Source organism: Plectropomus leopardus, chromosome 15 (assembly GCF_026936395.1).
Source record: "Plectropomus leopardus strain MGB_pleo_1.0 chromosome 15, ASM2693639v1, whole genome shotgun sequence".
Lineage (NCBI taxonomy): Eukaryota > Metazoa > Chordata > Actinopteri > Perciformes > Serranidae > Plectropomus > Plectropomus leopardus.
Window position 1 is genome coordinate 18,217,033 of NC_142190.1, and position 58,299 is coordinate 18,275,331.

The 58,299-nt window shown below is 39.1% G+C and overlaps 1 protein-coding gene and 1 long non-coding RNA gene across 6 annotated transcripts; one reads left to right on the forward strand and one right to left on the reverse strand.

Annotated features, from left to right (window-relative positions):
* Window positions 1–988: 988 nt before the first annotated feature.
* On the reverse strand, window positions 989–55,946 carry LOC121953079 (actin-binding LIM protein 3-like). Of its 4 annotated transcripts, XM_088088432.1 has the most exons (24): window positions 55,859–55,946; window positions 53,870–54,447; window positions 49,614–49,778; window positions 36,607–36,790; window positions 33,273–33,385; window positions 32,151–32,277; window positions 30,858–30,951; window positions 30,341–30,428; window positions 24,113–24,171; window positions 22,598–22,678; window positions 21,827–21,988; window positions 21,639–21,668; window positions 20,294–20,405; window positions 19,890–19,994; window positions 17,616–17,666; window positions 14,215–14,352; window positions 13,535–13,599; window positions 13,039–13,180; window positions 9,980–10,009; window positions 6,792–6,850; window positions 5,270–5,336; window positions 5,075–5,082; window positions 3,987–4,067; window positions 989–3,062 (listed from the first exon to the last, which is right to left on the reverse strand). In XM_088088432.1, the coding sequence occupies exons 2-24, from the start codon at window positions 53,886–53,888 to the stop codon at window positions 2,949–2,951; spliced, it is 2,094 nt and encodes a 697-aa protein (XP_087944558.1). In that variant the 5' UTR covers window positions 53,889–54,447; window positions 55,859–55,946; the 3' UTR covers window positions 989–2,948. The 4 variants fall into 4 exon arrangements, 1 of the variants encoding a protein (XP_087944558.1); XR_015778912.1 differs by having other exon boundaries at window positions 3,987–5,082; window positions 14,215–14,331; XR_015778914.1 differs by lacking the exon at window positions 19,890–19,994 and having other exon boundaries at window positions 3,987–5,082; window positions 14,215–14,331.
* On the forward strand, window positions 26,509–52,037 carry LOC121953080 (uncharacterized). Of its 2 annotated transcripts, none has more exons than XR_015778916.1 (4): window positions 26,509–26,791; window positions 46,671–46,758; window positions 48,667–48,696; window positions 49,622–52,037. It is a non-coding gene; the product is annotated as an uncharacterized LOC121953080 (long non-coding RNA). The 2 variants fall into 2 exon arrangements; XR_015778915.1 differs by lacking the exon at window positions 26,509–26,791 and adding an exon at window positions 44,354–44,817.
* Window positions 55,947–58,299: the final 2,353 nt, after the last annotated feature.

Genomic DNA, 58,299 nt, shown 5'->3' on the forward strand with positions numbered 1-58,299 from the left:
GAGGGCGTAGCTTCAACTTAACATTTTTGTCTCCACTCACCTTACCCACTTTAATTACTAACACTGCAGTGTCTTGCATTCCTGTTTATAGTTTAGTTTAAAAGATAAACAGACCTCCCAATTGCAACACAGCAGAGTGATGCCATGCAAATGTTAAATAATGCTTTGCATTATTACTATTATTATAATTATTATTATTATTACTATTATTACTACTATTATTAATACTATCACTACTATTATGTGTGCGATGTCTTCAAACTGATGTTATTACCATTATTAGTATTATATGTACACCTCTACATATTCCCCTTATTCTGCTGTCATCATTACCATGCTCATGTGTATCCTTACCATCATCAGATTGCACCTTACCACTGCATTTGCACTACCTCAGCATTCTATTTATTCTATTTTTATATATTTATGTTTATTTCTATCTTCTATTATTCTTCTTATTTTTCTATGTTTGTCTCTGTATGTCTTACGTGCCAAGCTGCTGTGACAACTAAATTTCCCTCCGGGGATCAATAAAGTCGTCTAAGTCTAAGTCTAAGCATCACAACTCTCCTCTAAATAAAGTTAAATAAAAAATCATTCTCTTCTGTAGCTTTTTGGCAGATAAGACACTTATCTGGCACATTACTGCCACTCAGGTTAATGACTGAATTGCATGTAAATAGCTGAATATTGTTGTATATACGTATATTCTGTGTATATCCTAGTGTATAGACATACTCTTATTCACCACAGTTGCATCAGGCGCTCATTTATTTATTTTTTGTGCTGAAATCATGAAAAACACACACACACACACACCTGTGCTGTGCACATTGTGTGTGTTATTTATTATGTGTGATGTATTTTCACTTTGAGCTATCGTATATTTCTATTTTGGTACCTCATTAGAGGTTGAAGGGCTTCAGCTGCACATCATCTACATCCAGGAGTCATAAAAAATAACAATGAGGACGATACATAAAAAAAGTGATGCTTGAATCATTTATTTCCAAATTTGTAGTGACAGACATGGGTTTGCAAATTCATTGTGTTACTCCAGTGAATAAAATAAAAGTTTAATGTGGTAAATGTGCGTCACTGTTTTCTTTAGGACCTGTAAGCACACACACATATTCACACATACCTTATGGTTTCAGTTCTTGTAGCAGAGAGCGTTATCGAATCTTTTACATTCAAATACAAACTATCCAACTAAACTAAACTATCCAATGCATTCAGCTTCTGTTACCACTTTTTTTGTTTATCCTTTCTTGACACATTACTTTTGCGACACCAGAAAACTCCTGATTGACCCTTTGAAACCTGAGAAAAATTGGCAACAAGCAATTTAACAAGAATTGACCCCAAAAGGAGCAAGAAATTAAAAAGGTTACGAGAATTGTTTTTGCATAAACTTAAAAAAAGAAGAAAAAAAAAGTAAAAAAAAAAAATAAAAAATTAATATTAATTAATTAATAATAATATATTTTAACATACATTCTTTTTTCACATGATTTTAAATGTATATTAATGATTATTATGACTATATATTTTTTTATTTTTCATTTTTATCACTTACAAATGTCTTGCATTTTAAGGGATATTTCTTGCCTTATTACTTATTGCTTTTTTCCCATGTTCTTCCAAGAAATCAAACCAATGTCCTCATGTTTAAGAGGTTTAAATGCTTATGAAAGGAATCATAATGCAGAACAAAGAAAACTGTTGTCCAGGTTTCAAAGGGTTAAACTTTGTCACTACCTCTTCTCTCTTACCATCTTTGTTTCTCATCACGCATTCCTTTCTGTTACTTCCTCCTTTTCTCCATCCTTCTTTCCTTAACCCTTTTCCATTTCCTTCCTTCACTCGAGCATTGTTTTCTTTGTTCAGAGGGTCTGAATAATCATCCCCAAAAATCCTCCATTAGTCATTTGCTGTAATTACACACATACACGCACACACACAGTCTAGTTCAACTGTAATCCAGCAGCTGAAATTCTGAGCTGCTCACGAGTATGAAATTAACAAAAAGCATTGATTTCTTTGACTAAAACAAGTAAAACACAGATATCTTATTTTAAAAGCGCGTGTAGTTTTAAAACCTGATTTCTATGACACCTTACAATCACATCATATTTCAAAAACCACTTCAGTGAACTGTACAGTCTTCTCGTGTCATAGAGGAGGACTCTTAACACCGATATGGCTTCAGAAAAACTGACATCAAAATAACAAACACATGCTGTTATTATAAAAAGAAAAAAAAACTTTGGGTTTCAGGATTTGCACTTTATAAAATCACGTGTGTCTCGTTCAATAACCCCTAATGCTAATGAAAATCACACTTTTTTCATCAGTTCATGAGTCACTGATGACGATAGTGTCTGTGTGATAAAAACTGGATACTTCTGTCTTCCAGGCAGCCTATTCACATCCAAAACTGTCTCCCTAATTTTCAGTACGAATTCAAGTTTGGCGGAGTGTGACTGACCTTCAGTACTTCAGCGTACAGTCCACCTGTCCTGGTCCTGTATCAGACTGCATCCCTGGTGCTCCTGTTAACACACTGCCATCTGTTGGGAGGAGATGGAGACGCAGCCAAGTCCTTCCTTGACTCATAAACTTTCTGTCTGTTGCGTCCCCAGCGTCATCTGCTGCCTCTCAAAGTCTTCATGATCTCCTTCCAGTTCTCCTTCCTCTCGTTCCAGTTTTTTCCCCTTTTGGCCACTTGGTTGGCTTCATATAATGCTTAACAAATTCAAGTATACATAAGATCAGGAGGCCAACAGTTCTGCTCTTACCACCTCAAAGGAGAAAAGACTTTTTTATCTGCCAGCTCCTCTTCCTCTGTGACACGGAGTCAGTCTGGGTCAGCAGGCCTCCCCAAGGCTACTTTTCAGAGCACACTGTTGACAGTGGACCTGCGTTTGGTTAGACAGTTCTGCTTTTCAAAAGAGTCGGACCTGTTTCTTTAGTTCGTTTTTCTTCCACTGAGCGAGACGATCAAAGGCGGACATGGACATGCCAAAGACTCTGTAGAACTCCTCTGGTGAGAGGTGACGCTGTAAGGAGAGAGGAGAAAGATACATTTAGACAAGGCAAATCAGTGATGACTAGTTAGTTATGAGCCAGTAAAAAGCTTCATGTGAAAATGAAGAAATAATGCCACGTGGCTGCATGCCTCCCAGTCAAGTTGCACTTACTGTTTACATCCATGTCTGTGAAAACATGGACGTTTCTCACACATTTTCCCCTGAAAACAGAGGATCTATACAGCAAAGTTTCAAGGTTGACACCCAAGATTAGTGTCACCAATTCTTCATCTGACCAAACGTCTCCCCCTCTGTTCTTGACTTATGATGTTGAGTAATGGCCAGAGGTGTTTTTGAAGAACGTTACAAAGTCACAGTTGATGTCTGATCTCTCGGAGATAAAATGTCACAAATTCATCCTTATATCCTGTAAGATATTTGTGTGAAATTTGAGTGTATGAATTCTTGATTCATGGCCCAAAACATGTTTAATGAGGTCACCGTGACCTTCACCTTTGACCACCAGATTCTAATCAGTTAATTGTTATTTCAAAGTGGAAGTTTGTGTCAGATTTGGAGATATTGCTTTGAGATGCACTTGAGATATTGCGTTCACAAGAATGAGACAGACATTGTCATAGTGACCTTCACCTTTAAACTTTGACCACCAAAATCTAATCTGCTCATCCTTGAGTCCGCTTGAATGTTTGTGCCAAATTTGAGGACATTCCCTTAAGGCGTTCTTGAGATATCGTATTAACAAAAATGCGTCAGATGGACAGAAAATCCAAAAATCCAACCCAAAAATCACTGAATCTATAGAATAAAATAAACATTTTTAGTCATGGCGCTATGGATAGCATTGTCAGTCTGCCTGTGTTCACATTATACTCTTGTTTGTTTATATAAGACAGTTATTACAGTAGATTTTGTAAGAGTCCTGAGGCAGATCACCTCCAGTCTGGCTCGGTCCACGTCACTCGGAAGACGCTGCTGCCCTCTGACCGACACTATCAGGGCTTCATAGGGGTAGATCTGAAACACACACAGATTAATAAATTTAATCAACTTCTTCAAACAAAAGGCACCATTTAGGCTTTGGCCTACATGTGAATTAAATTGGGTGTCATAAACATATAAATTGTAATTTAACTACATTCAGAAATGTCATAAATTGTTTACCAAGGAAGCTTGTTTGCCTGTTTTTGTTTGGTTTGTTTTAACATGATTTAAATGCATTTTAAAAAATCAGTAAACCAGCTTGCATTTGAATGTTTCAGCACCATGAAAACAGGCAGAAAGGGTTTTATTTATCTCTGTCACTCTCTAGTGGCCAACAGCAGCATCAACAACAATAACAGGCTAAAATAAATTAGAAAAATTGATGCAGTCTCTGTTTGGTTTAGTGTAATTATTCATGCAGATTTAAGTCTTCCCCGGAGGAGGAGATTAGGAAAAATCCAATTTTTGTGCTGACATGGTTCTTGTTTTTCCCCTCTAATAAATAGGGGAGACTTTGAAAAAAAAGTTTATGTGATGAAGTTGTTGGGCTTAGAAAAGAGAGTTTTTTGAGAATTATGTGAAACATGACAAAGTTTAAAGACTGTTGACCCTTTGAATGTTTGAATCTATTTTGTAGGTTATAAATCTGAGCTGGAGAAGTGCATTCAAGCACCTCTTACAACCCATTTCCATTATTATTTAAGTAAGAAATCGATACAGAAAAAAAAAAAGGGCTACAAAAATCCCAGCTCGTGATTCCCCGATGATGGCAGTTGTTGTATGGTAGAATTATGTTTCCCATGTTTCAAATAAAACTGGTGAACACTCTAGTTTTCATGATACTGGAAATATTTTATTCTTCACTATCAATAAAATGAGTCAGTCATTTTTACAAGTGGGTGTTACTGAGTGAGATGAATTCGCCAGTCAATGTGAACTTTAAAGAGGCAACACATCATCCTTATCTGTTGCCCATTGATCCAGACTTTTTCACTCTTGGCTCAGTAACAGTTGTCTAGCGTTTGGCGAGAGTGTCTTACCTTGTATTCTGAAAGAGAAGGAGAAGAGAAAATATCAATATCACTCATGCTAACTGTTGTATTTGTTGGCACCACTCTTTCCTCATTATACACACTCTGAATAACACTCAGTGACATGCACCAGGATGGGAGGTAAATCAGGAGAAAACTAGAAGAACTGGAGATAAGCAGATTTAAACTGCACAATAGGCTTACCTCTGATCTGCCAATTAACTGCATTGCTGCTGTCATACTGGTAATAATCTGCACCCGCACTCCCAGGCTGCAAGAACACAACCAGAGCAGTTGAGCAAACACGGACTGAGAGGATGTACTTCATCATCTTCAAACATTGTGTCTATAAAAAGTTCCATGCTGAAAATGACATATGGCACTTTTTTTCAACTTTCTGTGTTCAATATTTGGTGCTAGAGAACTTGCACTAAAAATGCAATATGTTGCTATATGTCAAGTGTAGACCACACAATGAACATTTCATGTAAATCTATGATGATCAAAGATTTTTGTCACAAAAGGCTTACTTCCTGTTGCCAGTGGGTTGCACTATGACAACGAGTCAATGTTAAGATGTCTTCAGGCCTGGACTCTTACCAAGCATGTGAAGTTTGGCGCCAATGGAAAATGTACATTTGAGTTAAAACAACTTCCTGTTGATTGAAATGTGCGAAGTCCCCACCCAACACCACGCCACAGTAACGTCCATTCATGTAAAACCAAAAACGTTGCTATTAAGCATGGCAAAATAGTTGACTGACTGATTTGTCTGTCATCGTGGCATGAAACAGCAGTTACTTGGTTAAAATAAATGAGTGCCACAGGGGAACTCGATTCACCAATCAGCACCACTGGTGGGATTAACGCCACTGTCAGGTTGTTGTCAAGCCCTGCCAAGTAGCAAACTGGAACCAATATCAACACTGGCAATCGTAAATACAAGATAGATGCTGCTATCGAGGCTGCTCTGAATTGACATGTCTTTTCAGTATCACCCCCCATCATAGATGGCTTTACTTTCTGCTGCTCTGCTCTTAAAACATTAGCAAAACATGTATGCTGGCATGGCTGTGCATCAGAGTGGACTTAAAATGACTTTAGATTCAGGCAGATACTTTGGTCTCTATGGTTACTGATTAGAGAAAATCAGAAATCAGTTAGGGTTGATACAATCCCAGACTAAAGATGGAAATGAAGTGGAAAGAGTTGACAATTCAATAATGCGTTGGCCTCTTGACATTTTGTAGGAGGCGCTATCAAGTCCCCTTGGCCCTCACAAGCACAAAAAAAAGATAAGATTCCAAATTTTGCATTTCTAACGTGTACCAAGTTTCATGAGTTCTCAAGCATCCCTCACACCACAAAAAACACTTCCTGTTTCGTAGCAAATAGTGCATCATCACAGCTATGGCGTCAGATTAAAACTCAAAAGTGTCAGCAGTGAGCATCATCAACATTTTAAGACTTTTCTGAGCAACTTTGAGGAGGATTTCGTTATTAGTTGCTGTCTCAGTCAGCCTCGGGAAGTAAACTGATACAAATGAGTTTCAAAGGATCAGCGACAAATGAAGGACTTTGCTGTAGTTTACGGTTTAGTGAATTGCCATGTCTGTGTTATTCCCTCTCTCAGTCACTCTCACACACACACACACACACACACACACACACACACACACACACACACACACACACACACACACAACCAGTAAGTGTGATAGCTTACCCTGTTTATTCCATTTCTGCCGTAGCCTGGCAACGAGGATGATTTTGCGATGTATGAGTCTGGGAGAACAAACATAAACACATAACCATAAAACAAACATGAAATACGCAAAAATAATAAAAACACTCAGTTTATGAATGATTGCAGTATACTATATCTACATACTGTCTATACACTGACAGCTGCTGAAGGATTATAAGAGGGTTTCTCACATCTTTTTCATGCGGCTCTTGAGAATACCACACTGGGGAAACAGTTTCTCCCACTTGGTAGGAGGATTCAAAAGAATACTGTGACTGTTTTTTAAAGCTCAAGGCTACCACTGCCTCCTGAACACCCACCTGCCAGACTCAACTCCTGACAAATAAAGAAATGTGCCTCAGATCATACACAGATTGGTAAAATCAGATTGATGTTTCAGTCATTTCGATGTGCTGTTTTAACCTCTGGTTAATAAATTTACACCCTAAATACAAACAAAAACGCATCGATTGAGTGGAAATGCTTACATTTTGCTTCGCACTTACACACTGCTGCACCTCTTTAAAATGTTTTATTTTCTTTAATTTCATGCATTTTATACATTCTTTTTTTATCCTTATTTTTATTAGTATTATCTCAATGGGTTTTATTTTCCATCCTATGTTTTCATCACTTTTCATCCTGATTTTTATCTTACTTTTTCTGGTATTATCAAGTGGGTTTGATCCATGTAAAGATGTGTTTTATGTGTTCTGCTCTGATCCTATTTTATTTTTACATACAGGTTTTATAATATCTTGTTTTCTGTGTCTTTTCATATGAAGCACTTGGTGCATGTATTTCATTGTTGTAAAGCACGTCAGGCTGCATTTCTTGTATGAAAAGTGCTATACAAATAAAGTTTATTATTTATACTAAAATACAAAAAACTGCAGAACATCAGCCAGCCACATTGGAGGAATGTAGTATTATTGCTACTTCCCCTAACCTTTTTGTTAATTTAATATGAACACCCTACCACCCATAACAATCATTTTAAAAAAATCTTTCCGCTTGCAGTCACTCCTCCAGCATCTCTCTTGTAACTACCAGCATCTTAAGCATCCTTTGGCAAGCCTTTATTTGTGTTGTGCACTGCTGCAGCGGAGGCAGCAGAGGGCAGTTGAGCCACAGCGATCCTCTAGAGTTATTCTCACTTCTACTATCACTCGCCTCTTCTTTGCTATCTTCGTTTTTTTGGGTTTATCATTCATTCTTCCTCAGTCTTTTGCTCATCTCTTCCCCTCCTCTCCCTCTCTCTCTCCTCTGCTCACTTGCTCTGCCCTCCTATGCCTCTCTTTCTCTCTCTCTCTCTCTTGTTCACGCCAGTGTTGAATTAAATTACACAGTGATGTCAAAGAGCTGGGACGAAACACCATAATGCAGAGGAAAACTGGCCGGTATGCAGAGCTGCTGTACAGCGTGTGTGAGATGCTGAGCTATAATGTGTTTGTCATCTACAACTCTCTCTCTCTCAACAAAGAAATGAGATACAGCCTCATAGATTAGCTTTGGTGTGTGTTTCAGAGATACAGTTGTTCCATCAGTGTTCCCTGTTGCCAAGAAAAACTAAGAGCCTAAGCATCTCATTCATCAATGTCTTTATAGCACAAGTGCTGGCCTATAATCTCTGCTGCCATTCGAATCACAGTCAGGGTTTTGCAGCATTTTGCATAGTTATTGATCAGTTATTATATTCTAATGGCATGACAATGGCATATATGACAGTCTGCATGCAAAAGGATGCAATTTTCTGATGTTCAAAATCATATATGGAGACTATATTGGGATATTATGGAATTAAAATCTACATAGAAGCAATGAAAGAAACAGTTAGAGATCACAGGAAAACTGCACACGTTTTTACAAAATGCATCTGCACGACAGACATTTAAAGGAACAGTGTGTAGATTTTACTGCCCTCTATATGTGAGGATTGCAGATTGTAAACAACTGAAACTTCTTTCATGTTCCAAGCGTCAACTCACAGTTAGAAAAGCTTCAGAGTTCATTGTTTAGAAGGATTTTACCGGGAGCTGCAATAGCTGCACAGGTCTCTTCCTCTCTAAAACAAATGGACCTGGGAGTCTCATTTATGAAACAGTGCATGAAATCCATACTTAAAGTGCACGTATGGACAAAAACTGAAAAGTGTACGCAATTTCCTTATACAAATTCCAAAAAATTTTGAATTATGCAGGCACAGATTAGCCATATCCTGCCCCTACATGTCCACATTTCACTATAAATCGTCAATGCAAAGCACCTCATGAATGTTGATGCATAGAAATGAGCCCTTTTACTAATTCTTTGTGGTAAATCACAGCAAAAGCAGAGTGTCCCTGCAGTATTTACATGATTACAGAATCAGGTTGTTCGCTTCACACCTGTAATCAGACTTCATCTACCACCTCAGCATCTGCGTCATCAACCTCCAATCTCCAAAATTTTTGTCCACATGGTTCAGGGTCTCCCTACATGTGCGCATTGATTTTATGGATCTCAAATTTTGCGTGAGAAGCTGTTCTGCTCATCAGAGACGAACTGCTAGCCCACCACCTGCTAATGTGTGCTCATCTTTTCCTCTGATAATTTAAGATCCAGACGTAGAGGCCGAAATATCCCCAGAGGTCCCTTCCTCTCCAAAACAACAGACTCTGTGATTAAAACAGGTAAAACCACTGCATAGAGCAGTTTCAAGTTACAAATCAGTGTTTCTCCAACGCTGCTCTGAGCCAATATATATCCCCCCGAATCCTACAAACTAGACCCTTAAAGGCCAAATTTAGGTAAAGTGATCTCATAAAACACACCTATCGTTATGATCAAAAGTGTGTAACTGTGGGCTGTGAAACAGATGGCTGAGAGGTTCAGGTCAGCGATCCTGGATCAGTGCTGCTGCTAAAAAAAGCTGCTAAATGGGGACCTAAGTTACAGCACTATTCATCTTCCCATCTGTAACCCAAAAGACAAGAGGAGCGGTGTGTGTGTGTGTGTTCAGCATGTACGTGCGTGTCTGTGCGAGCTGATAACAATCTCCACTTAAAGCTCTGCCGCTGTCACAGCAGAACCGACAGGATGGTGGGGATCAGAGGGAAGACGGACTGCTGTGTAGCCGTCCCCTTGAGATGACCTCAGAGATCAAAACGCACTGATGAGCCACTCACCGCTGTCTGCACTGTAGACGGACCTGGGAGCTGACGACAGAGAGATGAAGGGAGACAGAAAGCAGGTAAAACACACTGAACATTATATTCATTTCATCAGAAATATAACCTGCAAATACAAAATCCCCTACATCAGAAGTTTTGTGTCTTAAGCCCAAAAGCTTTGTAGTCTTAAACAGTTACAATCACCCCACTTCTTAAAGAAGCATAGCAGATGTAAGCACTTCTTGAACACTAGTTTAACCCTTTGAAACCTACACAAATTTGTTTGATTTCTTGCGAGGGAGAGAAGGCAAAGAGCAACCCCAAAAAGTGCTGTGCTTTACATTTTCAACAACATTTTAAATATATAATTTAAAAAAACACAAATTAAGTTTTATGGACATATTTCTTTCTTTTTTTTCCCAATTTCCCTTTGAAATTAAAAAAAATACTATTTTTCATGTCATTTTCTAATCACCTTTTACTAATTTCTTGCAATTTGTAGTGCATTTCTTATCAAATTGCTTACTGCCTTTTCCACATGTTTTTGACACTGCCTTTCTATATATGTATTGTGTATATTTGCAGAAGCCCAGTGGAGATGATGAAGAACATGAAGTTGACATGTGTGCAAGACATTTTTTATTTATGCACATCCATATTACTGTCAGTGCGATTGTGTAAACATGCACAGCATGTGAGACTTTGCTAAGTTAATAAACCTGCCACACAGTATGAGTATGAGGACAAACAGAAAACTGAAATGAGGGAGTAAGTTTTTAGTGGAAGGGAACTAAAGAGGGCCAGCTGTTGTGGGGCATCTATAAAACATCAGCTGTGTGAAGATCTGCCTCTGACAACATCAGCATGCAGACAAATCACCATCACGACCTACACTTCATATAAAATATGAAGCAGCACGGCCAGGCTGCATCCGGGCCACTCATGTTAAAAATGCATATGTTTATGCATCCACCCACTGAACTTTGTAAATTTAATGGACTCTGCAGCAGCTTGAGATTATTTTTCTGAAACACAATTAGGTGCTGGAATCAGAAACATAATGTAGGGAACAGAGCTTTTATTTTGTAAAAAAAAACAAAACAAACTGGTTTTGTTATTATTATTGATGAAATGACAAGACTGACCCAGCTGGCATCAAACAATAAGATGTCAGAAAGATGTTAGACTCACACCAGGCAGATATTAAAATGTGTTTGAAAAACATCATCATCCGTTGTCAGTATTTTATGTCAAATTGACATTGGCATTAGACATCGTCCTGACATTGAACTTTGGTCACCTGATGTTACATCAATGTCTAACATATCAATGCCTAAACATGCTGATGGCCAGATGGAAAGGGTCCAATGCAGCTGTGTGAGACTGCATATATGCAGCAATATTTTAAAAACTAAGTGATAAATTCAGCAATGTCAATTTCAATACTAGCATGCTGATATTTTAGCAGGTACAATGTTCACCATTTTAGTTCAGCATTTTGGCATGCTAATATTTGCTAATTAGCACTAAATGCAAAGTACAGCTGAGTCTGAAGGGATTGTTTTACAGGTATTTGGTCATGAACCAAAGTACTGGACAAAATGAAATGATGAAGTGATGATGATGATGCTGGTCCAAATTTTCATTGCAAGCACTTGATGGTTGTTGAGATATTTCAGTTAAAACCACAAATGTGAACTTCATGGTGGCATTAGAGGAAAAGTCAGGAGGTTATCAAAGTCAGGAGGATCCATCCTCTGAGGACTGTGAATGTCTGTTTAAAATGTGATGGCAATCCATACAATACTTTCTGAGATATTCCACTCTGGACTAAAGCACCAGAGGCACTCTGCTAGTGCAACTAAGTGGACATAGATCCGCTGAGGTAAATGAAACCACCAAGTGTCTATTATTTAGTAAAAGTTCATGTCACTTCTATCAAAATATGGACATACCATTTTGGAGTAAGCCTCCTCTGAAGGATAGATGAGCACTCACACCTCTCAGTTCTTTTCTAATCAGTATAATAACAGCAGACTCTATAAACCCACAGTGATTACGCAGCACCCAACACCCACGTTATCCACACCTCTGTCTGTCTGACCTCCCTGTGCACACAGCTCATTTCCCTCCCTCTCTCTCTCCCTCTCTCTCTCTCTCCACAGCTCTCTGACCCTGATTTACCTCTTGGCTTCATGTCATACATCTTCTCTGAACAGCTCCAAATTGCTTTAGCTTCTCACTGCCTCTCTCTTTTAAATTTAATTCACTCTCTATCTCATTCACTCTCTCTCCTGTTATAACACCCTCTCCTTTTATTCCCATTTGACCTCCACCTAAACACTCTTCCTCTTTCTCTCTCTGAGTCTCTCCATCTTTGTCTCGCCCTTACTCGTGCTGAATGCAATGAGGAATGGGATCAATGGGAGAGTAAACACAGAAGTGAGAATCTCCTCTAACCTTCACCACTGCAGCCCAATCATTACCCTAACTGAAACCTGATCCTAATTTCAGACTTGAACCACAGCCTCAACCCTCATGCAACCTTAGAGAACCAATGTTCACAGATCGTGCATCCTTTGCATTATTGACAACCAATTTTTTAGCCGCACTAACAGCTTTGTGGATGGCAAATTTGGTGTGTCGGCTCACTGCTGTGGTCCAGTTTGAAATATCTCAACAACAACTATTTGTTGGGTTGCTGTGCAATTTACTGAAGGTATTTAGCTATACTTTGCATATAGTGTTAATTATTTAATGACTGTACGCTGATAGAAAAGTTTGTGAAAATGGTAATCACTATACCTGACTAACATAAGCATGTTAGCATGAGTTATGACAGGACATACATTACAGATGACATGCACAGACCAAGTAACTGTCATACACAGTTGTGTTGCAACATGTAGGAAAGAGAGTTCATTTACAAAAACCAACCCTGCCGTCAGATTTCAGAAGTGTTAACACACACACACACACACACACACACACACACACACACACACACACACACACACACACACACACACACACACACACACACACACACACACACACAGGAACTTCAGACTTACAGCCATTAAGGGAGCTGTATCCCAAATTGTTCAGCGCCTCCCTACTGCTACAGCGGGAACTGCGTCTGCTCCCCCACTGGTCATTGTCGTGACAACCTGACCGCGCTTTCATCTCCTCCTTCAGGATCATCCTGCCAATTCCCTGTGGGGAGAGAAGGAAGCGGAGGGAAGGGACAGTGGAGGGAAGAAACAGAAGGATGGGTTAAACAAAGGGACCAGACAGACGGAGCAGTAAGGGTCGGTTGAGTGGGATGGATGCAAGTGTGGATAGACAGTGATGGAATAAAACAGGATGAGACAGAAAAAAGGTGACGGTTGTTGTTTGGATGGATAGAGGGATGAATTTGAGGTGATAGAGGGAGAGATGAGCATCACTCTATCATGTCCAGTGGGTGAGCTTGGAAAGAAGCATTTAATTAAATAGCTCATTAAATATTAACACACACACACTTAAAATATAAAATGGGAGAAGAAGGAAAGCGTCTCCCTTTCTTACCTTGTTTATATTGTGGTTCCATCCATCCTCCTCTCCTCCAGATGAAAACCTCCTCACCCTGGAGACTAGCAAGAGAAGTGGAGGAAATAAAAGACAACTAGATATACCGCAGTGCGTTTGTATGCCTCTGGACAGCAGTAAAGTTGCACTGACAGTTTCCATCCATTTTTTAAAAAGTTTCTAAATTGCGATTAAATGCAGAATTTCTATAGTTAATCGGGAATAATCGCATTTTGAAATTGCATGTTTTCAATTTCATTATTTTACATTACACAACAGCTTTGAAGTCCATATTGACAAGGTAAAGCAATTCTTACCAGATTGTCTTGATTAGGAATCAAATGACAGAAAAAAACTGCATGGGACGAGCATAAAGAAGGCATGTAACCCATTTTCATTCAGATATCTTGAGGTCAGAGGTCAAAGGACCACATAAACGTGTTGTCAAAACGTCACATCCGTGCCACAAGTGGCCACGTCTTTCCAGCTTTATTCTTTACAGAGACCTTGTTTCAGGGCTGTTGTGCTGCGTTCCATTCAAAGTTGTTGATTATGGTGTGATATTCCCGCCTTTAACAGGCAGTGTAAATGCGGCTACAGAGTAAATACAGGTTGCCAAGGGTGTGTGTGTGTGTGTTTGTGTGCAGAAGTGTGTGTTTCAGAACAAAAAGGAGCTGTACCCTTTGGAGAGCCTGTATACGGGTAGTAGTTGGAGTCTGGGTGATAAATGCTGTTGCAGTTGGAGGTGGAGAGGCGACTGGAATTGAAGAGGTTCTCATTGGTTTTACTCTTATTGGCTGTCGGAGAGGCAGATAATTCTGAGGGAGACACGATCAGAGAATGAGAACAAGAAAACGTATTGTGTATTCTTTATCCATACACAATTTGTAAACACAGAACCTTTTTTTCCAGCATTTCTAGGCTGATTTATATGCTTGAAATAAGACGGCACTCAGGGAAAAGTCAACCACAGGGAAAACATGCAAAAACATGTTACAAAAATTGTGGTTGTGTCTTTTGTGTGTGCAGGAGAATCAAGACGGACAAACTAGTGCATTTACTTACAGAGAGGGGAGGGCACAGCAGGGGGTAGGGAGGGAGGAGGAGAAGGCATCAAAAGCAAGGGAACAGAGAACGAAAGGAGGTCAGAGAAAATGCGATGGGATATGATGCACAACTTCCAGTAAGCAAGCAAAGTTGTCAACGGTGATGGCTTTTCTTGTGAGGATGAAAGGATGTAATATCTGAAAGAAAATTGTCAAAGGGGTTTTGCGGCTTTTGTTAGACAATGAAAAAGACGAGTGGGTGACATTTACCAAAGGTCATAATTCAACTGATGCTGTGGACGCATGGATGTGACATTTAGTCTTTGGACAGTCCAAACTTACACTGTACATAAAAAACAATCTGGCTCCTTTTTTGTGACATTTTTCAGGAGGGGCTTATGAGGTCGAGTTAGTCTTTATTTAACGGGGACAAATGCATTCATCATTGTTTCGTGTTAAACATGCAGGACAGACGTTATGCAGACATGTTTTGGGACACAGCACTATCCCACACCTTAATCCTGGGAACATTTTCACATTTATAACACATATTAACTCTGTGAAACCTGAGTTAATTGATTTAATTTCGTTCTAAAACATGGTGAGAAGGCAATTAGGAAGGAAGACATGAACGAAAATTAACTTAAAAAAAAATGGCAAAAAACAAATTAAAAAAAGTTACAAGAAAATTACCTGAAATTGTTTTTAAAAAAAAGTTACAAGAAAAAAAAAAGAACAAGAAAATTAAAAATGGAAAAAGTAATTACACATTTTATTCTGTGAGATAATGTTAAATATAAAACTAATACAATCAAAAATGTATTTTCTGGAAAATGTTCTTTTTTTGGGATAGTTTTCTAATAACCTCCCCCTTTTTTGGGGGGCTTTTTATGCCTTTATCATAGTTACAGATTGACAGGCAGAGCGAGAATGGGGATGACACGCTGCAAAGGACTCAGCCAACATAGGGCACACGCTCTACTCACTGAGCTAGAGGCCGCCCCATAACCTCAGGTCATTTTCCTGTCAACTTTTACTTATTTCTTTCAGTTTGTTCTTGCCAAGTTGGTGTTTGCCTTTTTCTCCATGTTTTCCCCCCAAAGAAATTAAACCAGTTTGCTCAGGTTTCAAAGGGTTAAATAGCTCGTGAAAAGCGTCTGAATGCATCACATGAAAACCAATGACGATCCAGGTTTCAAAGCGTTAAAGAATTAAAGGGCACAAAAAGACAAGCATCTGCAATCATTTCTGCTCTGTACTAATCTCTGCTCTCTCTCAGTTGACCCGTTTGGTAATATAACCAAACATCTCTTTGAAAAATTTGTTTTTGAGCTGCAATAGTCAGGTTTGACTTTGACATACATTATGGTACTAAATATACAGCATATATATATCTAGTTGTGGTAATTTGGCTTAATATGAAAACTGCTCTGTAAATGATTTGTGCTGTAAATTCAAATTCACCGACAGAGCCCAGATCACAGAGTGCATGCTCAGACTGAAGAGAGAGAGGTTTGTCAGCACTTTGTAGCCCAGTGTAAATCATCCAGAGGTGTTTCTGAGGAACTGTAAGTCTGCCGGACCTGCCATCTGAGCACTGATGGATCACCTACACTCTTGAGAGTATTTGGCACTGCTTCTCACAGTTTTACCTTGCCTCTTGAATCACCAATTGAATTTGTAATCTCAACTCTGATGCAGCTACAGCAACCAAGCATTACAGCCTTATACTTATCTAGTTCAGTTTTATCAAAATCACCTTGTACCCCTTTTCTCCAATACTATGGTGTATATGCAGGTTTTTATAATGCGGAGAAATCCACAAAGAAAAATGCAATAAATTTGTTTTCCATTACAGTCACAAATGTGACGATAAACTGGTTAGTAAACAGCGGAAAGCAGCATGGAGCCCAGTGAAAAAGTTATGCTTAGTAATTCTCTTTTAATATCCGTTACTTATTCAATCACTAATTCAAACTTGGTGCTGACTAATTTAGAGCTGCTTGCACTGTGCTGTTTAGATGGAGATGAACAGTATTTATGGGGGTGTGTCACTAGAAATACAAGTGATTATTACTGTCATTTGATCTGGAAATTAATGCCGATCGTAACTTTCCCACTACAGAAAAAGCCAGTGTTTGTGAGTGTTAGTGTGTTTTTTGTGAAGTGGAAAAGCAGCTTTACTGTTCCTGTTCTTCAACTGTTTGAATCTCTCCTTCTTCTCATTTTTCCACAGCTGGAATGCATTTTGCAAAAGTTAAAACCTTCTGCAGCAAATAGTTTCCGACCCCAGTGAGTAGAGCACAGACAAAATCTGAAGGTTGGTTATCTTTTTTTAAATTGTAACCTTTAGTTAATGTAACCTTTATTTTACCAGGTTGGTCCCATAGAGATTAATAATCTCTTTTTCCAAACCCAAAGGAAGACAAAATACAATTCACAAGCACTAAAATTAGCATTAAAAGAGAACTATCTATTAGTCAAAGGAGAACTATTCTGGGAGTCAGGCAGGCTAAAAACACTGACATCCTATAGAATCTGCTCCTAAGTCTTTTATTTTAGATTTAAAAACATTTATCGACACCAGCTCCTTGAGTTTCAAGTCATTCTGCAACAAATTCCAGAACGGAGGGTGCAAAACACCCAAAAAGCCCTGTTCCCAATTTCTGTCCGAGCACTTGGAACTGAGAGCATAAAGAGGTCCTGAGAGTACTGTCCAGCACTGTCTGGTTACCAGACAACAGAGTTTAAGATGTTTGGACACTAGAATCTGTGTTCACATTATCCAATGGCAGTGGTAAACTCCTGCTGCACCAGCTAAGGAAATGCTTTGACATCCTCTCGCTACTTTCCTTTGAGTGAAGTTGTAGAGGAGGACTGAATGTCATCAGAAACACCAGATGTGAGACAGATCTTTTCTAAAACTGATTCATTAGTCAGAGAAAGAGAAGCATGCATAATACTGAGCGTGCACTGACAGGTAGACAGCCTGACAAAAGCTATAAAAAGCACAGCATTGTGAGGAATCGACTAACCTTGTCGTTTATAGATGGGGGGTTTCCTGTAGATGTTGGTTTCCTCAGAAGCTGAGAACAGAAACGAAAGAATGAGTCTGAGAAGCAAAGGGAAGAGGGAGAGGAGAGGAGTCTGGATTCCCTTCCCGTCCCACCAGTTTAGTTGTATACATTTACAGTCTCCTTAACCGTAAAGCTGACATCACAGGTAATAAACTGCTATGGCAGAGACAGTGCCATGCATCCAGACAACCTGACTGACATGCAGAGAGGCTGATTAATAAACATCACAGGCTTATTATCGGAAAGAGCAGCAGATGGCACAGGAATAAAGGAGAGAGAGAGGAGCAGTTGAAGGGTGGAGAGGGCTGGATGGAGAGGCAGAGGAAAAGATAAAGGCGGACAAACTTAGAAAAGACAAGAGCATGTGGCTTCTTGTAGCTCTCATTTGGTGGAGTTTTCTGTATAGTCATTCAGCTTTAAGTGCTTCAAAAGCGCCACAACAACACATAACAGTAAAGTAAAAAAAAGTTTGAGTCAGCTGCAATAAAACAACAAATGAAGCAAAAAACATGAATTTCAAATTCTGCACAGGGCGTGCCACAAAGCCTTCCAAAGTTAGAGGTTCGACTCCCAATGGGCCATCCATGCTAAATTTGTATGCACTCTTGATACTGTGAAGCACTTTGGATAAAAGCATCCACCAAATACATTTTGCTTCGTGTTGAAAAGCATGAAGGCAGTGCTGTCGCAGAGGCTGGCAAGGAATAACAGCCTCGGAAAAATGGAGAGAGGAAACATGCAGTGAGAAATGGGCTGAAGGCAGGAGGAGGGAATGATGGAGGGGAACCAAACGCACAGCTTGCAGTGAAAAGTAAAGGGGTTTTTAAAGTGAAGGCAACAAAGACAGAGTGAAACGCTCAGGGAGGAGAGAGGCATTAACTTGATAAAGTAGAGGGTTGATAGAGTGTTTAAATAAAATGAACTGGTATTTGTTGTTGGATTAAAGCGCACATATGTTATACAAGAGCTCCAGATCAGCTGAAGATGAATAAGATAAAGACTTCCCTCTGGAGTACAATGAAATAAGGATAACTGTGGTGCACTTTTCTGGATGGATTATTCATTTTCTCGTCTTTAAGCTGAAAACACACTGATGCTGAGGCACCGGTGCATCATCTGATGCACGTGAATTGCCGCTCTTAACACCAATACGCAACGTTCAACAGAAGACCGTACAGTTATTACTACTTTTGCTGAAAGATCTGCACACTTCCCACCTCTGCATTAGCTTTAAATCATGTATGGATACCCATTACTTGAACTTGATTTCTCACCTGAAGAGCCAATCTTCAGAGCTTTTGTATGGCTGCTCAGGCAATATCTTTTTTACCATTGTCCTTATATAGATGGGATTGTGGGTAATAAGCCCTGGATGTTTCTTGAACCCAACTTGTCTCTCTTCATCTATTCTTTGACTCACATGAGCAACAGCAATAGGTGAGGAGAAGAGTGCGCGGATCTGCTATGGGAGTCGGGATGTGCAAGCAGGTGAGGAAAAGTGCATATTTTCAGGGGTGGTGAGGATGGAAAAATGACGGTGGTGTCAAGTGTCACGGGGCAGTGCATCCATGGGTGTGTGGGGATTAGACATAGAGATAAGGGTGGCTGTTTTGATGCCCGCTGATTGGCAGCAATCTGTTTTTGTCTTTAGATAATGTGGGAAACTTGTGAGAAAAAATTATATTACAATCACTTTCATTATTGATAAAATCTCTATATAATATAAAGCAAACAGGGAAAAATACCGGCCACATTTTCCCACAGTTTAATGCGATGTTTTCAATTTGTCATTCCTTTGTCTGACAAACAGTTTTAAACCCAAAGATGTTCAATTTACAATGACACAAAATGGAAAAAAGCAGCAAATCCTCACATTTGTCTCACATTTGCTTAAAAAATGCCAAATCAATAATCAAAATGATTGTCAACACATTTTTGTCAAAAACTAAATTCAGCTATCTAATAAAGATATAAAAATGTTAATTTACCACAGTCAGGTCAAAAGCTCACTGGGAATGAAGTTGTGTGTCTGTCTGCTTGTATGTATCTGGGGTCAGGATGTGGGTCAGAGTCTTCTCTATAGGATTTTAATACATTTGATGATTACTGGTTAGACAGAGTCTGGACTCTTGGTGTGGGTTAATGTCTGGAAGGTGAGTCGGTTTCGATCTGACGCGGGTAAATTTGGGTTAGTAAACAGGTCAGGGGTCAGCGTTGCGGATGACAGCCTACCTGGCACATGGAAATGCTTGGGGGCTTGGAAGGTGTTGGTGGTGGGTGTGGCACACCTGGGCTCTGGCTGACTGTAATAGGGTGAACTCCTGCCACTCTCACTGCCTGCAGCCAGCGCAGCCAATCACAGTGAGAGAAACCAAAGCATGAGCAACAGAATGGCCCGCGTCCCCCAACAGAAAGACAGACAGACCTGATGAAGTACATGTATGTGGGTGTGTGTATGTGTGTGTCACAGGTGCTGCTGGGAATCCTGGGGCTCCAAACAGGACATGATACCTCATTGCACCCACTCAAAAAGCTGCTACAGCGCCCCAAGTAGGACCCTCATATTTTCTGTGTTCATAGGTGTGTGTGTGTGTGTGTGTGTGGTATGCATGTCTTCACTTGAGTGGGCACATTACCGGGGAGATAATAATGCAGTGGGGAGCCTCCGTGGCGACTGTGTGCAGGAGAGTCAGTGAATGCAGAGCTGGAGGAACGCCTCGTTCTCAGCTCCACGCCGTCCAAGAGATCCTGGAGAGAGAGAGGCTGTCTTAGAGCAATGTGCTTTCATTTGCTAAATGCAGTAAATTAGACTACACATGGCTCCTTTCAAAACACGTTAATCACGTTGAGAGCGGTTTAATATTCTATAGTGCGCTGCAATAATTTCCATGAGAGCACAAATGCTCATCCGCACACACACGTATGTGCAGAATATTTGGTCAGCGATGTGTGAATGTTTAAACCAGTTGTTAAGACTGCAGAGAGCAAACTGTTTCCTTTGGGTGTCATTGCCCCTTAACGATGACGCAGTCATACTTCAGAAGAATAGTTTGACATTTGTGAAATGTGCTCATTCACTTTTTTTTGCCAACAGTCAGATGAGAAGATTAATAATAACATTATCATACATAGACGAGAGGTGACCAAATTCACCTTGTTAGTGAAATTACCAAAACACATCAACGTTAGCCATCCCTCTCCATCCTGCAGTTCGGATGCAGGGCGAGGAAGCATGCAGGCTACATTAACTGGATTGTTTTAACTACAGTATGCATTCATTTACTTCAATGTGAAATGTAAAAACGCACATATGGTTGTACTACTAAATCACATTGCATCTGGTAAAATCTGGTATTTAGTTTGATAGATTTTTAACATTTTTTTCAAAATACTGTATACTTTTTACCTGTTGGCAGACCACATAGGGAGAGAGGGGGTGATCCCCACTGATAAATTAATATATCGCAAACTGCATATCTGTACACTAAAAATGAACCAGGGCATCTAGCTTATCCTGGTAAGAAAGAATACCACCTGACCAGCACCTCCGGACATTATATTTATTTATTTAATCTGCACAAAAATAGGGAATGTGTCAAAATGATAAAGTTTCACTGGAAGTCTGTTCGTTTGAATAGCTGTCACATCCTTTTTCTGCCTTCCAGGCAGCCATTATAAGCCATTAATTTCTATGAAAATCAGCCTGCAGAGATGTGAACTTGCCACAGATTAGGAATGCATCGATCCAACTTCTTCTCTTCTGATACTGACGCCAAATACCTCAGGTTAGGTTATCTGCACATACCGAGTACTGATGCGATACCAACGCTTTTCAAAATGTTTTATTTGTATAATTCACTGCACAGAAATTATATTTAGCAGCATATGTAACATATGTTATAACATACAACATGTAAAGGACAGCTACTACTTTAGAGTAAAATACACCTCTGGAGTAAAATTTACAGGTGGCGTACTTACGTGTGAGTATGGCGAAAGGGAGCTCAAAGACTGGATGAGAAGGAGAAAAGAAAATATAATTTTTTTCATATTAGAGTTCATATTTTTTCATAGATGAGTTATGGTCAATTTCCTGTCAACTGACGTTTTTCAGCTAATGCTGTGACTTTTTATTATTTTGTGCGTGTGTGTGTGCGGTGTGTGTGTACCTGTCCACAGCTGTACCGCTCCAAAGTGTCATCTGAGAGGTGTGTGTGTGCATGGTCGGCCTGATAAGGGATGATGTCAGGCCTCTGGATGTCGTATATGGCTTTGACCCGGGGCAGAGCCGCCAGCTGCTTATAGTCCAAACCATCACCATCAGCTTTAGACTAGGAGAGAGAGAACAAGAGAACGAGAGAGAGAGAGAGAGAGAGAGACAGAAAGAGACGGGAAGACAGAGATAGAGAGGAAATGGAAACTGAGTCATAAATAGAACATTGAATGCAAATAGAAACTCAAAAAGAAAGACACATGCACACAAGCAAAAAGCAAAACTGACAAACAAAGATACAGAAAGGTGTGATGACAAACATAAACAGACAGCTGGTAGATAAACTGAGAAAAAAAAAAAAGGTAAGGCAGACTGACTGGTGAGTATGATAAATTAAAACACCTAAAAGCTTGCTTAGTGATAATTTTTTAAAAAAAAGCTTAAGACCAGTCTCTCATAAGAAAATTCATACAGAATTAAAAGGTTCTGCTGGTTTTAGGATGCTACAGACACCCCAATATTAACGGACATATGGTGAAGCAGGTGGACAGACGGGTGACGGACCAGGAAAACTGCTCAGAGACAGATAGGGTCGACAGAAAGAGCTTTCAGGGACTCTTTGCGCTTCTGTCGCTGTCATTTATGTTTTGATTGAAGACTGTGACAGTGACAGCTGAGGGCGTAACCATAGCATTGTTGGTGTAACCATGGTGACGACAGTACTCACGCAAATGAGGCGGTGAGGGGAGCCGAGAAGAGGAGAGGAGCCCGGAGGAGAAATAGATGCTGTCTCAGAGGTGCGTCTCAGCTGGTGGGACAAAAGCAAGAGAGACTGAAGCCTGAAGTAAAGTTAGTTTAAATACAACAGATCCACGTACAACATGCACGAAGAAGAACATCATCTACCAAATTATGCATATCTATACTTTTGATACTGATATGGCAAAGCACAAAAAAAAATTTGAATCTGTCATCAGTTCATCTCACACCTCTAAACAAGAGCAGTTTGTTATAAAACTCTTGCATAACACTTCCTTTGAAATATTTCCCATAGTGCAAAAACTTAACTTAGTGTATCATTTAGCAGAAGTACCGATTACTGTGTTATGCTCAGTCAAAAGTAAAAAGTGTAGTTTAGTTAAGCCAGTCTCTAAATGTTCAAACCAAGCCCCAAGAAAAAGTACCACTCTTTTAAGCATTTTTTATGGTGGCTAAACAATGGAATTACAACTTCTGAGTCTGTCATGTGATGCCATTGTACCCAAAAGTATTTTTTTCATAGACTTACATTGTGAAATAGTTTTCTATAAATCTGTGGATACATTTTTTAAGAGCCACAGCCCTTCTAAAATGACTCCTTTCACTATCAGAAAATAAATTTTGAGAGTCCATAGAAATCATTTAATTCCTGTTCAAGTTAGTGGAGGGTTAAACCAGATGTCAGCTGGCTCAGCTCATGGGCCAAATGATGCACAAAATTCAGGTAAATTAATACCTTGAAAGTTGCACTTTTTTGGCTTCATGCACCCCTAAGCAAGAGAAGAATGGGCAGGGCCCTGCCTCCAACACTGTATCATATTCTCTTTATACATCCATGTTTCAACTGCTTTACTAAAGAACAATAAATACAACTGGAAAAAAGTCTCAATTCTTGAAACTATAAAATTCTCACTGGCTCAACTTCATTTAAGTTTGCCTTCAATTTTTTTTTTAAATCTCAAGTTATCTACAACAAAAAATCAGAGCAAGTATTGTCTTTGATTTAACTTCTTAAACTGAGCTGGCACAACTAGCTGGAGCTAAGGTTGAATAAAGGATATCTTTTTGCAGCTGGTTGCCTTATTTTTGTTTTCTCAGCATCTGATGTTTAACATATAAATATAACTATAAAACTTAACAACAGTAGTTCTTCTCTGTCCTAATGTGATAAACTAATATTGTGTTATTTGGATTTTCATGGTAGTGTTAGTCTTGGCCCTGACATGAAGCTGACAAAGAGCTTTTCTAAAATAAAGAAAGGCTCATGGATAGGGATAGGGCATTACAAAAATCATCCTTGGCATATATTACATGTTGTACTATAAAACATGAAAAATAAGGGTCCAAAAAACTATATCCAATGCAAAGAAAAATGTGGCTTGTAAACCAAGACTGAGAAACAGACAATGAGAAACTCAGAGAGGACAGAAACAGAAGCAGAGAGAAGTGGCAGAGGATTGTGGATATTTTGAGTCTCGCTCACCCTCAGTTTTCTCTCCAGCCGAGCTGCTTCTTTACACATGGGGTGCCAAACCTCTGAACCTGCACACATACACGCATGCGCACACGCACACGCACACACACACACAGTTTTAGCTCAGTTTATTTTGTTTACTGTGTGTGGGCAGCAGTCATACAGTTTTATGGGATCCTATGAAGAGTAGATCAGCCTTTCTCAAGTGCATCAACATCAATCAAACACACACACACACACACACACACACACACACACACACGCAGGAGGCAGGGCGTATGCCTGTGGAGGCAGTTTGTCTGGTCTGAGGACAGAGGATGTAAGTCTTCTTGTCTCCCCACACAAATAAACAGAGGAAGATAGATGGAGAGAAAGAGAACTCTTGGCCACTATTACATAGATTGCCATAAAATTTTGTTCAGATGTTCATGTTCCCCACAAGACCAACTTAGTGACCTGCTGATTTGTCCTGTGGCGCCACAGAGAGGTTTTTTTTTTTTTGATTTGGACTGAAATCTCTCAATGACTATTGGATGGACTGCTGAGAAATTTGCCGAACGCATTCCCTCATGATTATTGTAATAACTTTGAAGATCCTTTAATTTTTTATCAGACATAGAGCTGTTGCAATGATTGCAGTATTGTAATACCGCGCTATTGACAAGCCGCAGGGGATGTTAAGCATCGGCAACAAAAACCTAAAAATGCCTGCTGTGTGATGAGCTGCTGGGCATATATTCTGTGTTGAACTCTGCATATTTTATTTTTAATTTCTTTTTTTTTTAGAAGCATGGTAGCATTGTCACTGCGAGCATGTTAGCGTGCTAACATTAGCATCTAGCTCAAAGCACAAGACAATTAAGCTCTAAATGAGTAAATCACTCAAATGAACAATTTAGCCAAAATCATGGATCATAGTGTAAAACAGAAAGACAGAGAGAAAGAAAGAGAAGTATATAAACAGTGTAATATTACAGCACCCTGTGCAACATTATGCCTTTACTTCACTTACTCTCTTATTATTTCTTTTGTAATGTAAGAAAATGCACATTTATTATTATTTTTTCAAATCTATTAGGAACATACCCTGTGCATACACATATGATTAACCACTGCTTTAACAACATTATGCTTTAGCAGTCATTCCAATTATTATTTTTTTAATTGACCTGAATTGAATGATAAAGACAAACCAAAGGAGGTCACAGGAGGAATAAATGGGGTGGCCTGAGCAAAGAGAGAAGGAACAGGGAAGAGGAACTTTATCACAGAGCCAAAGAGGAAAGAGGGAATGAATGGAGGCTATGAGATTGTATTCATAACAATAAACCACTAATGTCAGGATGTTATATGCATGTAGAGCTGATAATGATAATGACAGTTAATATATCCGCTTTGAACACACACACACACACACACACACACACACTCTCTCACAATCAATAATAAAAAGTAACAGCATTAGCTGAAAAACGTCAGATGACGCACACACACACTTTCTCAGTCCTCGGGGCAACGCAGGGCCTGAATGGACTCAGTTAGCTGATCATGATTCTATACTATCAGCACCATAAATCTGTCCTGCACACACACAAACAAGCCCAGATACACAAAGACTAAACACACACGCATGCAACAACCACACATACTCTCACACACCCACACACAAAATCAATACAGTAGACAGAAACCATGCGTGGTGATTCAGTGCACCACCGTCCCACCCACGCTTCTCAACTCTGCTGCTGAACAGATGTATGGCCTTGGACTTGGGATCTTTTATCTCCTGGATGAGGAGAATCTAAATGGTACAGAGGAAAGGAATTCAATTCACAACAACAGCGCTGCACGTCAGTTCAAAGTAAATTAGGTGCCTGAAATTTGTCACAAAATAATGATTCAAATGTGAGTCCTGAGTCCCTCTCTGTCTTTTTTATTAAGGAGCTATGTTTAGATACTTTTAATTTTACTCTTTTATTACCTTTATGTAAAATGAGGTCAATCAGTGGACAAAACCAACCTCTTTATCTTGATAATATGATGATATTCAAAAGAAGGGATGAAGGCAGCCAGTGAAATCTATAGAGGCAATATTGACATTTGTGCTTATGTCATTTGAAATTCTGATGCTATAAAGCAGCAGATATTTAAATGGACTACGGAGTTTTGCTTTTTGCTGAATCATGCTGCCATGAGAAACAGCACACACATCAAACTAATGTCACTGGTCAGATATGCACTATGGTTTATTCCATTTCCTTTAACCGCCTGATGTCTGTTGCCCTTCTTTTTTAAATGGAGTCTCCATTGAAAGACTAGAACAAAGGTAAAGGTGCACTTGAGCTCCAATCGCGGGGAAATTCATAAAGAAAGGATAAAAAACGCTGATAGCACCATGACTTGCACATTACATGCAACCGCTCTCTGCCCCGTCTCAAGGTCTTATTTACACAGGATATCTTGCTAATGGCATTACAGAGCAAACATGACCATTAAATTTTGTAGCTGAGTGCTATTTCCCCATTTTTTTTGCCTCAGATTGCAATTACCTATATGGCCAAGTATATAAATGTTAACTTTGCTCCAAGGACACAGTATGAAGAACAACGACGGAGAAAAAGAAAATATTCGGACTGTGAGCTACAGGCCCTGAACGATGAGGTGCAGAGGCATTCTTCAAAACTTCAGGTAAGGAAATCAAACATGACAGATTGAAACCAAATCAGGGATTTAATATCCCAGTGTGTCAGAGCTGTGCTTGGGCTTGTAAGCCCTGATAAATGCACTTTAGAAACCACCAACATTCTGAAACCGCTAATAATTCTACTGTAACTGCGTGTGGTTACTAGCATTGATTTTCGTAAGCTGTACTGTTTTTGTATTGATGCCGATTTTCACAGAGAGGGGCTAATGTTTCACCAAATGTATGTATATTACCAAATTAAATACATGCAAATAACCCAGGAGCACTGAGATGCTTTTTGCTTGGCAGCACAGACATACATTTCACCTTCTGCATGTACTTTTAGAACTATATGGCTTTTGTTGGCTTATTTGTGAAGGTGTAGTGGTGGTAAAAGTCATGCAGTCCTTTAGAGAATTCACCCTTCAGTTTGTACTTGACTCAGCCTCATATCAATAGTTAATTAATTGATAACTGAATCAAATCTGTAATCTGATATCAACTATGAGAACAAGTAATCCAAAATTATGTAAAAAGAAAAAATTAATTTGTTGGTTAGACCTTATAAAATGACTATTTTATATTTCTTGAATGAAAAAATAAGCTATTGAGATATCAGTTTGGGCTCTGGTACCTTGGCATTAGTATTTTTTTTTCATAATTTAAAATCAATTAGTGAAAAAATAATCAACGTATTCATCAATGATGACTCTTAATTTCAGTAGCAGTCTTAAACCTGGAGGTGGACAGCATGACAGTCAACATTTAAACACACCTGAACTAAACTTACAGTACCAAGACCTGCTGCCAATGTTGTGGCAACATACAGTATCTATGTAATACAGTGGACCGTTATTTGAACCTGAGGTTAAGTAACACTAACACAATAATGTTCTCAGATGCTTGAACAATTCTGAATAATGAAACACACAACTGACAGAAAAATAAACACTATTTCTAAACATCTTAAAGGGTTAAGCATTCACTGTAAGTTCATGAAATAGTTTTCCTCCCCCACCTCCAACACACACACACACACACACACACACACACACACACACACACACACACACACACACACACACACACACACACACACACCACTTCTTATTCCAGACATGCATCATGAGATTGATTGGATGTGTGTGCGCATGCCTTGTGTGTGCGTGTGTGTCGTAATTGAGTGTGTCTCACGAGGGTGATTGCTCAGCCCCCCTACATGTCTGAAGTCATCAAAAGGAGTGGATGTAACCTTGGGGCAGCTCACTGGAGCTCAGCACACACACAAACACACACACACACACACACACACACACACACACACACACACACACACACACACACACACACCTACACACCTACACACCTACACACCTGCATTTATATGCAGATACACAAATGTGCAAACATCTATTCAAACAGACACACAGGCATACATGGAAAATGACGCTTGCATGTATTTACAGGCACAGATTAACATGCACATACACACAATTCAGGTACAATATGCAAATGCTTAGTTTTACTGGTGGCTGTGAGCAGGTGAGCAGCAGAATGTCAATGAGGCGGAACAGGAGGTGTCAACTTGTTTGGCGACTCTGGGACACTGAGCGTCAGCCACATGTTACGGTACAGTGGCTCTTCATTTAATCTGGAGTCAAGTCAGTTAGCCAAATCATCTATGTATGTTTGTGTGTGTGAGTGTGTGTGTGTGTGCTATTTGAATTTCCTTTTCTATTTCACTGTTATCTTAAAGAAACATTTGTGCAGTTTGGAATTGCAGGGCTCTTATTCTCATATGTGGCCTGTTTACACAACTGTATCTCCTACAGTATGTTTATCTGCACTTAATTTGCAATACCATCATGTTGTCAAGGAAGTGCTGCTCATCTCTCTTCAACATATCAGACATTTACATTATAACAATCTACTAAATGTTCACAACCAACATTTTTATTTCAACAATAAAACATATAAACTAAACTACTGTGGGTATGGTTCAAGGGAAAGTTCGCCCTCAAATCAAAAATACATATTTTTCCATCTTAACGGTAGAACTATATATTGATATATAATGTTTTGGTGTGAGTCGGCAAGTATTGGAGAAACTGGCCATAGACAAGTCTGCCCTCTCTTGAATATAATGAAGCTAGACGGCACTTGGCCTGTGGTGCTCAAAGCACCAAAAACAAAAAATAAATACATTTTAGAAACTCAACAGCAATGGCTCTTTCCAGAAATCATGACCCTGTGATTCAAGATAATCCAGAGACTTTGTTGGCAGCACTTTCATGTAGAAATTATATTCTTTTTACGCCGCCAATCGTATCACCATGCAGAAGGAAGCATTCTTCTACTACTATCTCACTATCTCACACTGTGTGTAGTTCATATGTGGATTATCTTTAAGAAACCAGGTCATGACTTCTGGAAAGAGACAATGCTGTTGAGATTTTCAGAGGAATTTTGTTGCACTTTGAGCACCACAAGCCGAGTGCCATGTAGTTCCAGACGGCATCCCTATAGCCAATATCTTCAACATTTTGCAACTCATGCCGAAACAATCTAGATTGATAAACAGCACTGCAGGTAAGAGGGAAAAAATGTGTTTTTTTGTTTATTTTTGGGGTGACCCGTCTCTTTAAAATTAAGGTCAGAGAAAGATCGTGCTCATGGTTAAATAATTAAATTACCATGCTGTTGCCCTGTAATCATAGTTTTGCAATTACATGTCATCTCATATACATATTACGGCCAATGCTATGATCTATGATGCATTTCCTCCTGAATATCTTTGCTAATTCAAAACAGCTGCTTTTCAGAGTAATCTGAAAGACAGTTAATTAAGAAAATAAAAAATTAAGCAAAGTGCATATAAATGGAGTTTGTCCCACACAGCAAAGGTTTTCCAGTGTCCTCATATCAACCCATTTGAATCCATGATTGAGCTTATTAACTTTAATTACTATTATCTAATTGGCAAAGCAGGCGCTCCTGATTGAATTTAAACCTCCAGCGAAGTCGGTTTCATTCAGATTAACTCTGTCAGGGGCAGCGCTGAGTAATGGACACAGCGGAGGCGAAGGTTGAGGGGTAATTGACTCCAACCTCTGTGTGTGTATCATGAAAACAGCAGCAGGAAGAAGGTTGTGTGTGTGTGTGTGTGTGTGTGTGTGTGTCATTATCACTGAGTGTGGTAAAGAGTGGTATATGTGAGATCAATAAGCCATATTACAGTGCTTTGTTAAAAGCACTCATTTATCAGGTGGCTGCATCTTGCTGCTCTCTACTTCTTTGTCTCTTACACACAAACACACACACACACACACACACACACACAAGCACAGATGCAGATACACTCAAGCCATCTGGATACTTGCAGGGTTCAGCTTATTCAATAGATGCTACAGGTCTATTTTTATGCCCGTTAGCTGTGCATATGCAAAAGCACCACTGTATGACCATCTATTCACAAAACTAAATGTCAATTCTATTGGTGTTGCACGGCTTGCACCATTTGTCTGGCTCTCGCTTCCTCTTCTCTCTACCCTCACCTGTAAGGTACATTTCCTCTCCTTCCAGGAACATCATGTGACAACGAGCACACCTAGCACAGGTGGGGTGGTAGCGCTTCCCTCCAGCCTGGAGGAGAGGAGAAGCAAAGGAAAGAAAAAGTGAGAGGAAATAAATAAGGCATGCACTAGCAAAAGCAGATGACACAAATGTGGAAATGAGAACAGAGTGGTGATAAGAAATTGAGAAACAGAATGAGGCCTGAAGAAACAGTAGAGGTGCGATAAGAAGTAGAGAAAAAAGGAATGAATAGGGGAGAGATGATGGGTGAGTGTTGCTTTGTTGGTTTTCCAAAGCTGCTTCGTCATCAGTCAACACTTCAGTCATTTAAAGAGGGACAGCTGCGCTTTTTCGCAGCTTTTTATAGACCGACACACACATACATGCACACAAACCCATAATTTCCTTCACAAAGACAAAAAATGTGCACACTCTTCCTCTTGTTTCCGTCTTTCTTGAGCACAAACACATATATCCATGCACGGAAAGTGCACTCACCTCAAGTACTCTGCCGCTGATGTACCTGTTACAGCTGTCACACCTGATGCCAAACTGAGTGTGGTAGTCAGTCTCACAGTAAGGTTTCCCATCCCTGCCAGGGACAAAAAAAAACAGCTCTCACTTTGAATTTGGCTTTCTGTTCCACTATTATTTATCTTGTAACACATTGTTTTTTAATGCCTGAGTCAAGGTACATGAATCAGCTGGAGCCAAAACAAATATTTTTCATTGTGTCTTCCAAGTATGAATATTTATATAAATACTGTGGGTGTCATCTAGTTGATTAAAAGACTTGATTTAATAATTATCAATTACTGTCTTGCAAATAAAAATGAACTGCTAAACACAGGTGTTGGTGAAACTAGAATAACATCCTGGTAGTTGTATGCGTCTGTGGACCAATAAGGTTGCAGTTACAGTTTACATCCATGTCTGTCCAGACTCATATGTAGCCAACACAGCTGACAATGCTTCAAATGTTGCTGCAAGGAAGCTACTTATTCTAAAACATGGACACTTGACACACATCTTCAGCCCGGCAGCACAAAATAACTTCATTAACATATTTTCATGGTGGGCATCCAAGGTTAGTGTCACCTTTTGTTCCTGAGTTAAGGCGTTGAAAAATGGCCAGAAAAGAGTTCTGCAGAACAATATGATTTCACAGTGAAGCTGACCTTTCAGATATAAAATGTCATCACTTCATCATTTTATCCTGTTAGACAAGATCGGGAATTTTGTCATAATTTGTGGATGAATTTGTAAATTATGGCCAAAAACATGTTTTGTGAGGTCACAGTGAACATAGACCACAAAATTCTGAGTTCATCATCCAAGAAAACATTTTTTTTTTCCTCAAGGCCGTCATGAGATATTACGTATAGAGACATTCCCTTAAGGTGTTTTTGAGATTTCATATTCTCCAGAGTTAGATGGATGCAAGGCCACAGTGACATTGACTTCTGACCACCAAAATATAATAAGTTCATTGTTAAGACTAAGTGGACGTTTGTGCCAAGAAATTCCCTCAAGGCAGTCTTGAGATATCAAATTCACTAGAATGAGCCAGACGGGCGGAAAGCCTAAAAACATAATGTCTCCGGCCACTGACTGATGACACAATGCTCCAAGTGGTTTCCTCCTTTAAGCAAATTGGTCACAGTGCATAGCTTCAGATATAAAAGCCCACTCTAAAGCAGCAGAGGATGTAAATCGCTTGAAAAAACCTTCAAAATTGGCTCAAACATAACTACAGTAGATGCTGTACATACGGGGGATCATGCCACCTACTTGCTGATGTACTCTCCAGTGAGCGCACAGCCACACGTTCGGCATTTAAAGCAACTGACGTGCCACTGTCTCTCCAGAGCCAGCAGAGACTGACCCTGTTTGATCTCCTCGCCACAGCCTGCGCAGTCTAGAGGAGAGGAGAATCAGGAAATGCAGCAATGAGAAAACACACAAAGAGGATAAGAGCAGCTTCAGCTATTGGAGTATTTATCATCCTTCCTCTCTGTCCTTGTCTCTCGGCTCTGCCAACCCCTCGTCACTTTGCTCTGCCTTCCTCCTCATCCCATATTCCTGCTGTCATAGTCACACTGTCTTGCCAGATGGAGCTACCAGAACCAGGCTAGAAGACTACCTGGAGCAGCAGGCCACCTTCTGTGTGTGTGTGTGTGTGTGTGTGTGTGTGTGTGTGTGTGTGTGTGTGTGTGTGTGTGTGTGTGTGTGTGTGTGTGTGTGTGTGTGTGTGTGTGTGTGTGTGTGCGTGTAGCTGCAGGGAAGGTGGCTATGTTTTCCAGCGTTCTGCAGGTGGACAGTAAACCTCTTCTTGTGTTTTTTCATCTGTAGGGGAGCAAACAGTCTTACATGCCGGGTGAATCATAAAGATGTAAGTAAGTTTAGTTATATATCAGTAGGTGACATAACATCATCCCACAGATTATTCTTGCTACTAAATGACCAGGAGGTGTGTATTACTTTTAGGTCACTGCACAGCTCAGCTGATTTCTGTTACACACACTGATATCAAAGGATAAGATGGCCATATGCTGCAATATATTTTTATTGTCGAAAAATCCCACGAAGGAACTAAAACAAACCAACCAAATCTTGATTACTCCCGTGTGCCATAAAAGTATATTGTCTAAAAACCACTAAAAGCACATCACAGAGCCACACTGTTGCACTGAATGGCACGTTCTTTTATTACTATAAAAATGGGCTGGAAACTAGCTATGTACCAAAGACGCGTTTAAAAATAACACAACCTGCCTTTATGCATTATTATTGGATAACTGCACAGCTTGTTGTGTATTATTCCTGACAAATGTCACATTACAAAATGTGCAGTGTAAGTGTGGTGTAGTTTGCATGCGTGTATGCATATATTTGTGTGTGTTTGTTTCTTACAGCTTGGCCCGTGGACCTTGACGGGCTTGTCGCTTTTCAGAGTGTGTGAGCACTGCTGACACACACACTTCTTCCCACAGAAGGTCACCCTGTCTCCAATTGGGAACGGACCCCTGAGAGCACATACACACACACACACACGCATGCACACACACACACACATACACAGTAAAATTTCAGTTAAGCTATGCAGATTCGGCACTGCAGAAATTCTACATTTTGAAACAAATAATTTAAAGGGTGAGTTAACCCAAATAACAGAAACATGTTTTTCACCTCGTACCCCTGAAGGTGTAGTATGTTTCTGTGCAGATAGATAAACCGGTTTTAAAAAATGCAACAGATATTTTTACTGCTAACCCTAACATATTAGAAACAAGTCCCCCAACCCATATAACCACATTAGTTTTTTGTTCCTTTCGTCTAATATGGACCACAGGAAAATTCCTAAATTACCCCCCCACAAATGATTGCAGTTTAAAACATGAGGTAACATTTTCAAACAGTCGTAGTTTAGTTTGGTTTAGTCTCCATAACTGCTTGGTCAGGTTTAGGAAAAGGTCATGGTTTCGATAGGTAGGCCTACGTTTGTTATGTCACTTGAGTAATATAAGCAAGTTGCTTTAAGCTATGTGACATAAGTTCACTACATTACATACATGACAAAAGTTAAGCATGCTACGTAAGTTAAGGCAAAATAACACAGCATTGCCTTTTGGTTTCACATGGGGCATGAAAAGTGGTCTCCTTGGTGAAAGTCCTGTGTTTGTTTCATCATTTCTCCACCTTGGCCTCGTCCCTATGCAGATTTTGTGTCTTTATAGTACGCCATCTGACTTCCTCCTTTGGACCCATCATTATTATTACTGCATAAATATTGGTCATAATAAGCTGCTTGTACAAATAATCGTGCTTCTCACAGCATTTAAGGCTAATATTTGAAAAATGACCAGCAATATTTTTATATTGGCAGATTAGATAGTTATATTTTACTTTCCATAACAGTAAATGATTGACGAAAGAAGTATTTCTGTAGTTTGACACCAGTTTCAGATTTCAATATGTTCCCATTTGCACATTCAAAGTTACAAGGAGTTACTCCCACAGCAATGAAAATACTACAAATATTTACATTCGCGCTAAAATTCCCCACTGAAAAATGTCTAGTAAATCAAAGGAGCTTCAGTATCCAAGAAGATATGGGATTATTCTCCAAATAAACAATAAAACAATGGATCAACCTGATCCCTCAGTTCCACACAGCAATATCCTCATCACCTGGTATTATTTCAGTTTTGGTCACACCTACACATGCACATTGGTTTTCAAAGAATATGCTGGAGCAGAGAGGACTGAAATATTAATACAAAAAGGCAATAAAGTATATATCAAGACCTACAAGAAATGCCATTTGGCCTGAGGGGTAAGCTGAAGCCACACAATGTGAGGGCGGAGTTTAGCACCTGCAATGCAGCCACAGCTGCATCAAATTTTTATCATTGTATACACATATGTATGCAGATCACAGCAAAGAACACCAAAACTCATCTGATAGAAAATAAGAAAACTGTAATACACATACTATTTTGTTAGAAGTTATTATACAGTATGTCACTCTGTGACTCACAGCAGCATACAGCAGCAGTATTACAGTAAAAGTGTATGGACTTTGCTACTGCTAGGCAACATGGAAAAAAAACAGAAATAACAATGACTAAAGGACGTTTTTTCGATATCCATTTAGTTGCAGCAAAATCAAGTTATGTGTCAAATCATCTAGTTGACGTCTCTCGCATTGGAAGTCAGAATCAATATGCTGCCCAGCTCTATATTATGCTGTATATCTTTCTCCTGGTTAGAGTTTTGCACTCAGCACACATTCAGAGAGGTTGTTTTGGGAGTTCAGTCGAAGCTTGGATAAAAAGTCATTTGAGAGACACAATTTTTATTGTAATATGCTGACACAGGCATTTTCAAAATGAATAAGCTTCATTCGCAATTTCAGTTTGGTATGTTCTTATTCAGTGGAGTTGGCGGGCGGGCACACACACACACACACACACACACACACACACACACACACACACACACACACACACACACACACACACACACACACACACAAATGGGGAACTCCAAAAACTCTCACTCTTAGCAATCTAATACCTAATGATCCATCTGTACATCGAACATACTGACTGACAGTTAGCCTTTTATATATTTACTGTACTGCTCAGCAGTCACACTTCATTTACAGGCACTTTTATCACATTAGCGTCAGCTCTGAGTGAACTGAAGCCAAAACTAGATTTACATGATAAATAATAAATAAAGTGAGACCAGCCAACTACAGCAGACACTATGCATATCTTCTGAAGTGTTTCATGCTGAAAATATTCAGTCTCTTTTTGTGTTTTCACAATCATTCAAATTTACATTTTGGGATCCGGCTACTCTCTCTCCTCTCGTCCATCTGCCTTTTTTCCTTCAGCACAATGCATGATGTAATTCAATGCTAGTGGGAAATTAATAATTTCAGACAAAGTGGTGACCCATGATAGGAATTAAAACTCAGGACAGCTGCCTCAAATGTGATCACTTTTTCTCAAAATCTGTTTCTCACAAAGTTCACATAGGTCTGATGGTAAATCACTGCAGTACTTTTTTAACTAGTAAAATAGAGATACTGATAAACGTATGTGTCCAAAACATGATACTGCTTTTGTCTTTACCTTTTAAAACCAGGGTGATCCCAGTATGTGTGTGTACTTTTTTATTTTCAGTTAAGCACTTTGTGATAGACCTGGTAAAGGCATGCTGCAATAAACTTTGATAAGTTACTTTTAATGAGCTATAATAAGGTTTATTGACTGGAAACATTTCAATTAAAACACTGCCTACAGTGTTTCTCAGCACATTTTAAGATTCTGCAGTAATTCTGATGTGCACTGGTCAGTGGAACCAAACACAGTCACAGGAATTTACTGTCCCATCATTGCATTTTAATTGTAAAGGGCCACCCGTGGTATGCAATAAGTTGTGAACCGTCATTATACCACACTATGTGGTGCTCTGTGAGAATCTCACTTGTTGTTTTTGTAGTCACAAGTTACAAGTGAAGCAGTGCCACAAGGATCCCTGAAGTTACAATGCATAGAGCTGCGAAGTTTAAAAGACAAGATACTTAAATTCCAATACTCCTACTATTTCTACTACTGACCATACAAGTTGTTTAACATGATGTCTTCTAATACTTTTGTCAGATATCTTTGATTATTTTTTATCAACTTATTCACAGTGTAGGAAAACCAGGAGATAAGTTCTCGGCCCTTACCTGCAAATGCTGCAGACAAAGCAATGTGGGTGGTATGTCCTCCCCAGGGCAGACACCACCTCCCCAGTGATGTACTGGTCACAGCTGTCACACTGGGTCCCGTAGAGCCGCTGGTAGTCCTCCGTACAGATGTACTCACCTGAGTGGTGAAAGAAACCCGAGTGCACCAGATCACAGCCACACACTAGAGAGAAGGAGAGAAGAATACTGAATCAACCCACATAATTCCTCAGAAATACACAGAAAAAACTACTCTATGAAGTCACTGTGTGGCAGCAGTGATAGAAACTCTTTCTCATGCACTGTTCATATGTATGAATAGTCATGCATCTAACCAACATAATCAGGAAGGCTCTGACCACATGGCCAATGTGCCGATTAGAGTTGAGAACGAAAGACCGAAAGTAAGGATGTAAGGATGCTGGCTGCCGTGGAGGATGGGTCAAACAAACACAGGACTTTTACCTAAGAGACCAGTGTTTGTGTGAAACAAAGTGAATGAGTTTTTGTAATGTATACTGTCACCATGTTTCTATTCCTAAACCTAACCCTATTTAACTTTATCTTGAGTATGCAACTTAACATTAAGTATATAATGGGACAACATTTTTCTAGGGGTGAAAACTCTTGTATGTGCATTTTTGTAAGATAGCACACAAACTGCAGGCACTAAAATGAAGAGAAGCTCTTGTGTGCAAACACAAAAATAAGGTAAAGAGGTGGAGTTAGAGAGCTGGTCAGATGACCAGCTTGCATGTATCATGTATTTCTTATTAAAAGCCATTTACTGCTGATAATGAAATCAATACATGTAATCAGTATGTGAGATATTATAATTAAGAAACTTAAGATGTCAGCCTGCTTTGACACGAACACCAGTGTTAATCCAATAATCTATAGGTTTCACCATGACCACAGTGAGTGTGTGTGTGTGTGTGTGTGTGTGTGTGTGTGTGTGTGTGTGTGGTGGTCGAGGGGGTGGGGCTGTTCAGAGTGCAATCTGTTGTTTTTTGTGTCCTTGAAAGGGTTAATACTCTAATCTGGTTTTCAGGATTAGACGATTAGACATCTAATCTACTATTTTTTTTCTTTTTACAATATGTTATGGTCGTTGGTGCATATGAGAATGTATTTTATATTTAATGATATGTGTGCTTTCATGTAAACCTGATTTTGTAAAATCTGCAGGTGTCCTCTCTTTACATACAATAAATACTTTTATATTTATATCTGAGGAGTGCTGTGTGATAGAGGCAAAGAGACACACTGTGTTTACTATATATACTGACAGCATGATGTATGGCTTTTATTTAGCAAATGCAAAGTCCTTCAGCCAAATGATTGCTTGTGTTGCAGCTGTGCTGAGGATGACGAGGCCTCTGCTGAGCTGGTTGGTTATACAGTTTAAAAGGAGCCGAATGATGATTTTCTCGAGGTATCGGGCAGGCAGAGAGCTTTCCTTTACCTCCATTCTGTTGTGTTTTACAGACTTTGTAACAGCCATTCAGGGATCACAACCAAGCCATAACCTCTTATAGTGCCACCGGTGTACAGACTTTTTTTCATGCATGTCCCTAAAATGAATTGAATTGCTCATGCCGTCAGTGTCAGCGCCATACTGTCAGTATGATACAACCTGCAGTATACAGGCTTGGCCAGCGGAGGTATAAACTGCACCATGGTACACCTGGATGTACTGTAAGTTAGACATTTGAAAGGCAGCCAATGGATCAACATATCTGACAGTGAATTGAATGTCTGGTCTCTAATTAAGCTAATGGCTCTAAACCCAGTGGAGTGAATGGATCTGATCCCAGCCAGCGTGTTAAGTGGCTCAGACGGAGAAAGAGAGAGGCAGAGAGAGAGAGGAAGACACTGTGGACCAAGACAAGCAGTCTAGCTGCCTAATTTATGCATCTATTGGAGTCAACCTAATGACATAAAGACAGTAAAGCAACATTAAAGTAAACTGTATCAGACTAAATCAGACCATACTACCCCCAAAACTTCCGTAACAGTCATCTGTGCAGCTCACTAAATATTTCTGTTATATTGTTATATGTTATATGTTTACTGTTAGGTGGTGGACTTGGGGGACTCTGAGGTTTTAGTTCGGCCCATGTCCCATCTGCTTGCATGCAGTCTTTCACTAGACAGAGATCAAGATGTTTTGGTTTTACTTTCGGGAGCTTCCATGCCGTCCATCTTTATTATACAGTCTATAGTGCAGGAGGTTGTGGTGGATGGACTGGTCAAACAAATACAGGACCTTTAGCAAGTTGCTGTTTGTGTCAGTGCTGACTTACTTCAAGTTATGAATGCAAGTTAAGTTATGTAACACACTTAACTTTAACTTTAACGTAACATACAAATAATGATCCTTTTTTGAACCAAATAGTTTTCATGCCTACATCTAACTGCGACCACTGCGAAACATTAACCACATGTTTAAAACTGTGACCATTAGTACGTGTGCCTGTTGCTGGTACACTCCAAAGATCATATATGTCATTTTGGGAGGCAAGTGACCTATTCTGCTATGCAGGTATGAAGATGTGTTTACCCAAACACATGAACCATTTGATTATCATTTTGAGAGAAAGGCTTTTATTAAGCATAAAGATCATGGAGTCATGTCATGGTTTTCAATTCCCTCTAAGGTTCAATCTTGTAATATTATGTAGATAATAGCGTGGCATTGCTGCTGTGCTCACTGCACATTTTGTCACTGGAATGCCTGCAATTGCATTACATCCTCTAACTGCTGACCATAAAAAATGATCATTATCACCAAGAGCCTCATAATTGTAAACAGTACAGGAAGATTATTGCAGAGTTTAGTCAAGGCAAGTTTATTTGTATAGCATCTTTCAACAAAAAGGCAATTCAACTTCCTTTGCATAAGACACAGTAGGCACTAAGACGAAAGAAACAACAATGATTTTGTATTGTCTCTCTTCACTTTTTCTCCATTTTTGCTGGATTATACCAAACAGGATGGACCTCATACACACTCCTTACTGTATTTAAACTGTAGTCCAAAGTTTTCTGAGTGACACAGATCTCAAAAGTCCATTTGCAGGATACATGTTGAAATTTAAGGTACGAATATGATTTTTCAACACAGATGTGATGCTGTTCATAGTCAGTATTGTCACATAACCCAGTGATCCTGTCATAATTTTGACTAAGTTTAAAGATGTTAAAATCAATGTATTCATAAAGGAAAGAACATTTAGGACATAATCCTCAAACATGACAAAACGCTGTACAGTATTTTTGTTTTTCTTCTCTGTCTCTGATCTTGTATTCTCGTCATGGCAAAGCTGCTGTCGCGCAACTTTAAAATGCCAGCCTGACCTTTACCAGTCTGCCTGAGACTAAAGCTGATCACAGTGGAGGAGTTACAGCTAACACACATCCATGCTCCTCTGTATGTGCTCTACACTCATACTGCATATTAATACACATACACACGTACTGTATATGCCAAACATATTTGTTGTTAGTCAAAAAAAAAAAAAAAATTGTCTAACAAGTCAACCCTTTTATTTTTTAATATCCACTGGCATTCAATAGATTAAGTTTTCAGCCAGCTGTGACAACATGATATATGCAAACCTGCACCTAGATACACTCTTTTTTTCTCTGTTTCTCAGAGACAGAGACACTTGAGGATGATAGCTCGGTCCTTCTCGTCTTTTCTCACTCCGCTGATAGCATTCACACATTCATCACTGTCTAAATGGAAAGCTATTAAGATGTGGAGGCAAACAGGAAAGAGAGGGAGCTGTTGAGGCTTGGCTGCTCTCTGGAGGGACCTGTGGTTTATTTGGATTTTCGAATCACAGGACATTTTCAAAAACTGTCCTCACAGAACAAAACTCATGCATGCGCATGCGCTGGCTGTGTTGACCAAATACTAATGACATTTCCGTATGTCTTTTTTTTTTTTTGCAAATTAGCCAATGCTAGCATACTACTACAATAAATATAGATAGTAAACCTAATTCCTGATGAACATCCGGACATAATTGCACGGCCATTGTGAGCGTATTTGCATGCTGACGTAAGCATTTTGCTCAGAGCACAGCAGAGCAAGACTCTGCTGTCAGTGCATCTTTATTAGACTGACATCAACCTTTTTCAGGTCTCAGTAATTTAACTATGCTCCTAACGATGATGAACCATTAGCCAAGCTCAGCAAATATCATGTCAAGCTTTTTGTATCTTTGAGATACTGCAAAAAGGCACAATTGTCAATAGATTCTAATCATGCAGTAAATGAAGTATAGAAAGGCCAATGATATCTTTATGATGAGCATGAGGTCACAAATCTGACTGAAGTTCCTCTCGAAACCATTCAACTTGTCAGGAATTATATCAAAAGTGAGGAAGCACAGAAGTGCATTATATTCACGAAGTGAAACGAACCAACACCTGTTTTTACAATTACATTGCTATCTAATTATCACAGAAAAAGATCTCATAATAATGAGATCAGGATCTAATTATGAAAAATATTAAGCCTTGCTATGAATCGTCGCTAACTTACACTAACCTACAGGATAAGACAGTGGGCAACAATGGCGCTATCTCACTAAATCTACTTTTCTTTCCATCTCCATATGAATTAGGAAATATTAATTTCACCTCATGTTAATGCCATAAAATAAGTAAGTCAACACTGTGCAGGAATCTCAAGTCGTTGGGATTGTTCAGGCAGAAAGACCAGTCTTAACTGCTTGAAGTCACTCTGCTCCTGTAGGAACAGGACGCTGGAGAAATCACTACAGGATGCTTTATGGATATAAGTTTACGCATATGCAGGTTTTTCCTAATTTTGAGATTTTTTTCTCATAATAACCAGATCCTGCTCTCATATTTATGAGATCTCTTCTTGTAATAGCAAGATAGGAACTCATAACTCAGACAGATGGTAAAGGATGCCATCCCTCCGAACCAAATAGATCACAGATCATTTGTGACAACCAGTAATAAAACCTGAACCTCTGTGTGTGAGCATGCAACGTCTTCATTTACTGTATATATGGAGCACTTTAATGTTATGTGGTAAATCGCTCTCTGTTAATGGTGAGGTACTCTGTTGTTGATGTTTGCTTTTTGGTGCTGTTGTTGTTTTTGTTGTTATCATAGTTGTATGCTGATTTATTTATTTTAATTGCTATATGGTACATGATGAGCTTCTTAAAGGACAAACAAAACAAGATCTACCTCTAATAAAGAGATAAGCTGTATTTTTTTCTTTTGTGAATGCACTGTACCTCAGGATATGAGTGTTTCTGAGTCAAAATAATTTCATAAAGCTGAGGACTTAATTTTGAAAATTTACGACGTAATTATAATAGAGGCAGTAAAGGCCACAGCAGAGAACTCCTTGAATCTAAACGTGCCTGACTGCTGCCATCCATTACTCCCTCTCTGTCACATGACATTTTAGTCTTTCAGGGACAGTCGGGACAAATCTTTCCACTGCCACTTGAACTTGCTGACTGAAGCTTAATGTTTAAAAAGGTCAAAGACTTGTCAGTCCCTTCAATGCCAGACCTGTCAAGAAAGACCTTATGACCCCACGTGACCTCACCCTGACTCCACCTGTTGCCACAAACGGTTTTCCACATTTAGTCTCTTTTGTGTTTGCTGAATCAGCAGTAACTGGACAGTTCCTTCAGTAGCTAAATAAAATCACACAGTTCAGACAGCGGGACAATGATTTAATCCCGTTGTAAACAATGGTGATTAATTACGAGACCTGCCTCATTTTATTATTAGTAACTTTAATTATTGCAAAATTGACCTCTAATAAGCAAATTCAACCTGGTGACTGTTTCTGCTGGACAGACAGAGTAACAGCATTATTATGAGCGTCTACAACCATCTCCAGCCTCCACTCTGTCTCACTGTGCAGCACATCCATACTCGGTCTGTGAGGGACCCATATAACTTATTCTCACCAGACAGAAAAAACTATCAAAAGAAATGTCACTGGAAATAATTCCAGTCATGTAATGAAATTGAAGGACTGAGACTCAGCTCATTTGTTAGCATTCATAATGACTCAACAAGAAGCGAGCGACACCCGCACTGCTGCAGTTTGGGGTTCAATTATCAATTGGCAACTCCAAAGAAGATATGATTAAAGGCTGGGCAATATATCATTACTAAACTGATATGGTAATATGAGACTAAGTCTCATCTTAGATTTTACCAACTTACCAAACTGTTGAATTACAGCTTTGAGGCACTATGTTCACATAATCATTGTTGGTGCTCAACAATAATTTATTGTATGTATGTATAGACTGTTGGGTAAGTAAATAAACACAAACATCATAGATGAATTGTTTGTACATAAGACTTACATGTTAGAATTCAAGGTTCAAGTCCACCTGTTGACAATATTTTTCAGATATTTTTGACTACGCTGAAGTAGTATTTTACTCATCCTTGTAAAAGGATATACTGTATATAAAAGTAATATAAATAATAGTGTTATATGATTACAATAATTAACTGAAGGATTAGTAAAACGTTAATTAAATATAGTCAAATATGTGAAAAACACAAACAATAGACAGACTTGAACCTTAAACTCACTGACTGGACTTGAACCAGCAAAATTAGGATAATGAGCTGTGCACTATAACCATTCAGCCACCAAGACACTCCATCAATCATGATTAATATGTTATATCCACAATTCAAGCAATTAGAAGACCCCTCAAAGACATTTTTCTATCCTCAAATCTGACCTCACCTTTCTTGTTGAAGGTTTTTAATGGATTGTCTTTGTGGTTCAATGTTTATTTTTAAGACCAATAATTTCTTCAAATGTACTAAATAGTATTAAATTCCCTTCAAAGTTTCATCTTAATTAAAAACTGACTAAATCAGACATGAGTATGTCAGATCAGCTCTTTATAAAACAGTCCTTTCACAATAAGAGAAGCCTTTCTGAGGGTGGATAAAAGAAAAATAGAAACAGTTCAGGTGGGATCTGAAAAGGAAAAATAAAATAAAAATCTTAAAAAAGCTATCAACCTCATGTTTAATGCTGTTAGCATTAAAATGCACCAGATCTTTTTTGTAGCTTCCACGTTGTTCCCACTTCATGACCTCAAAGTACATGATCACAACAAAGTCAAACAAGACTTTAGAGTAACAATCTGAGCCTTTCAGTGGCAAAAACTAGACTTATAGTGGATGAAAATTGACAGCCTGGCCGCTGACAACTGACGCAATATATAATACTGGACCAACAAAAATGTTGTTCACACTATTCACTTACACACATGGCAAAGTAGGCTGGAAAAATACCCTTTATCTCTGGATATTTAAGTTCATTTGACTAGCGTAAAGCCACTCTTCAGCATTGTAGTGACTGCTTTGTTTACCCTGCGCTGTAAAAGGAAGTGACGTTTTGTGGGTGTTCCCACCGAATCTATAGACCAAGAAGAACTGAGAAGTAAGCGGAGGGTTGTGGAGAAAGAAAACAGAAAATCAATTTCAGGTCACAAATAGATAAAATCAATACAAATCAATAAATAAAATTGTTCTCAGTGCATGTTCTCTCTCGTCCCTTTTATCCCAGTGTTTATCCCCTCCCTCACTCACCGCTCCATCAGTTTAATTCGTCACCAGCCTCCCTCTTCCCCTCCCTTCTGCTCATTGGAGGCCAGGTTCAGCTGCAGTTCGTCTGAGGCACTGAAGTATTTAAATACTTTTCTTCTACATCTGTTAACAGTGATTTGTAGCCTATTAAATTGAAGTGCTTGAGGTCTGGACACACATGCGCACAAACACACAACTGGCAGAAAGACAACAGATAATGATTTCTTTGTTTACTGCCAGCGGCGCAAGCAAAGGGTCTTGGGAATGAAAGAAAGAGGCAAAGGAAGAATGCATTTAAAAAGAAGGGATATAAATGAAGATAGATGCGAGAAACGAGAACTCCTGGAGGCTTGACACACACGCTGACTGTCTCATCGTTCTGATTTAGCTTCCAGATAGGCAACAAAACATACGAGCGTGCATGAAAACACACCAGAACACTGACCTCCTGTGCAAATGCTCATGCAGGGACACACAGAAACGAGTGGTGCGCAGCTGAGCTGATACAGCGGTTAATGCTTCACAGTTTGTCCTTGAAGTCTCTTCTGAAGAAAGAACCATCTGTAACCGTCTGCATGGGTGAGCTACACTAATACTGATAAAATACACTGCCTGGTATGTTTCACTTCTGGAACACAAACTTGTTTCTAACCAAAGTGGGTCAGGCTTTGCAAGTAAGCTCTTACTAGGTTACAAGAAATATATGAGTCTACTTTGTATTCTGTTGAGAAGGTGAAGACCTTGCACAATCCATCCAAATAAGTGTGCGCCTGTTGTACATCACCTTAAGGGGACTCTGTAATTGAAAATTATCCCATAAAAGTCTCCAAAAATGGGACTGAAATACTGTGCCATTCACAGTGAGAATCTGGTAATTTGGATATTTTTTTTTCCAGCAACAACTGAGATTGCTCTTTACAAAAAGACACGCTGAAAGGTCACAGATGATGTACATGGCTCAATTTTCTGGTGCAAAAGAGGAGACGAAAGGATTATTTCAGACACGAGGCCTAAGACGAGACGTGGAGCAAAGAGAAGAGAGGCAAGATGGGAGTCGGGGGAGAGATTAGAGGAAGAGGAAAAGAGAAGGCATCATATGTGAGGAGAAGGGGAAGCAGACAGCAAAGTGAGGGGATGAGGATGTGGAGGAAGAGACGGGGGGGGGGGGCCCAGGGGAGGTATCAATGAGGCTATCGATCTGTCCATCCAGCACACGCCTTGCCGTCCTGTCACCGTCTTCCCTCATCTTTTCGCGTCATCAACATGGTATGGATTTCCTTGCTGTAGCTCTTTGCATGACTCATTTGCATGACTGTGATCAGGATAGACAGATGGATCAAAGAGGAGGAGGGGGTTAGAAAAGGAAAGACTAACCAGTCTAACTGAGGGAATGATCGGTATAAACAGTAGAAACATGTGCCATGGATTTGGCTACACTCTAAAATGTGGTTTTCAATAGTTAAGTCTTAATATTTGTCAGTCAAAGTCAGGAGTTACGCCTGAATATTTGCATATCCAGCAGGACATGGACATAATATTCCAAAAACTGGCCTCATTCTCTTTAAAAATGAGGCAAAATTTATGAATTTGGGGCATATTTTATGACAGATTTTATGATAGCAGAGAGATATTATTTGCAGAGTTGCATTTGTCTTTTGTGTGATCAGCCTTGAAAATGTCATCTGTATGCAAGTGGTGCACTTTGTTCTTTTGTGCTGACAGGAAACAAAGTTGTAGTGGTTAAATCAAAAGTTTAAATCCTAAATATCCCATGTGATGCATTTGCGTGTAGGGACATCTTGTACGGAGGTTTGTATTATTATTTCTTTTATACTCAATTTAATTTATACCACATAATCCCTTTAACCTCTTTTAGCTGCTGGATTAACAAAGAAACAGATTGTCCTGGCTGGTTATTTTATCCATAACAATATCGAGACATAAAATTTCATATACAGTGATTCTATCCACATGGCTAGCTCCTGTAAGACAGTTTTTTAATTTTATTCACCAGCTTTATTTAACAAAAATCACATTTGAAATTTTAACAAGCTATGACAGCTGGTGTCACTGCCACAAGGGCCTGGATCAAAATATCTGACTACATCATACATACTTTAGTTTAACGTGAAGCCTGTCCAAGTATTCAAAACACTTATACTAAACTGCTCATACAGACAGTAGAGTAGTTGCCCAGTACTTCATACGCAAAACTAATATAATTTTTTCCAAAAATAAGCTCTAGTTCTTGAACTGATTCTGTTCAGGCTTCTTGGACCCTTGGTGCTATCTAGCAAAGCAGCACTTCTTTCCACCAATTTTGAGCGGAGCCACTGTAACCAAGGATCCATCAACAAAGGGCACTGCAGAATACACAACGGAAGTAAACAGTAATAGCAAGATGACTGATTTCATTTCATTTCTGTTTTCAGATTATTGGTTGGTTTTTATCCAAGAAACAAGCACGGACCAACTATAGAAATTGATACGCCCACTGAGGTCATTGCAGTAAAACTTCAGGTTAAGTATAAGCTTTTTTTTGTCTCCAGCTGGTCACCAACGTTTCGGGTTCTGAACCAATTTATTTTTGTTGGAAATGCTCTAACTCTTCAACATTGGGTGAGCCAACCAGAACACAATGCCTTCCATGCTGGTGGAAAGGGGTCTAACGCCACGCTTGCAGGTGTGGAGCTGAACTTAGGCACAGAGCTTCAAGCTAAATGGTAATGCGATAATGCTAATATTTACCAATTCAAAGTCATAGTAGGAAAACTAATAAACCCGAAGTACAATTGAGGCAAATTTATTCATAAACAAAAGTATTGGTCAAGTTTAACTTTGGAACTGATGATGGCACTGCATTAAACATCACCAACGTTATTTCAATGAATCCATCCAGAGTTGGCAATGAATGCATTACGTGTAACTGTCCAAGTTGTTGAGGCATACCGCCCAAAAATTACAAATGTTAACTTCTTGGTGGTGCGAGAGGAAAAGTCAGGGGTGCAACAGAGTTGGTATGATTTATCCTCTGGGGACGATGAATGTCTATAGAAAATTTCATGGCAATCCATCCAATAAATGGTGACGTATTTCAGTCGGACCAAAGTGGTGAACCAACCAACTCACTGCACTGAGTGTTAAATAACGACCTTATAAATGACTGTCATCGAATAGTACCCACGCACCAAGGTCTACAAATACATGTTACTGAAATCATGAGAGGACAGTTTCATGCAACTCCCAAGTAAAGCTGGGATATAAAGCACAATGTACATTCAACAAAACCTAAATTAGTCAATATACTACCAAATAAAAGACAATCTAAACTCACACAAACACCAGCACACAGAGTTTCTGCCTCATCTATCTCACCCTGCTCATCTGTTTCTATTTCCGTTTCTATCCAAATCTCCTCTCCTCTCTCCAAAAGCAATCTCTCTTCAATCCCAAATAGCCTTACTAACAGGAGATTACACTGTTTACCAAACAAAGACTCATTGTAACTCACTGACATTCACAGCTACCAACAAAGGATGTAAGACATGAGAGCATCAGAGAGGGGGAGGATAGAAGAGGAAAAAATAATCAGCAGAAGAAGAATAAATAAGACGCCCGTGTACTAAAAGCTGACATTTTGATTCTTGTCGACTTCATCAGCTGATGTCTACTCAGCCCACGCTCCATTAGCTAAAAGTCATTAAGCCTACTCTGCAAGATCAATTGTCCATAATAATAAATACTTTAATATCAAAGAGAGAACATTTCCGTCAATGAGTCAAGCTCATGTCCTGTCAGAGGGAATGAGTGCTTTGACTAAGCAAACTATCAGTCAATTAGACAATCTATCATTCAACCAAACAAACAATCAAAACAGTTTTTTTTCAGCTTAGGTTATTTTTCAGATCTAAAATGTAGCATGACATAAAAAGAATAAAAAAGGAAAACCCTCCTCTTTGGTGCTTTGTGGCTGAGTGCATTCAGGCGATGTTACTGGCACATCAAACAGAGAAAACAGTGTTGTTTTGCAGCACGCTTTGGGACTATGCGGGTCCCGGCCTGTGAAAGGAGGTTAGCTGGTTGGAGTCTGACTACGGGCTGAAAACCTGCTGACAGCACTGCTAAGCTAGCTGCTGACTCCAGACCTCTATTTGTGCGTTCTGTCCCACCTGCTCACTGGTGGAGCTCAAACATGCAAAGACACACATGCTGCAAACACACACAAATACTCAAATATGTACATGCGTTCACACACAAATGCGTGGATGAATACAATTTTCACTTGTGTTTTCCCTTTTTTTTTTAAACCTTCTGTTCCTTTTACAATATTTATTTACAAGTTTTACTTACACCCATCTTAAAAGGAGTAGTTGGGAAGTGTTGTGGGACAAGAGGTATTCTATTTCTGACACTTTTTTCACATTTCAGGGAGGAGGCACTCAAGCCAAAAGTGCGAGGGTAAGTTTCTCTTTATTCACCAACTATGCTAATTATCGATTGATTATTCCTTTCAGTCATTATTAAGCAAAAATGTCAAACATTTGCTGGTTCTGGCTCCTTAAATGTTGGAATTTGCTGCTTTTATTTATGACAGTAAATCTTGTATGATGTAGTAAATATATATTACTCCAACCTCAACCGTCTTTTGAGCAATCGGATTCCCATCCACTTCTAATTTTCTCAGTTGCATTAATACTTGGCTTTTCTGACACCTGATACCTATATAACATGCATGAAGTACAAAGTGAAAATAGCACATGAGCCAACATGACATACTGTTCCTGACTTATCCAAGCCTCTGTTTTTGGTATTCAGATATTAAATGAGCACTGAGTGGATCCATAGCTTTGCTGCTGTGGCTACTGAGATATTTAGACAAAAGTACAATACCTGTAATGTTTAAAAGATCAAAGATCTCCCCACCTTCTCTTCATTGTGAAGATATCACGTCACCTTCAGTTTCTGGTGACAGGTGTGTCCAAATACTGTATGTTTTTCTTATATAAAATTATTGACTTTGATCCTGCTGGAGTCATAGATAGTTCTGTTTCTATTTCAGTGAAGCTATCAAGTATTCAATTGTGCTGGTTCCTTCTTGTCTGAGGACTGCTAATTATTTAATATTAAACTATGCAAATTGATGTGGGTGGCATCCACACATGGAAACACATGCATGAGTCCAAGATAGAAAAATAAATGAATATGAAATATGTGTGTGTGTGTGTGTGTGTGCGCACGTGTGTGTATGTGGGGGAGTTGAGCATGGAAGCGGATGTGAGTGTGTGGATACATATGTGTGCATGTGAGGAGGTGTTAATGTGCACTGAATATACAGCAGCATGTTTGCGTGTGTAGGTGTGTAACGCCTTTCCTACCTTGGCAGGTGAAGCAGTGAACATGGAAATGTGTGTTCTTGACACGCACCACCTCCCCGCGACACACCTCCCCACAGCGCTCACACACGATGGGCGAATTTCCACGGCTGGAGAGAGGGGAGCTGCTGTTGTTGTTTCCTCCATAAAGACCTGACTGGTACTGAACTGAGGAGAAAAGACGAGAGGATCAAAAACATGTCAGTTATTGTCATTTTGAAGGCCTTCCTTTAGTCTTCCATTGAACTGAAATTCAAACCTTTGATCAAAGTGATTTAAAAAAATGTGAGACAACTGCCACAAACAGATAAGATCTGACACATTTTTTCACTCAGGCAAGTGTCTTGTTGCAGGAACCTGTGACAGTTAAACAAAAGTTTCCATGCATAATGAATCTGAAAACAGTTGCTCGGGTTTGTCCACAAACTAATCCACAAGTTGACTCATTCTCAAAGATCACAACAGATGTTTGTTTAGTTTTCCCCCTAAAAATTCATCAATTTAGCCTTGGATCAATAAGACAAAAACAGACAATCAAATAGAAACACAATAACGAACATGATCTCACACACACACACACACACACACACAAACTTGACCAAAGGTTTAAGGAGACAAAGAAGGCTTAGTGATTGACTTTGTAACTGGTGGTGGCTGCTGGGAGATCAGTACGACTTACAACCATTCATTACAAGGTAGCGGCTTAAGAGACAGACTGTGAGAGAGAGACAGGTTCAGAGGGAGATGGAAACTAACTGAATGATTAACTTCAATCTGCAGGTGGTCTTCAGAGTCTTAGTTGTCAGGGAACTACTCATATTCTACAATTTGTACAATTGTTTCAATGGAAAAGACAGCTATTATAAATATACACTTTATAATAGCTGCATTAATGTAGTGCACTGTAGATTTGTATACTTCTGTCTAGATTTGTATAATTACTTCTCCATACTTGTCTCCATAATGCTGTGCACTGCACATTGCAAATTGTGCACATGACAATAAAGCTTTGAATCTTGAATCGTGACATACACATGCAGAACATGACAAACACACACACACTATGTGAGACAGAAAAGGGCACATGGGGTTGTTTTGGGATTAAACCTCTTTCATCCTCGCTTATGAAACTGGTCAAATCCCTTTTAGAGAAACAAAAAAGTATTTTTCTTTATGCTTTCTCACACACACACACACACACACACACGCACAGACAGAGCAGCTCTGTCTCTATAACTGTAGGACAGTAGTGTATAGAGTTCACTGTGATCAATATTGATTTTGATTTTCAATCAACTGACCCTTAGCCAGTGTGCAACAGTCAGAGTAACAATTCTACTGTATTCCCGTCCATTCAATTACATTACAGTTAATGTCTCTGCCTCCCAGAGTATTATGCAATCACAGCACACACAGACACACACACACGACACACAACATGCTGGCAGGTTAAGCTGATGACAGCAGGAGAGAGACAGAGAGAGTTGAGGATCTATAATTGTTTCTGTGAGAGAGAGAGAGAACGAGTACAAAAAAAGGTAAAACTGGGGCAAAAATGTTTCCTAACAAATTGTATTACCAGTATGTGTTTGTGAGTGTGTGTGAGTGTGTGTAAGTGTGCGTGCAAGTGTGTGTGTGCACCACAAAAGCTGGCATAGGCTCTGTAGCCAGATGGCAGCACAAGGACTGGAACCACAGACACAGAAAGCCACCTTTGTGTGTCTGTGCATGTGCGTGTGTGAGAGAGCCTGAATGGGTTATTTTTGTGGGTTTGTTACTATTAGTAGGTTTAAATGTATATTCTAGTTTATGTATCGTATGAAGGTAAAAAAAAAAAGCTGCATATACAAGTACTGTATGTGCTTTAATGTGTGTGTATGGGTTGCCTGTGTTGTGCACTGTCTTGATACAACTAACCAGTAACCATCAGTAATGTCCTGTGCACACACAAAGCTGTTACTCTTGTCTGAAACAGTGGTTCCCAGCCTCTTTCTCGTGTGAAAATAAAGCCATGTCATCTTGTGACCCCCTCGTCAGGTGTTACAAATTTCACCCTGAGGTGGATTTTTTTCCCCTCTCAGATTCTTTTATTTTGTGAAATTACCCAGCAAAGCATGTGTAAAATCACCAATTAGAAAAATTATTTGTTGCAGAGGAACTATAATTCTTCTGCTGTTTTCAAACCCGTTCTCTCATGACCCCTAAAATGTATCTTATAACCCCACAGGGAGACCCCACCCCCATGTTGGGAACCAGTGCTCTGGGTTATGTGCAAGTCAGCCAAACTCTCTTCCATTTTTATTTGAATAAGTTGTAGACAATTTTCCAGTAGCATGCATGAAAGAAGCAAAGATTAGAGCAGCATAAATAACTTATCCTGTTTGGAGACCCCTGAAAATTTTCCTCATGAGCAACTGAAAGTCTCGACCCGAGGATGGAAACGCTGGTCTAAAACATTAAACAACTGCTGATAAGAAAAAGGCATCAAACAAAGGTGTCTGAGTGATTTGTCTTACTGACCTCACTGAGTGCCACAGTAGGGAGGACATAACATCTGACACCATGGATGACATTTTCATTTTTAAAAATCTAAAGAAATCTAATGTCGGCCCTATTTTCCAACAATTCTCCCTAAAGTGGCTTAAAAACTGCACCGCTCGACAGCGATGCATATTAATTCTGACCTTTGACCTTGTGGATAGCAACCAATAAAGGTCCCCCGTGGTGCAAACCAAACCAGTCAGCCAAAAGTTAATCCTCCTCTTTTCTGTGGGAGATTTTTGGGGTTACAGTCACTCAGCTGGGGCCCCTCTGCTACGCTGACATGGTCATAACTGCATCAGAGCGTAGCCTGTCGGAGCCTTCATAAGGTTAAATATCTCCCTCAGGTGGGAGGTATTAAACTGAATGGCTGCTAGGAGGTGTGAGGCGCTGCTTGATGTCTTTACACTGGGAAGCACAGCGTTGTGTCATGTCTGCAGAGCCGGCTTTATTTTCAGAAAACAGATTTTGGGATTTAGTGGTTTCACATTATTAAAAAAAAAAACTGCTTCATGTGGCTCTATGTTTAGACATTGGACCATTTTAATATGTGACTGGCACAGTGTGGACCAAAGATGTGCTGCTTTGTCTCCCGGCTATCAAAGAACAGCAGGCTTCTTTTCTTCTCTCTGAAATATCTGAGCAGCTGTCTCAGGCTCTTCTTACTCTCTTATTTCACTTTTATTGATTGCTATAAGTACTCCCTTTTAAAAAAAAGGACTAAAAGAGACACTTTATATATATATATATATATATATATATATATATATATATATATATATATATATATATATGTACATATTAAATAAAATTATGGGTAAAATATTGGGTGCTGTGACTGTGGGGATTTCTCCAGCAGAGGAATCCCTGGTTGTCATCAAAACCACAGAAATCTATATCAATTTACAAACTAACCATGATGAAAATACTGATGAACGCTTTCAGATATCAATACACGGTATCAGCCTCTGTTTCTAAGCTTCTCTGACAGACAGCCAGCTAATGACATGATAAAATACAGTGTCAATAAGTGTCAGTGATCAATAACCTCAGTGAAGGAATGTTTATGTCTACTTCAGGTTAACCCTCCCAGGACGCTATATGTCATTGATTAAACTGAAGCAAACACATTAACACACACATACATGTGTGCAATTTGACCCCTTGAAACCGGGATCAAGATCACTTTTATGTGTTGCATTCAGATGCATTTCACAAGTATTTAAACCTTTGAATCATATTGGTTTGATTTCTTTGACAAACATGGGAAAAAGGCAATGAGCAATCTGCCAATAAATGTTCCTTGAATTGCAAGAAACTAGCAGATTTAGAAAATTATTTTTTTAAAGCTAGGGAAAAAATTCCAAAGCACTATATTTCAAAGTATAATAATTGTAATTTTAAATGTATTATATAGAATTATTATAGTTTTTGGAAGTTTATTTGTCAGGTCATTTCTAATTTTTTAATTTTATTTTTTACTTGTATTAATTTTTTTTTACTCGCATGTGTGTTTTTTGTTTGGTTGGGTGCTGCTGGGTTTTTTGTGCATTTTCAGGTCATTTTCTTGTACTTTTGTACCAATTTCTTACTAATTTTTGCATTGCTCAATGCCTTCTCCCCATGAGTTTAAAAGAAATCAAGCCAATTTGCCAAGGTTTCCAAAGGTTAATAAACTCACCCGCACACACACACACACACACTCACACATTGCTCACCATTTGTCGGTCCACTCATGATGTGAAGTGGGATTCAAACAGCTTGAATGATCCTCAGAGTCTGTATCAGCAGCCGGACCGAGCACTCCTGTCAACTCTCTCTGTCCCTGTCCGACTTAAGCCTCTCGCTCCCTCTCTGTCTCAGTCTGGAGAGGGCTTTCCCTGCTCCTCCCGGCAAGCGGATTATAGTGCCAGGCGGCAGACTGCTGTACCTCTCCGCCCTGCGTAAAGGCAGCCGGTTGAGGAATCAAATCGAAACTGACTCTACTGTCCTCCTCCTCCACCTCCTCCTCACGCCCTCATCCTCTGCTACTCCCACCCAACAAACCCCAGCAGTCCTCTGGTTCGGTGCGGAGGCGTCCATCCCTCCCTGAACAGCCAGTGCGCTCCCGCAGACGCCCGCACGCCTGTGCGCTCCGGTGTGACGGCTGAAATGCTGGATGGTGAGTTTCTGTTGGTTTTCCACAGACTCGGAGCTGTCAGAGCGTCTTTCACCGGGCAGGACGAGCTCCTCTTCACGGTGCGAGGGCGCCACACTGAGTCTGACTCCCAAACTGCCGGCAAAACACCAGCCAGACCTGAAAGTACAGGAGTCATGTGGCTCTGATTAGACCCCAAATGTAGGGGAAGGGGATTTAAAGATAGATAGATAGATAGATAGATAGATAGATAGATAGATAGATTGATAGATGGATGGATGGATGGATGGATGGATAGGTGGGTAGGTAGATAGATAGATAGATACATACATACATAAATACATAAATAAATAAAAATAAAATAAAATAAAATAAATATTATTATTATTATTATTATTATTATTATTATATACAATACTATTCGGTTGTTAATACAATGTATTGAATTTCCATTATCTTTTGCAATATTGGTTTCATAACATGTGACTAGTTTCAAGTTTATAATAGAGTTGTCACTTAAAAGGGCTGGTTGAAAAAAAATGTTTCTGAGACATGCTTTACAACAGCCTTTTGATGCATACCAGTAATCAATTCTTGATTTGGCCTGTCCATTAGGTTTAAACCATGTAATCAGCCTCACATGTTTAACCCTTTGAAACCTGGCTTGACATGACTTTTGTTGCATCTAAACGCCCTCTTATTTTAGTATTTACATTTTTGAGCACTCAGCAAATTGGTTTGATTTCTTTTGAAAATAAGGGGGAAAGGACAATGAGCACCATGGCAAGAAGTTTGTTAATTTAGCAATTTATTTATTGTATTTATTTATTAAGATATAGCTCATGGAAAAAAATATTTATTTATTTATAATTATCATACATATATATTTGAAATTATTTTTACAGAATCATTCTAATTTTAAGCAGTTTTTGGATGTTTTTTAACTTTCATATTTGTTTGTTTTATTTATTATACTGATTTTCAGGTAATTTTCTTCAGGTCTTCAGGTAACTTTCTTTTTTTTTACTAATTTCTTCCTAATTTCTGGGTCATTCCTTCCTAAATTGCTCATTGCTGAGGCCAATATTTCCAGGTTTCTAAGGGTTAAAGATGTCCAGACAGCTATCAGCTTATTGTTAGTGACAAAAATCCCCGACAGCAAATAATCAGTAGAAAAGTTTAACTTTCAGTAAAAAACCGCTGTCACCTGATGCAGCTATTATTTTGTTATCACTGTTACATCCATGAACATTCACAAAAATAATAAGAAAGGGAAGTGACATGAATAGATTAACCCTGGCTCAAATATGAAGCCATAACAGCTAAAAATAAAATAAAACCCTTAAACTAAATACACGACTGTGCTAATGAACCAATGCTAAAATGTGACGTTAGCTTAGCCAAACACAAACGGCAGCTCCTACCTACAGGGAGCCACAGGTAGTAGTTTTTCAAGTCCAGCTTGTCGGATTTAGGGACAACTATTGGACGAAATTCTATAAAATATACACGACTGTGTTTTTATTAGTTTCTAATCATCGCAAAGTAAGAATTCTCGTCTTTTCGTTACCTTAAAATGAGCCGTTTAAATCCACAGAGACAGTCTTTCACAGAGTCCGCCATGTTGTTTGAACATTAGCCCCAAACTATCAAGGAACCATGGACGTAACCCAGACCAGACCCCAGGAAGTGCGCCACCCTCTGCAGCAAAATGTGCATAGTGGCCGAATGTGGAACTACAGCATCACGTGATGCACACTGGTGCAGAAAGACTTGTCCCCATTTGCTTAACATTGGGAAAGAGACCTCCTCAAATCACTGGATATATATTTTTTGAGACATGTTGACTTTTCAGAACGCATTTTTTAATAGCCATTATTAAAAACATTAAGTCCTAAAGACGTAAAATGCGCCATTTTCCGAATCAAGATTTGGAATTCGGTATTTCTCCAAACATAAACGCGCATTTATAATAGATCCATGGTGTAACCCTGTAAAACGGACAAACCAGTCACGTTTTCCTTTCGGCCACCGTCAATAGTAGGAGAAGTGTCAATTCATAAACCTCACCGCTAGATGTCACTAAATCCTACACACACACACACACACACACACACACACACAAAGCAACTCAGCTCTGTGCTCGCTGACCTTAAACTCCGGACTTTATAACTTATTTTTATTTAGACAAGTATCCAATTGTATTCTATTGTGTGAAGCTTTTTATTGTATGTTGAGTGTGATGTGCTTTTTTTTACGCAGCTTTACGTTGCATTTTCTGTCTTGTGTCTTCTTTGTATCATATTGTATACTGTTTTTTTTTTTTTAAATAAACCAGACTTTTAAGATACAAAACAAAATTAAAAACAGGAACTAAACTTTATTAATTCATTAAATAAAAGTAGGCATAAATATGTTGTTTGATAAATTACTTATTTAACACCTATTTATTTTTCATGCTCCAAAATTGTTTTTAGTTGTTTTTAAAAAATACCTAATATTATGGGTAACCAGTGTTTGGGGAATAATTACTGAACACATGTAAATACATTTGAAAATAAATGCATCTGTAATTATTTGCTGAGAAAAATATGTAATAAAATTACAGTTTAAATTAGATATTGGTGACTACAAAGGGGTGGCATCCAAATATATTCTTTTTAGTAAAAAGTGTGTTGAATATAAAATTCATTTTGCTGCTTTCCATCTTTCCACTGGACATTTTTCAGCTCTATAATGCAGTTTAAAACATTTGTCAGAAAAGTAACGAAATATTAATAAGTTACATTACTTTGATTAAGTAATTTTAAAAAATAAATTACTGATTATATTTTTTTAACAGGGTAACTAGTAATCTGTAACCTATTGCATTCAAAAACAATCTTCCTAACACTGCTCTTTTATTTGTTTTTTAAGATGCTTTTTAGTCTACTGTCATGTTTGACACATTTCAGCATTTCAAAAGTGGCTTTTACATGCAGCCCCACAACATTTTTAATAACCACCAGGTGAACTGTGATTGGCTGCAGGTCCCCAGATTCACCAGCCAATAGCATGTGGGAGCTGAGGCCCACAGAGCCTGAGAAACAGCAGCAGCACATATTAACACATTTTATCACATTCACCTATAGGGGAATGTATCAAAATCTATTTGGGGGTTAATTGCCAGTAACTCTCTGTTGGGATTATATAAGAGACATGTTTGTAATTTGGTATTTTGTCGGCTCTATGTGGTATCGATGCAATATTCTTGTAATATTCCAATTTGGAAAGTGTGTCAATGGCTCTCAATAGCTAGTTAATGGTTGCCTGAATGTGGGCCACTTTAATCCTTTAGAGAATTTAGAAAATATCTGCTGAAAAATGTAATTTATATTTCACTATAATATTGGCAAAGTAAAATAACACAAACAGCTGTTCCCTGGAAACCAGAGCATCAAGGCATGCAGCAGAATGATAAAGAAAATCAAATTCAAATAATATCAAACTGAAATAATCATCCAGTTGGTGGTGTCATAGGGCATTTAGCAACTGTTTCATTATTTACTGTCCATGGCCGGGTTAATCAATTGTATCAGTTGAAGGTACCATCAGCCCAGTCACAAGAGGAAAACTGTGTTATTGTATGTTTCTGTAGACACTGAATAAGTAATATTTGCACATTTTATATGTATCATATCAACGTATATACAGTTCTGTAGTATATGAGCTGTCATCTGGAGGTGGAGGAGGTGGTGGTGAGCGTGACACCTAGGCCCGCCAAACTGCAGACCACAAAACCAGCAAACAACAAATACAGTATCAGCTACAGTAGGCCATCGAATAATAAATAATAAATAACTATTCTTTATCATGTTGCATCAGCTCTTGGATTGCTCATGTTCAGTATGCAGTCCTACTGGTGATATTATTCCATTACAGGCCTCTTTCACTGCAGTCAGATTTCATATTAACAGCACACGTTTGCTAACAGTGATCTGTGGCAACAATGCAACAACATATAACAGTATA

What these genes read in the sequence shown, in the direction of transcription:
- LOC121953079 (XM_088088432.1), bottom strand. An exon ending in TTTGTCTGCAGCATTTGCAG is followed by an intron (nt 33,386 to 36,606) that starts GTAAGGGCCGAG and finishes ATGTGCTCTCAG; the next exon opens with GGGTCCGTTCCCAATTGGAG. An exon ending in CAAGGTCCACGGGCCAAGCT is followed by an intron (nt 32,278 to 33,272) that starts GTAAGAAACAAA and finishes CCTCTCCTCTAG; the next exon opens with ACTGCGCAGGCTGTGGCGAG.